Raw genomic sequence first — 69,798 nt, 5'->3', positions numbered from 1 at the left:
ATAAAAAACAATGAGTATTTATTTCACTGTCTAACAGCTCCTTGTTTTCCTTTCATTCTGCTCATCTCCTCCTCAGCTACACTCCATCTGCAGTGTTTCCACTATGAACAGGTTGAGCTTGTCAGAAACAAAATATACTGACATGATCAACAAAGTAACACATCTCCCTTCTATCCTCCCTTCTGGTACAGCGGAGGTATTATTTTCAAACTTTTGCGTTTTGCCATTCCCATTAGGAGGAGCAGATGGTAAAAGTAAGACTGAAGTTGAATGTTGTACATGTGTTGCAGCAGTTAACAGCCACACGGCAGAAACGTGTGCACCTATGCAGGTGCCTTGCTGATTTTTTGTATGTGATATGGTTTGCAACGCTCAGTCATTTCCAGCTGAACTGTGAGTCAGAGAAAAAAGGAGCATTTCAAATCAAGCTTCCAAAATTATGCAAAAATGGGGTGGTGGCTCATTTCTGATAACAGTGTTGACAAAAAGCTCCTGTCAAATGACATCAAAGTATGGAGCTGTGCTATTAATGCATTCACACATAATTCTCACAACAGTATATCATTTTAAACTGCAAACCTATTCTCTTTTTTTCTAATAAAAATAAAAAATATAAATAAATATTAAAAATGTATCAATAAAAATCTACTCATAATAGGCAAGTCAGGGTTTAATGAGCATAAAATAAGGAACATTTTGAAATTATGGTTCTAACAGACATTGGCAATGTTCCTTTTGGAAAACAACAAGAATATTACCAATTAGTGTTTTTTGTTATGAAAATTAAAGTAATTAAAAAAGGATATCTCATCACATGGTTACTCAACACGCTTTCATTAAGGCAATTACAGAGCAACAGAAAAGTTAATGTCAGGTAAGCCGCTGAGGGAGTCAAATTTGGCATGAGCAAACTGATAAAGAGAGCCCATCTGCTGAAACTGTACATACCAAATACCATATACCAAAGACCAAAAATTCAGGTAAAATTTCAAGATTACACAACTAGACACATGCTTGATTTATTCATTGTGACTACAAAAGGAATTTGCTTTCTGCAACTGAAAGTGCAGCCAACAGCAAACTACACCCCAAGTTCAATATCGTCCACCGCACAGATAACACACAGCGTGGACTTTGGATTAATTTTGCCGCCAGCTACTAGCTGGAAGTATCTCCAAATGTTCCTAGGGTGAAATATGAATGAATGCGTCATCTATCATTCGCCGGGCATGACTCTGCAGAGCAGCAACGAAGTCTGTCCAGCTATTTGGTTTAGACTCGATTCATGGTGCAGCAGTGCCCCCTGCTGATTATACAGAATATTTCATTTTTTATGTATAAACGTCTAGAATAGATGTATGTCATGGCCAGATTGAGGAACGCCTGATATACTCAAAATTCGTGTAAGATTTAAGATTTACTTATGTATTTTTGTAAAGTATTCACCAGATATACAAATGCACAAATTTTAAGCAAGAATATTGTTGCAGCAAGCCGAATATGCAGGAAACTAAGTTGAAGGACCATAATATACCCAATGTCCAAATTTTTCCTCCAAAGTTCTGATTAATTACGTTAAAAAACAACTACCACTCTAGTTCAGGAAAAAAAAACCCTGTTCTGTTTTGAGCCAACAGCAAAATGACTGGGTTTTTACAAGGTGGTTCTAGCATATAATAAATAAATATTAGAGTTAGGAAACTTCATAGATTCAGATTCATATAGTACAGCATTAGTACTGCGTACACTGTAGGGACTATAGGAGAATTACTTTCTACTGGACCAGCCTCCATGTTGCTATGTTGACCTCTCTCCAAGCCCTGTTACCGTCCACACAATTTCCTTCAATTATCCTCACTTCCACTTCACCAATTATTTCCACTATTGATTCCAGGTCCCCAAGGCTATAAGCCGTATAGCTACCCAACGACACAGCCAATGGAGAAGACAGTGCAGAATAGGACCAAATAAGAGGACATTGGTTCATTAACACTCAGCAGGTTTTTTAATGTAATTTCTTTTTTTAAAAACTACATCTACATCAGTGCAAGTACATTGCACAGTCTCAGGGATGGTTTTTCATGGTTGTGTTCTTGTGTGTGTGTGTGTGTGTGTGTGTGTGTGTGTGTGTGTGTGTGTGTGTGTGTGTGTGTGTGTGTGTGTTTTCTTTATTTCATTGTATTCAAATAGTCCTCAACATCCATAATCAAAACAATACAAAATTTAGGACGGTTTTTTTTTTAGGAAACAAATAAACCTCCTAACAGATTGCCACATCTTGTACCTGGACCATAGTCCAGCCAAAGGCAGGGCCTGCAACACGACACTCAGACACTGTGATATGGAGATCCCTTACAGTGTGGAAGCTGTGAAAAGTGGCACAACACACTGAAGCTCTCCTGCTATATTTTGTGAATATGATACCTGCTGACATTTTAGTCGGATGCAAACACAAAGTGCTGTCGCCACACATAAAATGTAAAACATCCATCTTCTTGAGCCCACGCCAAGACACCTGCGTAGAGCCGTATGGCGCCTACTCTAGTTACAGCAAACTCTGAAACGAGAGATCCTGCTTGCTGCGATTTGTAGTATAACGACGCCCCCTAGCGATGCGGTTAGTGCCATGCTTTTAACAGTTGAACAAGTCTGTAACGGCTATAGATGTCCAAAAGGTAAATAACATTGGAGACAAGCCAAATAAATGGTATTCAACATTGAGAAACTCAACTTTTCTCGTTCCGTAACTCTCTGTGTAAATGTAAATATTTTTCAAGTTAATTTTAAATTCCAACGCTCACATTTTGGCATGACGATACCTGCACCTCAGATATACTGGAAATTGTAGGAGTTAGGGCCATTGGATAATCAGCAAGCTAAAAATAAATAAATAAATAAAATAAAATACTAATTAGCGCAATGGAGTCCCCCTGTAAACAAGTTGGTTGAATTCGAGGTTGTTAATGTTAGTAAAGTATGTAAGCCGCATTTTAAAGTGTACTCATGCTTGAGGGACTATAAATTGCTAGTTTTAAGTTTATTTAGCCAAAACTATAAACTTTTATCGACAAAACACAAGGGAGAACTCACCAACTTTAACTTTCACACACTGTAAATTCACAAGTCCCGGTCAGCGCCCAACCATGACGCAGGTGTTGCTGAGGTTACTTCTGATTGGACTGCTTGTTGCAACTTTGTTGCTCGTTTGCAACATAGACAAACGGCAATACTAAAGTTTTGAGTACGCGGATGGGGGGGGGATAATTTGTCTATCACTGACGAGATATAATGTTTAGACTGCCATGGCACAACTTTGCTACATACAAGTTATCAGTGTTTTTATTCATTTGTAAATAGCAGAAGAAGAAGCGTGCTACGGCTAAAGGAATTGAAACAGCGCAATACAGGCACAAGGGGGCATGGTTCTTCCGTTCTAATGTGGCGTTTATAACCGTCGGAATTATCAGCTTTTGGGGGAGCGTGCAAATTGCAGGAGGTATTAGAAGTCTCGTGCATTTGTGTGAATTTATTAAATGTATAACGTTAGAGTTTGACAAATGAAAGTGATAGACATGGAAATGACTCATCATTTTATTTATTTATTTTATGCATTTCGCTCTAAAGATTTTTTAAACATGACTGAAATTATTAAACATCCAAAACAAGTGTGTACCTTTCGCCAAATCATCCAATTTGTATTTGGTTGTTAAAGTACATTTCTATCACGATGCAATCTGACACTATTGTACAACGCCTCTATCCTGAAATATTTGCGGAAATAAACTAACGTAATGTCGCCTATTGATAAGCGATTCCAGGGCTTCCTTATAGATTAAACAACGCCTCAAACGTTATAAACGAGTCTTTTAGCTACCATACTCCTATAGAGCCCCGTTCTGAATGTAAGAAGCCAAGCAAGGGCACCTGAACGCAGCACCCGTGCAGACCAGTGTTGTGTGCGGTCTGCTCGTATTTGCTGTGACGCTTCCTCCCCTCTGTCCTCCATTAGAGCTCGGCTCCATCCCCGCTGTACGGCGCAGGCCCGAAGTAGCGCAGCCGCTCTGAGGTTAGTGCCCTACCGCGCAATCTCCATTTATTTCAGCCCTGGCGCAGCCGCATCATCGAACCCGGCAGCGTTGGGGTGAAAGATGCAGATTGTTTAGATGATGACTGGGACAGAGACTCGATGCAATGTTTTACGCCGTTTTCAATCGGGAATTACGATCTTGGCGCGTAATGTCTGCAAACTCTAACATGAGTAGAATAGAATAGCTGCGGATGAGATATAGGCCACCGGCCTGTTTGCGATCGGTTTCGTTTCATATTGCGCGGGTTTTGGTGTTAGCCGCCGAGCTACAATTGTTTACCTTTCGGCAAACCCCCGAAATCATCGCAATTTTCACCCGATCATCAATGGCACATATGCTGATTTTAATCGTGTTAAATGTTAATTCACGCCGTCTCGGCTTACGTCGCTAAATTGTTAGCCAGCTAGCTTATTAGCCCACTGTAGGACAGTTGCTAGCTTAGCTTCATTAAGCTAGTCGTCAATCAATCGTCAACCGGCGAGTCTGTTATCATCACAACAACGTGCCTCCTCTATCGTCAAAGTGCATATTTGATTAATGCGCCTGTGTATTTTTTGCTGTTTTCAAGAATGTGTCCGATTGCATTTTGCGAAAACGACGTGGCATGTTATTATCTAGCACCTATTCGTGCATTGATCCTAACGGCGGTTTCACTCCATGTATTTGTTTGTCTGCTACATTTATTTGAGTGGATCTTGAAATAATTTAGCCTCAGCAATTTAACGTTTTTTTTGTCTCATTAAACATAAATGCCAATATAAAAATCCCGAAAGAACGACAAAATCTGTTTTTTAAAAATGAATGCTTTGTTACTTACTATTTATGCTCTATGAATTAAGTATTGTCGTATTTTTACTAGCATCGTGTTCAGCGTGCCAGAGGCTGTAATTTGCTTTACACAAAATCGAGTTCTCCCCCCCACCCCCCTCATTCAGAAGCGCTAAGCCCAGAAAAGTGTCTACATTCTGGTTTATGCGTTTGTTATCATTACTTATTATTGGTTTATTAACAGTCAGTGGTTGTAAACAATGCCGGGAATACGTCACAAAACGTGTTTAGAGAATCTATTTTAAGGTCCTGCTTTAGAAAAAAAAAGTCTCAAGTGTCATAATTTATTGTTTTTTTTGTAAGTATATTGCGGTTTTAGTTTGCCATCTAAATACAGTATAACCCAATTCAGACAGCATGCACCCCCTAGTGGCGGGCGAGCAACGGTGCAATCTGAGCGCACAAAGAAAAGTATAAATTTTCCTCACTTGTTTGTACTCAAAAGGTTTATTTCATCAATATAGTGCAAATACGTTTGTCAAGTAATAAAAGTGTCTTGTGTTTACAGTATAGACTGTGATCAACCCATCACGTGTCTACGTAGTGGTCAATTACAAGTATGAGCAATTCTGCCAAACAGTTTAAATCCGAATGAAACATTCTGATAATTGTAAATTGGAGATTCACTACTGCTACTTGAAAATAAATTATATTTCTAACATACCTGCATTGTGCTTGTGAAGTTCTTGATTATTTCTTGAAAATATAAAACTAGTGCTGTGTATTTATTATTAACACTGCAAATTAAAATGTCAAGTCCTATATTTCCTCCTTGTAAAATTTCAAGGAGGTCATTAAACACACAATCCAAAAATAACTCACCAGTCACCATATTGTCACAATAAAAGGTTTGCTGCAAGTATTTTAATGGACAGCGTGTTGCATATGTTCTGTTAACGCCAAAGTGATTGAACGTCAGTAGCATTAAATGTTTTCACATTAAAGTGCTACTAGTAAAAAAAAACAAAGCATTTATAAATTGTGATGCATTTCTTCATGTCTCTTCCCTTCCCCAGTTACTTAACTTTGCACATAGCTTGGTAGAAGAGGTGGCCAGTGATGGACGAACCCGTCGTTCACCAGACAGAACACATGACCACCATCGAGGCCGGCGCCGTCAGTCAACAGGTCCAGCAGGTGCACTTAGATGCATAATAATGTATTTCTATTTATTCACAAGGCGGTTATAGAGAAAACAAACACAGAAATGCATTCAAATCAACTTAACAGCACATTGAGATTTTGAAGTTGACCCGTGCTTTGAATCTTGAATCATTCTTCAGGTACATGTGGCCACCTTCACTGAAGCTTCCATGATGAGCGCAGATGAGGATTCAACGTCGTCACCGGATGACGATCCTTATGATGACACAGACATCCTCAATTCAGCAGGCACTGATGAGGTCACAGCCCATTTGGCTGCTGCAGGTACGTCCCTAATCTAACCTGCAGGAAGAAAATCAACGTTTGTGGCTTCAGAACAGTAAGCAAAGGATTTAGGGTTTTTTAGGACATGCAAAACTTTACACCAATAAGAATTGTTGGATTATGAAAGGATCCCTGAACCTGCCAGCGTCTGTAGCGGTTGCTATTATGCGATGCCTACAAATGAACAGCAGATGGCGCCAGTGGACTACTTTATGCAGCAGTGTGGCCTTACTGCTGACATCACTTTTTCCCTTGCAGCACATCTACCTTATAATCTATATGTTGATCATTTTCCAAAACCCTAGTAAAAAAAATATATATATAATCCTTGTAAGATGTATTTCTTCAATGCACTAGCCTGAATTTCCACCAACCCTCTCGCCCTCTTTGTCTCAGGACCAGTCGGTATGGCGGCAGCAGCTGCTGTGGCAACTGGCAAGAAGAGGAAACGGCCTCACATATTTGAATCCAACCCTTCCATCCGCAAGAGGCAGCAGACACGTCTGCTCAGGTCAGCGGCACTTCTGAGACTTTCCCGAGCACCACTGTGTGATCCCAGTTCTCCCACAGACATCATTTACGTTGCATGAAAATACATTTCATCCCGACTGAGAACTTACAGATTGGCGTGTGTGTGTGTGTGTGTGTGTGTGTGTGTGTGTGTGTGTGTGTGTGTGTGTGTGTGTGTGTGTGTGTGTGTGTGTGTGTGTGTGTGTTCAGGAAGCTGCGAGCCACCCTGGATGAGTACACGACCAGAGTGGGCCAGCAGGCCATTGTGCTGTGCATCTCCCCTTCCAAACCCAACCCTGTGTTCAAGGTTTTTGGCGCTGCCCCTCTGGAGAACGTGGTGAGTTCTGTCAGCAGGTTCAATACACTCAGGGGTTTTGGCATGCAAAAAGCAGCCCTTTTACCGCCATGTCATTGCAGAGTGCACTTTATACTGCATTGGAAATTCTTTGCAATGAAAAATAAACTTTCTGTTTGCATTTGAAATGGGGAATCAATACTCTAATTTATGGTTGAATGAGGTCGTAAAGGTGCATTCTTATTATTAGCTGATTTATCTGAATGACCAACTGATAATCCACTTCTGACTGTACTTGTCATTTAGGTGAGGAAATACAAGGGCATGATGCTGGAGGACCTGGAGAACGCCCTGGCTGAACATGCCCCTGCTGGCGGAGAGTTGGCCTCAGAGCTGCCCCCCTTAACTATTGATGGCATCCCTGTGTCTGTGGACAAGATGACCCAGGTCAGTCACGGCGCACTCATCTAGCTTCACCCTATCTGTTCAAATAGCATGTGGGAGCAGCAATGTCAGTATGTCCAGCAGAGGGCACCATCTGCAAACAGTTGTCCCAGTTAGTGGACGAGCATAGTGGCAAGGTCAGACACATTTTAGCTGTGTAATCTTCATCTAAGGGATTTGAAATACCTTCAGATATTGAATTTAATTTGTGCATACACCATGTAACATACATACAAGCCAAACCTCCTCCTTTTGCCACTTGACACCATCAAAAGGTTGTGCAAAGGTGGAGCGTGGCCGCCATTAGCTTGGTGTGCAGCCTCAGTCTTCCCCTCAGCACCTGAGGGAGCCCGACTTGTTTACGCCGCCCTCCCACTGCTGCTGACACATTCTCTGGATCGTCGTCAGCATAGTGTGCACGGCACACTGCCCCCCCCGAGACCTGCCTTTCACCTGGAGAGCGCGGCCGCCAATCCCGGGGCAGGATTTGTCCTCTAGGGGCAGATGTTAGCCTGTGCTTGTTTTTCAGGAAGTTGTAGGATGAGGTTATCGTGTGTAACCTGTTGTTGCCTCACTATGCTCGTGCCAAGCCAAGTGGCGAGGCGTGACTTCAAAATATACATCCAGTGTGTGTGCGTGCATGCTGATGGTGAAGGGTATCAGCTCCACATTAAACAGTCATCCAGGCATAGATACATTTCTGATCCTTGGCAGCATTAAATGATCGTCGTTGTTTTGTTTTTTTAAAGCTCTCCAGAACATAGCAAACAAAGCCGTCTGTTTACAACTACCTGCACTATTGTTGGGTTTTGGCTTCCTGCTAAAACTGATGCTTTGTTGCACTTCACACGTTTTTGGAAGGAGGCAAAACTGACAGACTGAAAGGGGAGCAAATAGCGCAAACGATAAGAGAAAAGGATGGACATCTGTCAGGTAGTTCACTGGGTGGCTGCCGATATTTCTAAAATTTCGACAAAGTACAATTGCAATTTGCAGGTTTTTCCATTGTTAAATCTTGTCCTGCGAGACCCCACTTTGAGGAGGATGCAAATACAAAATTTCTTGTATAAATCTGCATTTCGATGTTGTTTGCTGTCAAGAACGGTTGTTATATTTTTCTCTTTAAATCCTGTAAATGCAGGAAAAGTGTTTCCAAGACACTTTTGCGATATACCTCTATATCGAAAGATCTGAAAAACCACCTCGTGAGAGCGTCAAAACCTTTTAGCCATATTTGAGAGGCTTTTCAAAGTTTAGGTGTTTCCATGACCAGTTTTTTATTGCGATATTTTGGTTTTGCACAATTCTGGGGGGAACGGAAACGCAGCTATTCTTGAATAGTTTCTTGTAAGATGTGGACCCTATGTGATAAAGCAGAAGTTCAATCGTGCAGACTGCTCCTGATCCTTGCACAGAAGGCCTTATTAACTTGTGCGCAGACTGCTGCATTAGCTTTTCCTTGCTAAAGAAATCCCAATTGATGTTTAGTGACGCAAACTCAGGCAATGGCCAGTCCGATTTGCTGGAGCATCTGTAGCAGGTGATCCCGGGTCTGGGCTGAGCCCTTAATTATTTGCCAGCCTTCCTCGGGACCGGGGACCCGACAACACAACAGCCTCTCTCTACGCCGATTGGCCCGTTGCTCTGAGGATTAGGATTGGGAGGTTGGGGTGGTGGGTGTGAGGACAACCTGCCACTTAACTCACTGGCCACTGTAATTAGGCCATCTGGCCCTGGCGCGCGCACATCCACATACATTCACACATGGAGCTGCCACAGGTGGAAATGCAAGCATTTTTTTTAAACTGCTAAGCCCTTTTCCCCCCCGAGGCTAATCCACATTGTTCTGTCAGGTTGCCAAGTTTGCCCGAAATGTAGTCCATTGGTCCCTCCAAATTACGGGATTAAAGTTTTCAGCAGCCTCGTTCTTTTTTTTTTTTTCATTCTCTCTCTCTCTCCCTCTCTCTGTCTCTCTCTATTTTGTCATATCACTCTGTATGACGAAATGAGGAAGCGCATACAGGTTTCAAGTTAGAAGAGAGGGGCCAACAGCGAAGGGGGAAGGAGGATTTATTTCTCCTGGAAACCAAATTTAGCCCGTGATGTCAAAGCGGGCAGACGCTGCAGTGCCTCATTGTGCAATATAATCCCTCAATGATGCGCACATATTACGGGGACACTGAGGACACTGGCACTAAACCCCGCCCAAGCCCCTGTCAAGCGTGGTTGCGTTTTGAGCCCGTGTTTGGAAGTGTGCGTGTGGATCCTGTCAATGTGCCGTCCACAGCATAATTCAGTTCTGATTTAAGTCGCTGACGACGGTTCCTTCACCCTTTTTACAAGTCAGAGGTCTGAATTTCCGACATATCACGACCTGAGTATTATTATTACGTTGTCGCCGTACACTTTTTAGCTCCAGTTTTTGCCAATATTAAGGGCGTGTGGCCAATACCAGTACCGAGGATTTTTGGATGCTCAAAGTCCATGAGCTCAATTATTCAGTAGTTTTTTTATGGCCAGGGAAAATAGCAAGCTCAAATGGTGTAATAAAGAAAAGAATGGGCTCACTATCAAAGTGCTGTGCGAAGCAATCAGCAGTATCTCACTGCCCTGAATGCACTTAAGGAAAAATATCTTCTTCCAGACCACCCCAGTGATAAAGTTTGCATTTCGTGTTAACTTTGAAGAGGTTGTCCTGCGCTGTGTTTGCTTTGATACCTGCGCCGAGCGTGTGTTGGTAGAACCGCCCTTCCAACCCCGCCAGTTCCCAGGGTGTCTTTGACACGCCAGGCTGGAGCCGCAGCTATGGATCGCTCCGTTAATAGACACAATCGCATCTGTCTCCTTTTTAGAAAGCCTGTTTCTATTTGCGGCCTGTGACCATCCCAGCGCCCCTTTGCAAGAGGCACCCGATCAATATGCACCTCCTGCTGCCTACTTGCTCAAGGACGTGTGTGTGTGTGTGTGTGTGTGTGTGTGTGTGTGTGTGTGTGTGTGTGTGTGTGTGTGTGTGTGTGTGTGTGTGTGTGTGTGTGTGTGTGTGTGTGTGTGTGTGTGTGTGTGTGCAGCCCTCCACTGCAGTTTATTTGCCTCCTGTGCCACCTCTGATGTACGGCGTCCTTGTGCTTCTCCTCCATGCAGGCCCAGCTGCGAGCCTTCATCCCGGAGATGCTGAAGTACTCGACGGGTCGAGGGAAGCCCGGCTGGGGGAAGGAGAGCTGCAAGCCAGTGTGGTGGCCAGAGGACATCCCGTGGGCCAATGTGCGCAGCGACGTCCGAACGGAGGAGCAGAAGCAGAGGGTGAGGAGGGGGGGAAACTGGTTCCTGCAGAGAAATGAGGGCGGGTTTAATTTTGATATCCAATAATCGTCAGCGATTTTTATTACAAACTCCTGTGCTGTTACATCTTCTCCATTCGTTAACCATCTGAACTCGACCTGCATATCGACTAGGGATGGGAATCGCTAGATACCTGATGGTTCCATTTGATTCCGATTCAGCGAGCTATGATTCAATTAATCGCGGTTAATCGAGAATCACGATTTGTCACTATTCCTACATACATAAAATATCCAAATCATGCAACACACCCGGAATCCAGCGTTCTCGACAACCGAGTATGGACGCAAATCCTTGGCAAGTCCCAATGAACTTTGTAATTGGCCTCGCCCTTTCTGACTGAAGAAAAAAATACGTTTTGTAGTTTTTTTTTTTATTATTTGTGAATCAATTCATAATTGGCAATGTCACAATTAATCTTAGAATCGTTTATTTATTTATTTCGGTTTCCACCCCTTATATTGACATGCGCTGACGTTCCCCTCTGCCGCAGGTGTCCTGGACGCAGGCGTTGCGGACCATCGTCAAGAACTGCTACAAACAGCACGGCCGCGAGGACCTGCTGTACGCCTTTGAGGACCACATCACGACGACCACGGCGACGGCGCAGCACCACCACCACCACCTGACGACCGCACAGAGCATCGCCCACCTCGTGCCCTCGCAGACCGTGGTGCAGACCATCAACAACCCCGACGGAACAGTGTCGCTCATTCAGGTGCGTCGGCTCAGAAGGAGCTCATTGGATATCGAAACACTGTGTGTTTTTTTTGTTTTGTTTTTTTTTATTTCAAAACGCCATCTATTCCTTTCAGGTCGGCACTGGGCACACAGTCGCCACGCTGGCTGATGCCTCAGAGCTACCGGGTGTTACGGTGGCACAAGTCAACTACTCCACTGTGACTGACGGAGAGGTACGGCCAACACCCGCTTTCTAAATCTTGTCTAAATCCAATTTAGACACACACAAGAAAACACTAATTTCACACAAGCAGTTGTAACCTGACTGTAGAAGTAAATCTCAAAATTGAAAACCATTTACAACACGGTCACTTGAACATTCATTCATTCATTTTCCATACCCGCTTCTTCCCGAGCTCAGGGTCACGGGTGTCTGCTGGAGCCTCTCCCAGCTGTCTTAGGGCAAAGGCAGGGTGACACCCTGAACAAGTCGTCCGTTCATCGCAGGGCCACATAGAGACAAACAACCATTCACACTCACATGCACATCTACAGACAATTTAGATTGTTCAATTGACCTCACATGCATGTTTTTGGAGTGTGGGAGGAAGCCGGAGAACCCGGAGAGAACCCCCGCAGACACAGGGAGAACATGCAAACTCCACACAGAAAGGCCCCAGGCCCGGAATCGAACCCACGACCTTCTTCCTGTGAGGCGGCAGCGCTAACCACTGCACCACCGTGTCGCCCAGCACCTGAACAGTTTATCATTATTCATCATTTATCAATTTGTCAAACATAATCAAACAGACAATATTCTGGGTCACCAACGTGGCGGTCATTGAAGGTGTAACATGTCCGTCGTTATTCAATTGTTTTGTGGCGTGCAAGTGGTATGCCACATTTTTTGCACACTTCCCATTGAGAAATTACCTCAGCAAATCCAAATATTAATGACGCTCTCCTCTCCTCCAGGTGGAACAGAACTGGGCCACCCTCCAAGGCGGCGAGATGACAATTCACACCTCCCAGGCCTCGGAAGCCACGCAGGCAGTGGCGTCCCTGGCCGAGGCCGCCGTCGCTGCGAGCCAAGAGATGCAGCCCGGGGCCACGGTCACTATGGCTCTCAACAGGTGACTTTGGGGGAGGCACGTCGTGTCTCCAGGGGAACAGTAGCTCACTCCAGGGGATAAGGACAAGGTTTTTAGTTTCCATTGGGGTGGTAGAGCTGGCTGAGAATGTGGAGACTGTCAGGGCAACTCACCTGGTGACAGCATCCGACATGAGCACCTTATTTAATTAGCCTGCTAGTCATTACTGAGGCAGCCTGCAAAGTGCACAGCCAGTGAATGAACTTGCATGGTTTTCACCCTAGTCAGTAACGGTGTTGGAATGATTTTGTTCCAACTGCCCGCCTGTTGCTCCTCAAGTAGTGAAATCAAATTGTGTGCAGGTGTTGCAATGATTTTCTTGTCATTCAGCAAACAAACTAGAGCAGGGGTCGCCAACCTTTTTGAACTTTTTCAGGAGCTACTTCATGGGTACCGAGTCAATATGAAGGGCAACTAGTTTGCTACACTCTTCTGAAAATAACACATTTTCTCAGTGAGCCTTTAGTTATATCTTGTTATTAATGATACTGATCGATGGGAAGACACAGAGTTCTCAGTAACTTTCAGCAAAAACCTAACGAGGTTGGATAAAATTGAATTTTAGACGCAGCTCAACGTGCCGTGCTGTTTTTAGAACAGGCCTGCGGGCGACTCATGTGGTCTTTTGGGGGCGACCTGGTGCCCACAGGCACTGTGTTGGTGACTCCTGAACTAGAGTATTGAAAAGGGAAACAGTCTTCAGTCAATGGGAGAACCAGGAGTAGGAAGTGCGAGAGTCTGCCAGTGTGTTAGCTGGAAGCCAGACCTTGGCAACATTTCAGCTCATGACTGGGAAGCCATCAAAGCAGCCTGGTCCATCCATCAAGGGTTGCAAGAGATACTGATGAGCCTGTTGTGTTTTTCCTGGTTGCCCTAGTGTTGCGTATGGCTATGTCCCCATGGGGCTTGTTACCTGCACCCACCTGAGCCCTCCTCTTCGCCGCCCCCTCTCCTTCTCTTCATTTTCTCCCCTCCCTTCTCTGTTTACGCTTGCGAGGTGACACTGGGCTCTCTGCTCTGCAGGCGCTGGAACATTATGTCCCCATCCTCCATCTCCATGGGGGGGAGGGGGGGCATTATTCCTTCACTTTCAGGGAGCGGGGAGTAGCTGGGGAACTTGCTTGTTTTCCTTTTTATAGGACAGGAAGTGAACCAAACCAATCATCTCTCACTGTGCTACCAAAGAAAGCAAATAGCAATTCCTCTTCCCCAAACTGTTGCAATGTGGAGCGGTCTACATCTGTAGCCACTCTGCTAGGCTAAATCATGTTATTTCAAACCTACTATTCATGATCCAAATGTCACAGCTGACTGGACAGCATCTGCTTGGTTTTGTTTTGTCACCTGCACTGAATGGCAAACGCCCCTGGAGCATCGCCACCGCTCAGTGTCCCTGCCCGCCCTCGACCAGCCTGCCCCCTTCCGCGGTTCAGTCTCAGATGTGATTATGAATCAAGTTTTCCTTTGGTTTGTGACGGAAGCTGGTGTGGTAATAGGCTCGCGGTAATTCCACTGGATAGAGCTGGTTAATAAAACTGCTTAGCCCCGGGCCAGCAGCACCTGGCCTGCAGGGAGTAGTGACAGACTCTCAATAAATCCAGACTAGAAAAGCCTCTTACACTTCATACACTCCGTCCACTTCAGGCTCACATCTCTCTAATAACCCCTGTCTTGGTGAACAGACTCTGTGTGTGTGTGTGTGTGTGTGTGTGTGTGTGTGTGTGTGTGCGTGTGCGTGTGCGCGTGCGCGTGCGTGCGCCCAACTGTTTAAGGATGTTTTCTTATGTGTGTATCTCTATAACAAGTACGGTTGTGTTTGTGTGTTGTGCAGCGAGGCGGCAGCCCACGCTGTGGCCACGCTGGCCGAGGCCACTCTACAAGGCGGAGGGCAGATCGTCCTGGCAGAGACGGCAGCTGCAGTCGGGGCACTGGCCGGGGTGCAAGATGCCACAGGTACGCACAAAAAAAGCCAATTGTTTTTTTCAATATATATATATATATATATATATATATATATAAAAATAAATAAATAGAAGCACATTTAACTGTCATAGATTTGAGGCTGCGCAGCACAACAGTTCCACAAGTCCACAGTTATCAGCAGTGCATGTGTGTCCCAAATGGGATTTGTGAAACTGGCCTCTAAAAAATGCAGAGATAAAAACTCCCAAAACTTTTTTTTGAATTCAATGGGTGTCGGCATCACGGCCCGGCTCTGTCCGTGTCTGCGTGCACACACGCTCCCCCAGGCCAATGGCATTTCTAATTAGCCTTACTAGGTGTAAGCTTCCCCTCAGCAGCACTGCGGTGAGACCTCTGAGCTCCTACACTCTAATCTACTCTGTGCTGATGTGACAGATGGTGTGTGTGTGTGTGTGTGTGTGTGTGTGTGTGTGTGTGTGTGTGTGTGTGTGTGTGTGTGTGTGTGTGTGTGTGTGTGTGTGTGTGTGTGTGTGTGTGCGTGCGCGCGCATCTTGTAGTACTGCCCCATTCTTAGGACGACGGTCTCGCCCGTGGTGGCGTCAGCATCCTGCCCGTCATGCATACTGCATGAAGTGCGCCCGCACAGTTTGTAATGACATCCTTGTATTGGCGTTCTCTCTCTTAGCATATGTCAGGCCAACATCCTGAGGCTGAAACGTAAAACACTTCTTGTCAATAATTAGCATCGGTGGTTACGCTGCTAATCCCATGATTAACAAATGCAGTCTGTGAACTTTACAATAAAACAGACCGATCACTATGCCTTCACCTATTTTTATAGATTTGGGAGACCACGGGGATGATTTTAACTGATATCTAAAGATGCCCACCGTGGAATCATTTTCATTGAACGTTCAAGTATTTTATTGAACAACTTGAGATTGAGGAGGTTCCAACTTTGAGATAGCCTACAAAAATCTTACAGACCAAGTTTTCGGGCAAATAGTCGTTGACAGCCAAGCCCATCAGGTTAACCCAACCCCCGACATCACACTATCACACTCCATTAACACTTCCGTTCATTGCTTCAGATATTATCACAAACACATACACACATGCTGTCAATTATTTCTAGACACTGGTCATTCCTCCGATCACAACCATCCCCACTAAAACAAGCCCTGGGGGGCGTGTGTGTGTGTGTGTGTGTGTGTGTGTGTGTGTGTGTGTGTGTGTGTGTGTGTGTGTGTGTGTGTGTGTGTGTGTGTGTGTGTGTGTGTGTCCCTCAGGCCCCCTCCTTAAGAGGGTCCATGCACTCCATTATCAGTGCATGTTCTAATCACTGGACCAGCTGTTGGCAAACAAACCCACGTCATCTTCAACGCTACATACACGCAGACAACATGTAAATGGGAATAGTTACAAAAGGCCTTTTTCATGTAGGGTCAGTTTTGTTTGTTGTTTTTTTTTTTTTTTTTGCTTTCGTGTCAACCTGATTTTCAGTTAACACAGCATATCAACACGTAATGTAGAAACTACATTAATTAAAACATTTTAATAGCACAAGCAAGTCATTTTCATTCAATTGAATTAACTGTTTCCTCTTACAGAGCAGTGCTATTGCGTATAACCATTTCATGTGAAACATATCTTTTTGTTGATAAACTGATTTCTTAATTCAATCTCAGTATATACATTGAGTGCAAATGCTCGGCTGTCAAATCAACATCAGCGTTTTGCTGCCTTTGGCGAGAGCGTCGAGGTGCAGGGACTCGGTCGGATGCACAGTTTCTCTTGAAACCGCTAATGGAGCTGCCAAAGACCGCACTTCTCCCGACTATTGACCTTCGCTAATCACAGTGGGGCCTACAAAAGAGCGCGGAGCACCGTTTGAAGTGCATCGGCCCAGACACGGCTGATTGGGTCGTGTGGAAGCCCTTCACACTCACTCACACACACACACAACATCCACCTGGATTTGAGTAACTATGTTTGAGTGGTTGAATGAGGCACTTTGCTGCTGCGCTCTGTCCAGTACATCACCGTGCCCGGCCAAATGCCCCTGTTTCCCTTAAGCCTGCTCCCCCCCTGTAATCACTGCCAGCACAATTACCTCCTGCATCAGCAAAACTTAACCCTCTCGCAAATCACTTGCAAGTGGGCTTAGCCGAGGCCTCGACTGAAGGAGCAGCCGGAGGTTGGAGCCTAAGAAGCAGGACTCGGTTTGTTGCGTTTCACGTCCTGTGTGCGGTTCATGAGCCACGGTCATCCCAGTTCCTGATTGTCTTGCCTGCCTGTGACAGCTTGCCGGGTGGGGCAGAGTCGCAGTAATCCACTCCCCACATGAGGAGAAACACACATATGTACACACACACACAGCTGGGCGTAAGGGGGAAGACAGCTGTGAACGCTCAAACAGGCCGTTGAGATGCGCTCTGTGCAACGCGGCCACCTCCTGTCAGACGGACTACTTTCCCCAGGAAGCAGTGGGAAAATCTGCATGAAATTTTAAAGGCCCCACATTATTTATTATTATCCATTATATTCAAATCAAATTTTTTTTTTAATCCAACGGCACAGCCTTGAATGATTAATTAACCACAAAACTATATAGAGCTCCAAAAAGCATCTTATTTAGCCCTCTGTTTACAGCCGTTCATACAGAGTGATTTACAGAAGTGCCTGTGTTATCATATGTAACAAGTAAAGGATGGATATTTCCAATTTCTCAGTAGTTAGGTGCCAGGGTGAAGACTCGGGTTACTTTTAGAAATAGGTATTTTTCTCCCATCGCTCAGTGTTTCATTAATCGAAGGAAACAGGTATTACGTTCACTCACCCAGTGTTGCATTTTGTGAGGAGTATTTGTCGCTATCTGTGGTGTGAATCGATATAATAAAATGCTTTCATCGCTCCTCCCTCCCAAGGTCTGGTCCAGATCCCTGTCAGCATGTACCAGACTGTCGTGACCAGCCTGGCTCAGGGCAACCGGCCGGTCCAGGTGGCCATGGCACCTGTCGCCACACGCATAGAAAACACGGTCACACTGGACGGCCAGGCAGTGGAGGTCGTGACCCTGGAGCAATGACAAACAGTGACCCCGGAAGCAGCGGAATGGCGCTGATCGGAGGATCTGATTGCCTAGCTGTTTCACGGGGGATGACGCTGTGTAAAAAAAAAATAATAATGTTGAATATATTTTTAAATGTACATCTGCAGGGGAAGTAAAAGTGAGTTACTATCAATGAATTGTTTACGATGTAAAAAAAATATTGCTTTTTGTCTGGATGTTTTTTTTTCCTCCCATTTAGCTTCATGTTGTTTTTTTTGTTTTTTTTTAGGTCTATGATGTTCTGTATTTAGTATTTATTTCTTGTCAAAAATAATTCTTGACTCAAATCAAAGAAGAACCAAAAAGCCCACAAGGAAAGCCACCACCGCTTCACCCAGAGTTTGTGTTCTACCCTCATCCATGTGTCATACAATCCTGTGCCATTGTCCGCAATCTGTGTTCCTTGTATTATTGACCACTACCCAAAAGGTTTTTTTAATTTTTCTCACTTCTAATACACAAAACCCTGTTAGTACACAGGGCAGAATTTGAATTGTAGACACTCCCAGACTTTCCCTTTTGAGAATAACAACAACTAATAATAACCCTTGTGTGTTTTGTTTTTTTGTCATTGTTCTACTGTATGCCACTCACCTGCCAAGATTTGTGAAGACTCAGGATATCCATCATGGTCTTTGTTTTCTGTTACACCGCTGGGCTGCTAAGCTGAATTCCCAAAGCAGCTACAAAATCCATATTTGTACACTGCATGGATGGGAGCACCCTCTATTTTTTCTACCTTAATTTTTTCTGACTATTTGGTCTTCATCAGCTAAGGAGGTTGGTCATACTTTGAGGGGCGCTGCAGTGTTTCTTATAAAACGAATCATTTGTTTTTTCATCATACTAAAAAAACTCATGCTAGCCAAGAAATGACATAGTCTTAACGTTTGGTTGAAAAAAAAAAAAATTCACTACAACTGAGGCAAAAATACAATAAAAAGGCTGCTGTTCACCACTCATTCTATGTCACTTTGGCTTGTTATTCAAAACTACCAGTTGAATGATCTATGTGAATGTAAGTGTTCTGTTCATTGGCAATACAATTTATTTGCTATCACCAAGAAATGTATGAATGGGTGAGGCTTCTCAAAAGGCTCCGGTACATGTAGAATGCTGACATCAATATAGAATTTTTTTATTTATTTTTTTTTTTATCTAATTCTGATTTTGGCTTTTTTTTGTACTTGTTTGCAAAAGTTTCATGCTTCTGTTTTGTTTTTGTTTATTACGATTGACATTTTTCTGCATCAGTCAAGGCCGCCTCTCTTTGATAAACACGTCACCAAACCCAGTCACTGCACTCTCCTCGCCAACTCCCCCACCTTCCCTGCCGTGACAGACAGGGTCGTGATTATATCATAAGCTGCCTGAACCTCCTCTGCTTTAAAGCTTGGGATTTGCTAGCCAGGCACTTCTGTTGCAGAGCAGAACAGAGAGGGAAGCGTTGGGGCCTTAATCTATCAGGCGTCAGTGTATATCCCGCTCTTTCTCCAGATTAAAGCCAAACCAGCTCGTATGGTGACACAGATGAAGAGATGCCATTTTCTTTCTTGTTCTGCGTTTTATCTTTGCTGCTCATCATTTTTGAATTGAACCCTTGTGTAAGAGAGAGAAAAAAAACAGGCAAGGAAAGGAAAACAATGCGCATGTGAAAAGTAACAGGGTGTCGTGTTTTCTGGGACAATTCCTGCACCTCACGGTACCTCAGCCTCTCCGAACCTCCATCCACTTAGATACACTTTACACAAAGTGCATTGAAACCTTTCATCTTCATCATTAGAGATGCGCACATGGCTCAGTTATGAAATTGCACCAAAAGTGCAGTTCTAATTTTAACTTAGTTTTGACGTTAAAGGAAGATTGTCCCGGATGTAAATAAAGGTTCTTCCTGATGTCAACCCCCACCCCTACTGTAGAGTTAATCCGAGAAAATTTGTAGAGAGATAAATTCATATTGTATACTAGCTCTCGACCTGCACTCTTGCCTCACTCGCCTATTTTAGCGGTTGCCAGCAGGTTGACACAAGTAATGACACGTCGTAAGCGCCGGAAATGACACTAACATTATCGTAAACGGCTATTCTAAAGTTGGTTGTGAATTGAAATGAATGTGGCCTACCTAGTCAAGGTACATTCCAACGAAACTGTCACACAACAATAATAATAACGACATGAACTTGACAGGGGGCGATAATTAATCACTGATTCTAATGCCAATAGCGAACGTTAGCTTACCTGTCTGGCAGGGAAGCGACGACAACAGTGGCTTGCTTTTCCCTGTCACGCTAGAAAGTGTTTTTGGGACCGATAGCGATATGAGACCACATGACATCACTTTTTTTCCTGTTATCCCAAATTCTGGCAACTCTTCCTCTCTTGCTCCGAGGTCAGCGCTGCCGCATAAGGATGACACGTGATATCACTTGAACGATACTAATGGCGCAGAGGTCTCAATCGCTATCCGCTCACTTTTAATTGTTCGCGATATTTTGGACGCAATATATAAATATTTACAGTTATTTCACCATTTTTGCATGTCATTATTTTATTTCAATCAAAGTATAACATTTCATTGCAAAATACAAACACAATACTTGGCAAGAGGGCTGAGAACAAATGTTTCATCAAAAGTAAACCTATGGATCATTTTCCCCTGTTTTTTTTGGTTTTTTCATAAGGTCATACAGTTGACATGTTTTGGATTAACAAGTATTTCTTTGTCCACTTCTTCACCTGCATTTGCTTGGGTCAGGCTTTGCGAGCAATGTTCTGCAAGGATATGCACCTGCGCTACTTTGTGTTACAAGTTACATCATAATGCGCCACACTGCAGTGCACTCCACCACGCATCACATCCGTCCGACTGACTTTGAACCTGCTTGGATGTCATTAAAACCATCCAATCAGGGCAGCCAGGCTGCAGTGTGAGGCACTCACACTCTATCCTCGGGGCAATATGTTTAGTGGTGGGAGATCACTGGACAGAGTTATTGATTCTCCGTAGACATTTCAAACAAGGATGTAGGCAAGGGTACCGTGGCCCCAGCTCCATGGGGGTCACTGCAGGGTGAGAAGGGAGGGGTTGGTCACTCTTGTTGCCTGGAGTCGTGCAGGCAGAGTCTAGGGCAGAGCTTTAATCTCCACTAATCGTTTCTTAATACGTGCATCCACCCCCCCACCCCCACCCCTTCGCACACATACACACACGTGCTTTGACATGGGCACGCACACATATGCACAAATGGTTCGCCAATTTCCAAGCCCCCGCTTGCTCTTATAAGAGATAATCCCACGCTACCCCTTCGTCCTGAGCAAGGGGCTCGTGACAACTCTAAAAAAAAAAATTTAAAAAATCCCTCTTGTACAAGAAAAGACAATTTGTGATTTAATGGTGGATGATTTTTGAAAAAATATTTACTGCATTGTCAACCCATGTTAGAGCCTCTGATCAGAGATTCAAGCAGTTTCAAACCCATGGAAAATAACAGCAAGTGAGATATTTCCTTATCTGCAAAAGAGAAGAAGAAAAAAACGGATCTGGGACTGATCCGGACCTCATTCAGAGTTCTTCTCAGTCCTGGGCGGTGCCAACAGGCATCCTGCTGATGGTGCATCTTTCCCCAATAATGTACTCTAATAGTCTAATAATGGCATCCTCACCTTCTCAACTCACACGCCTGCCGACCACTTCGGCCCAGACACTGCGTAAGAACGGCGGTAATCTCATTTAGCTAATGCCCTGCCGCCTGCACTAGAACACAGGCAAGGCACTGTCTCAGCCCAACTTTACCCACCCAGGAAACTGTCTGCGGGCGTGGAGGGAGAGGTAGGGAGATAGAGAAAGGAGCTGGGGCGAGGCGGGGGCTGTGAGATAGAGGGGGGCTGCACTAAAAAATGCGGTGTAATATGAGCCGCTAGACCCATCTGGAGAAGGCCTTGCATCGACTGAGATTGTCCCACAATGCACTTTGCTGCAGAGAAGATCGTTAGAGGCAGTCTGACACACCAAATCATTTTTTGTTTTTGAAGTGTTTATTTGCATTACACTTTTCTTACCACCACCACCCAAAAAAAAAAAATCAAGATTAATGGGGAAGAAAACTTGTAGATAGACTGTGTGTTAAACATGTATGACAGATTCTGTGAGATGACAAAAAGGAATGTTGCTTTTAACCTCAATCTGTACTCCCATCCAGTCGATGACGGCTTTCTAACTAAAGCGTCCACTCAGGTTCAGCTACTACGTCAGTGAACATCATCTACCTCCAGCTAGGCTGGGAATTCGGGGGGCTGGACTGGTAACAATACAAATCATATTAGCTAAAGTGTAGTCTATAAAGCAGGGTTTATGCAAAGGCAGATAAAGAGGGTTTTAATCCCCCGATCCCCCTGTCACCTACATTTGCAGACCCTGACCCAGATATCCGACGCTCGGTGTGCAGCAGCTTTTTCGCCCGAGCTCGAACTAGCGACGAGGAGTGAGAAACTCCCTCGCTCTCCGCCCTTTTTTTTTTTTTTTTTTCATTTGACAAGGGAGGAGAGAGAAAGGCCTGCATTGATAGAGGGAGATCGAGGGGTAAGGTGACACCACACAGTTTGCCAATTATGCCATGGAGCTAAGAGAGATCACCCCCTCCCCCTCCCCGTTACCCTACCCCACCACATCCCCCTCCTGATAGTTGGCTGAAAGTAGAATAGCCCGGTCTCATACATGAGCAAAGATGATGCAGTTTCATAAATACTGATCCACTACTGAACAGACACATTTTCACTAATGGCATGGAAGACTCTTGTTACAGGAAACACGGAATTTGATTATCATTCCCCCTTTTTGTTGTGGAAGATGTTGAAATTCATTCACTTTGGTAAATCTGTGACAAATCAATTTATTTCTTAAATTAAGATATAAACCATTCAGCATCTCCACTCCTGCTCCTTTTGATAGGATTTGATTTTTATTAGTGTCATCTTCTGGTACGTGATTTGTCCTGCATACTCTCCAAACCCATTCCTTCTAAATAGTCACTTTGAGCTTTGAGGCCGAGGTGCGGAGGGGAGGAACAGAAGTTCACCCCACCCTTCGCCACCGCCAGCCACTCACTCGCTGACTAAAATGTCGCCAAGATGTTTGCATCTCCGCTTAGGACAAGAAAGCTTGGGTTTTATCCGCCGTTCTGCAGCCTGCATTAACTGTTGGTGAACGCTCTCAGGCAATAGTTGGCAAGTCTAGAACCACCGGATCCATCTACCTCACCAGTGTGAGTTCTACCATTGCCAAACACCACCAGAGAGCACATGGATTGATTTGCTTTCAGAATTTTCAAAGGCATCAGGTTGGTGCTAAAAAGCCTCTTGATTGAGCGTGAATTGAACCTAACGATTGAGATGGTATATTTTGGTACCTTTAGTAAACAGAGGAAGCATAAAATGCTTCTGTTGCACTTCAGAATCTTCTTTCAAGACCGAAATAGAACAGCTGGAAGGAGAAATGGACTCACAGTGGAGCAAAACATGAACAAATACAGTCAAGGCAACAAGCGAAAAACCACACAAAGCACGATGCGAGTCTGTCTCGTCCTATATTGGCACTACACATAATTGCTCAAAGTATATATACAGAAGCAAAAATGTGCTAGTGCCAAAATGGGCAAAGAAGAGGAATTGTTGCAAGCAGCCGTGATCAAAACCCAGCAAAACATCGAGATGTCCGAGCGCAAGCAAGTTCTCACAACTGGAGCAAGAGGAATTTCATCACGTCCACCCTTCTCCACCATCCCCACCACTGTCAGGCCCAGAGGAAGGCGGATTGGCATCATCATTATCATCATCAAGTGGTTCTTTCTCTGCTCTGTTTATGGCCCTATGGTAATTCACTGATAGTGAGCTCTCACAGTGAATTCTACCAGTGCCATACACAGAACAGGAGTCAATGTTTTTCACCCCCCCATCGCCTCATCCCGAGGCAGTAATTCAATCATTCAAACAAGACATCAGGCCTTTTCGTGAGCAGAGCAGAGATGACAGCCTACAGGGAGAGAAAGTGACAGAGGAATGATAGCAAAGATGGAGAAAGGAGCGCCGACAATTTACACCAGTGCCGCAGTAACGCAGCGCGGCTCGGGATATTGAGTAATAGGTCAAAGGAGACTCTGTCTTAAAGAGGATGACTAAATTTAAGTGCAGTCAATCCGAGGAGCGGAAAAAAACGCATCCTTGTCTATTTGTTTCCCGCTAATCACAAGAATGGCCGTCTTTATATTTCTAGGAAGGTGGAGTTAGTCTGACAGCTGGCAGCTAGTGTTATGTAAATAAGGATGGACGCTGGAGTGAGGACTCATCGGCTCTAAATGAATATTTATCCTAAGCACTTTGGTCTTGCCAACCATGAATACTGACGCCTTTTAGAAACTTGCAGCATCACGCTATATTCCCTCTCCATCTCCATTCTGATTTTATAGAGAAATAAAACTATGCACAAGGCATAAAATGGAGCTTATTATGCAAATTTCCCCATCGTGGGATCAATAAAGGTCTTCTTCTTCTTCTTCTTCTTCTTCTTCTTCTTCTTCTTCTTCTTCTTCTTCTTCTTCTTCTTCTTCTTCTTCTTATCCCCTCTCAGTCTCCTTAGGTCTTAGTTTTGTTAAATAAACGTCCTCTGAACCTGCAACTATCTGTATGCAGCAAAGTGTCACGGTAATTGACATTTAAACTTCAGCTTTCATCACAAATCTCAATTTCTAGTTGGACTGCCGGTCAAACCCATTCGGATCGCCAGAACCTTTCCAATATACGACCGAAGAGCTTTACATAAAAACTGACAGCTAATTGCACCTCTTCTTTAACAGGACTTTAATTTGCCATCAAATCTTAGGACCGGAAAAACAGTTGCCATCAGTATCAGACTTATCTTCACCAACGGGCAAAAACAAGTCCTTTAAATAGCCACAGAATAACTGCGTGGACATCTCAGTACGTCCGAAAAGTCCAAATGAATGATGATGAGCCAGCAAGCTGTCGACTGCAAGTCCCCAGTCTTCGTGCCCTGACCTTGGATGCAACGTCTTAAAATGTCTCCGCTACCCAACGACCTGAACCGGAGAAGCGAAGCCGTCCTCAGGTGCCCCACCCTTCGCTCGGGCCATTAGCTCTCCCTCACCCTGGGGCCCCGCAGTGCACCGAGCTCACATTGATTCTCGCGATCAAACCATGTACTAAGTGATTCTTCAGACGCCCAAATGGCTCCCTGAGCAAGACTCCCATTGCCATTTCCTGGAGAAATCAATACCACTAAAAAGCTGAGTCGAGAAAGAACCTGTGTCCTTTAAAGGTTTTGGCCGCCTCTAGTTTTTTTTCCATACCTTAATTAGTTAGGAAAGGAAGGATCGCTTGTGTGTACTTTAATTTGTTATCAGTCTGTATGAACACTGGCCACTTGGAAGACACAGTGATATGTGTGACCCTTCTTTCTTGGTCTAAAACATTACAGTGTTGTTTTAATGTAAGTCACCTAGTAGACCAAATCACTACTTTTATCCCTAGTGCAAACATTAATTTCGTTTTGCACAGTTAAGCCGATGTGGTCAACTGATGACAGACAAAGTCTTCCTGCTTTGATGTGTCACAGACAGCAGCTGTCAATGTTCAGAGACTGTCTGCATTGGACTGTACAAACTGGACCCACCCTTTCCGAAGAATGATAATTTAAAGATCGAATGATGTCATTTAATATAAAATAGCATTAACCTGCATATGTTTGGGCATTATTAGTATTCATCTGTTTTATTTAGAAGCTCATTCTTTTCATATTTAATCTCAGAAATGCTGCCTGTTTATTTTGTGGGTAGAAACACAATTTGCATGGACGGTATTGAAAAAGAATGGCTACTAAGATGCCACGCCATGACTCACAATATATGAACGAGCAATTTATTTTAAATGAGATCCCCTTTTCACATGTTATTCTAGTGACATTGCGCGGCCCCGGGCCGCCTTTTGTCTGTGCCACGGTTAATTCGGAGCAGCTCCAAAGCCCCTTCACTTAATCGCATTTGTCTGAATAGAATCTACAAGTCCTCAACTTCACGGTTATTTCAGGGGGGGATTTAATTCCGACACAAGCGTTTTCCTATTCTCCATCAGTCATGCAAGATGACATGCGTAACCGGCTCGCAAAAATAACAATTAAAAAAAGGGAAAAAAAGAAAAACCGAGCAGAACAATCTTGCGTCTTATTTAAAAGAAAATTCCAACGACAACTGTATATTTTTATATTTAGCAGTATTCTTTTTCAAAAAAAAAAAAAAAAACACAAAGCCGTCTGATTTATTTTTTTCCTCATGTTATTCTAAATTATATTTTTCGTCTTGATGATCCTCTGCATTATACCAAACTGAGTATTAATCCATGAGATTAAACTGCGGCGCTCCAACCGTGTTTCCGTTTGGTGCGTTTGGGTGCAGGGGGATAACGGGGAGACGAGGCATCCAAATAACTTTCAGCGCAATCTAAAATGATTAATAAACGAAACGCTACAAGATTGTTGTTGTCATTATTATCGTTATAAAGGATACAATTGATCCAAACATCATCTCAGGATGCACTGTAATTTTGAGAAATATATCAAATATAATCTGGCAACCTTCCTCGAGCCTCTCAAAGCAAAAATGCTAATAAAAAAAAAACTCTTAAAAAAACAAAACTAAGAGATAAAACCAACAACAACCAAAAATCTTCTAAGAATAATAAATACATCGTAAAGCACAAACTGCAGTTCATACCTTCCTCCAAATCCATCGCCGCGCGCCACTCAACCTGGAGCAATAAAAGTGTACGGCAGCAGCAGGGGCCGCGATCGGACATTTCTCTCCTTTTTAAAACCCCTGATTAACTTTTACAGTGACTCCACTGGCGCCGTGTTGCGGCAACAACGAGACATCTGCGCCCTGCAGCAGGACTGCGCAAATTACAATGAAACAAAAGAAATCCAAGCGGCGTTCTGAACTTCCTGAGTATCAAATGTCAATTCTATGCTGCCCCGCTCCTCTCTGCTCTCCTCTATCCTCCCTTCTCCTCTGCCACCGGCTCCTCTTCCTCTCTTCTCCTCCTCCCTCTCTCCGAACTCACCCTCCGCCCCTTTCTTTTTTCTTTTTTTCCCCCCAACTTTTTTTTTTTTTTTTTTTTTTTTTTTACCTGCGCGTCCAAACCCCAGCAGGGAAAAAAGGGGCTGTGTTCACCTTTTTAAAGGCACAGACACACACACAGAGAAACAACAGGTTCCAATTTTCCATGGCAATGAAACGGCAGTTTATCCTTTGAAAAATTTGCAAAATGAAATTTAAAAAAGGATCGTACTTGTAATACAACCATTACTAACACAGCATTTATACGTGACGCAAATGTGTCTACTATTTATTTATTTTTATTTATTAAAAAAAAAAAAAAAAAAAATGTAAACGCCACAGTAGTGTTTCGAAAATCGCACATTTTACCAGATATGTTACCGTGAAAACGTAAAGATTGAACCATCGATTTAAGTAAACTGCAGTGTAGTTCAGCAGTACCTGCGGACGCATTTCAAGCACAAACAGCTTCTTCTTCCCGGTTTCACTGCACCTCTCTGCGGCTCTGCGTCCAGGGATTTTCCCGGTTACAAAAAATACAAACTAACAAAAAAAAAAAAAAAAAACCCGCTTATTATTATTATTCTCTCTACTGTTCTCTCTCAAGCATCTCACCCGCCGCTATGCACTCCAGAGTTCCCGTCGCGTCTCCTGTTTGGTAGCATTCCTGGCCTCGGGTTCAGAATTCTATCTTTTAAGGTGGATCTCTGAATGCGCAGGAGAGGAGACCTTAAATGCAGTGTCGTTTTAACCCCGGGGACTGGCGCAGTCTGAGCGGATGAGGATTGGTTTTGTCTCTCCGGATTAAGCGATTTCCTGAGGAATAATTTGGACCAATCCCCTGTTTGGACCATTGCTGCTGAAGAGGAGGAGGAAGACGAGGAGGAATAAGTGTGGAACTTGCAGGGCATCGGGGTCACTCAATCATTTTAAATTGAGTTGAAGCTTAATTTATTTTGGTTTGTTTTTAATTACTATTTTAATACAAATACATGTATATTTTTAGCGCCATGTATACGTTTTTGGTCTTTTCAGAATTCAATAAACACTGTTCATACTGGCTCTACTGATCTATTCTGTCTTCAGACATTTTATATTGCAGTGTAATTCTGTGCTATTAAAATATTTTTCACAGACCTGACCCATTTATTTCAAGGCCTGAGCAGCCTGCTGAAAGGAGGCCTGTAAGCCTGCTCATGCAGCTTTAATTCACCACTATGGATGATTTTAAGCAGAATTTCCAGATGTTACCCTGCATATAGCGATAAAGAAAAATAAACTGTGTATGAGAGTGGCATGGCCTAAATATTACATGTATCACACAAATATGTATATTCTATATGATTTGTCATTGGCATCTGACTATACAGTATATCATTGTCTAATTTGGAAAATATCATTTACATATAATCTATAATTGTTCAGCTAAAACATATTCTTTTTTTCATTTTTTTTTAAAGAATAAAATATGACACCAGGCTCAGCTTTTTTCCCAGCCCCCTCCCAGGGATTAGCTGGAGTCCCCTGATGCTACAGAAGCTCCAGGGTTGAAAGCTGGAGATGCCGCAGGATCAAATGATGGTGTCCAGATGGCTAATGATTATCAAACACTGCACCCCCACCCCATCTCACCTCTTTAAAAACTCTACACCACACTAGTTACTGCATGCACTGCAGACTTGCGTAAAATGTGCGATATTCCCTCTAGGAGCAGATGGTGTGTAGAAATACAAACGGTTATAGGCGTCTTCCCAACATCATATTTGGTCATCACACATGCACGTCTGTATTTTAGGAGTCCTCTCTGCAGCTATAGGGTCAATTAAGCTCATACAACCTGTCATGGTGCTGGCAATGGGTCCTCACAGGCCTCAGCAGCTCTCACAGGGGCCTTCCCAGGGCCTCCGTGTGGCTCCCCCATCCTCCTCCTCTGCTGCTGCTGCTGCTGCAGAAGGACCACTGCAGAGGGGACACATGTCCTGGGATCTGGACAGGGGCGCCTAATATACGAAGCAAGTACCAGCCATCCTCATCTCAGGTGGCAGAGTCCATTTACCTGCTGTTGATAATTAGGCAGATAGCCACAGGTGGATAAAACTCCTGTAATATTTAGAGGTGCTGGGCCCCGGTTTGGTTACCACTCTTTTCAGGGGTGGACAGCGACAGTGAAATCAATCCGCAGACGCGCTGCGTCCGCCGAACCGAAGACCTACTACCTCCACCCCATCACCCCCCGCACCCCCAACCCTACCTTGACGCGTGGTCTCCACCTGGAAACGGCGAAACCAGAGTCCACGATCATCCGTGCGTGGAGGCGCAAGGCGTTAACCCCGCGCGATCAATATTTTAAAAGCTTCATTTGGTCGCGCGCGCGCTACGTCGCGCCAAGCGCGCGGATCGGGTGGACGGCGTGCGTGGGTCGCTGACAGGGCCACCTGATAGGACGCCGGATGAAATAATAATGTGGTAAGATTCAGTCTGCTGCTCCACAAAGTGAAGGAAAATGGAGACCACAGATATCAATTTACCCGACATTCTGGAAAAAAAAGAAAAGAAAATGTCTTTGAGAGAGTCTTTGTCCGAATAAATTATGTCAGTATTAATGTGTTTAAAAAAATAATTCAAACATAATGTGTGGAACATATTTGTGGGACAAGTAAATAAAAGTCGCAAGTCGCCTTTCGGTGAAAGCAAAGTCCAGAATGAAGCTGAATGTGTTGGGTTAGGGTGTGTGGACAAAAATGGAACATTTAAATTAACCAGTGGTAATTACAAGAAAAAAAATATTATAGTTGTAAACGTTTTTTTTTATTATTATTTTTTTAGATTAATGCGCTAAAAATAAACAAGGTACATTGTTTGGTTTTTCTGATGTCCAGAACGACAATGATATTCGTTAAACAGAATGATTAAAAATGAAGAGGGATTTAAGGCCATGTAAAGGTGGTGGACGCAGGCCATTGATCATTGATGTACTGTGTTCAAAGATATTATATATGATTTGCTGCTCATCATGACATGTCTCGCGGTGGGAGTGTGTGTCTGGCTGCACTTTGGGTCCATTGGCGTCGTTTATCTGTGCCAGGATTTTGTTTTCTTTTCCGCCGGAAGCAGCGCTGACCAGGAAGTGTTCGGTTCGTGGGTCGGCACGGTACGTTTAGGCTTCGGTGTTCCTCTTTTCGATCATGCATGGATTCATTCTTTCATAAATTGGCAGCACCCTTATCATTGTTGTTTCTTCCCCCCCCCCTGTGATGTGTTATTAGCGTGCTTGCAATCCGACGGAGGGACTGAAAAATGCCGCCACCGAGTTTGACCAGCAACCTTGATCGACGGTCAGGTATGTATCGAAGATAACTAAATCGTATGAATTGGTGTGTGTGTGTGTATATAGCGGAGAAGAGTGAGTAATATATGAACGGAAACGAGTATTGTAATTGTAATGCTCACGGTGCTGAATAGAATACAAGTACTCTTGCGCCGGTTGAGATTGGGCTCATTTCGTTTGTGTTATTCATTTGGGCCATGGACTGCTGCTACACTATTGTGTACTGGCTGTTTGAAAAGGCAGAGTTGGGGTGAAAACTTCCAACATGATGAAAACATTTTGGCCATCGAGGTCCCTATAGCACAGACTCCACCACTACAACCTCCACCACCACCACCATCCTTTCTCTTCTGTCAGCTGCCCTCAGCCCTCCGTCACAGCACAGCTCCTAGATGTCTGTCTGTGTGGTGGCCTACTAGTTAGTGGGTCATCCATTAGTAAACACTCCTCCTCTTCCTACAGCAGCAGCAGCAGCACCTTCACTTCACCCCAAACCTGTCGTGCTTTGCCAGCTTGTAACCGGAGACTAACCCTCCACTGCCTGCCACCGGCTTGAGAAACCCGACACACGGCCTGCAGGCTTGTCAAAACCAGACTGATTGATTGACAGAGGCTGTCATCCTTGAGTGGAATTCAGAAAGAAGGAAAAAGAAACACTGCAGGGGGCGAAGAATAACAACATTTAAGCATTCTGATTGCCTCCTGGATTGGTAAAGGCCACATTCTATGAAAGGAGGCGTGAGGCCACGACATCAGTTTACATTGAGTTTCACTGAGACAGTTGATGTCAGCAACAGACTGAGTGTATAGTTTCAGTGCCTGAAGGTTTGGCTGGAAAACGCAGCCGCCAGCAATGATTGATCATAACTCGCAGCAGACGAGACTCTAATGTGGAGCCTCGGGGCATCATCTTGCCTTAAAAGGCCAACAGCAGCAGCCGAGGGTCAGCTGACCACCCTCGCCTGGCACGGACCAATGGGGCTGCTGGCATTACGTCATTATGCCTTGCGCTGCTGTGCCTCCTGACCAACGCACTGCAGATAAGAAGCAGGGCTTTTAAATATTTCATTGAGATTCTCAGGTTGCCGGCCTCCCGGAGGTCAGGGCGGCGTGGAAACAGATAGCCTCGTCCTCTCCCACCCTCCCTCCCTCCCTCCCTGTAACCTGCAGTGCCGTTTTTTGATGCAGGGGGCGGGCAGCAGCAGCAGCAGTGGGAGATGGGGCGGGGGGGCCCGGTGCTTCACTCATACTGATGGACGGCGGCAGTGAAGCTGCCTCCATTATGCTGCAAAGTTGTTGCTGCATCACGGCACCTGTCACAGCAGAAATTTGTTTGTCTATGTGAGGGATGACATCAATTTTTCTTTGATGAAAATTTTATTTAAAATGTGTTCCTGAAGCACTCCTTCTTTTTGACATGTGGTGTAGTTGGATGCACACAAAAAAACACAAGTCATGTGAAACACATGACTTGTGTTTTTTTGTTTTTAGAATAACTTTGTTAGATTTTGCTGTATTACTAATATAGCACGAAAACACGTAATCAGTGCTGCTTTTTTTTGTTTTGTTTTTTAAATCAAAACACCTCATGCCATGTCCCCTGCACCGCTGTAGAAATGAAGACGGACACTGAGCGGAGAGCAGATTGCTGCGTGACAGAATACATTTTTCAGAGAAGAGGGGATTAAGCAGCCTTATGTCACAGAATTTATTTTTCTCCTGCTGTGATTATGCAGAGCAGGGGAAGGAGGGCGGGAGGGTTTCAGTTCAGGATGCACGTAGGAAGATGAGGCTGCGCCCTCACTTGGCTCTCTGTAAAACTGCAGGCCTTAGCCAGTAACGCTTATTAGCAAGGAAGATTTGACATTAAGCTTCTTGATTCTGATCAAGACACAGAATTTCTGGGTGTAAAACACTCACACTGAAGACTAAAGCTAAAGTTTCAGAGTAAACTTTGCAGTGAAACCCAGTGACCAGTGCCGTTTGTCCACCGAACGGAAGCACTAACCTAATTCTCAGGTTTCACTGCCCCACCACCAAAGCACACAGTAGCTCATATTGTATGTGCTGAGTGAGGCCTGCAGGAGGAGAGTCTCCACACAGGACAAAAGGGCCACACTGCCACCCTGTGGAGAAGCGAGTACTGCATGAGTGTAAGGAGAATTTTATTTTGGGGAGGTCTCAGTTGCCAAATAAGGCAGTTCATTGGTGTTCAGAGAACTTGGTTTGGGAAGCATACAGGTCTCATGTGCAAAAGTAACTTGATTGATTTAAAATCCTGCAGGGATACGAGAGTAACCTGTCGATGCAGGTCTCAATATGTCACACCTCAATGTACAGGGTGCCTTCATGTCTGTATGCCTTGTTTGTTTGTAACTTTCTATAGTGCCCACCCCCTGGCCCCTACCCCCCAAAACAGGTCCCTCTTGTAAATGAGACCCTGGGTCTCAATGACGTTTTTAGCTTGTATAAATAAAGGTCAATAAAAAAAACAAAATGTTTATATCATTCACGTCCGACACAGGCCATTTATACACATTGAATGTTTTTATTAAAAAAAGAAGTTATAACAGTTTTCTTTTACACAACTATTCATGAGGTTATAAGCCTATTAATAGAGCATTTTGTCTGTTTGACAAGCATGCCCACTTCACAATGCAAAGAAAAGAAAACAGGAGAAGGGCAAGAAAAAAAAAAGAAATCAGACCAAGGATGGCCTTCTCTAAAACAACCCTTTTGACTGACGTATCACACACTAGGTAACAAACACATCATTTCTATAAAAAAAATCTGCAATCTTTTATCATGCAGTGTGTGTCTGTGTGTGTGCTAAAATGCCCTGTTGTGCGACACAGGGCACAAATTGACATGAAAAGGGGGAAAAGAAAAAGGAAACAAAAAAAAGAACAAGGGAGATGTGCACCAAACCTCTACTTCACATCGGAAGCATGCAAGTGCACACAGTGGGGCCACAGTCAACACGAAGGGTTGTTGGGGGCATTACAGCATCAGGGCCCCGACTCTGCACCTGTGCTGATAAAACAGAGAGCGTGCCCCGAAAGTCCCGTCTGTGGATTCAATGATACAACAGTCCGTTTGCCTGGCTGCAGGTGCGAATGAGGAACGGTGCTGGACTTTCTCTCCCCTATTAATATGTACATCTGTGACCTTAATGCAGAAGAAGTGAAGGGAAGGAAGCCCGGCAGGGCACATTAGATAAAATATTTATTTTATTTTATCCCTCAAGATTTAAAAATAATTTAGATATTCAATTTGAAGAAAAGGCTTAAAAATAATGAATCACATTGGGGTTTAGTTCACCAGAAAAACACCGCATTCCAAAGTTTCATTTTATTTATTGCCCGGCAGGAGAAAAAAAAAAAAAAAATACTGGAAAACCAAAAGCCAGAGATGTGTTTCTGGAGGGAAAAAATGTCCCGTTGCACCGCAAACATCTTGATGTGCTGTTTTATTACAATTTTGACTCAGACATACTGCACATTGCACAGTTAAACAAACAAAAAAAAATCCTATCTTCACTTAAAAAAACAAAAAAACAGCTGATCAGTGTGATAATTTAGTTGGATTATAGATCACAACAGTAGCGCATGATGACCAATATTAAAAACAAAAAGTCTTTTGAAATGAATAAATACACATTTATAGGCAGCACAGGGAGGGGCAAAAAAAACCAAGAACCAATTGTCGGGACAGGGGATTGGCAAACAATATGTGGTGTCTGAGGCCATGTGGATCCCGAAACGTCAACAGAAACCATGTAAAACATTCACACTGCGTTTATACTGCCTCTAATAATGTGTCGCCTCTCTGCTGCAAACAGTTAAAATGGCTGCGTCCCGCCGGAGGCGAACCCTGAGCAAACATTCAGAACGTCCTCAGGGTTTGTATCAGACTGTCAAACTCGTCGGACAAAGGAGAGAAACTTAAAAAAAAAAAAATACGATAAAAAAAAAAAAAAAAACATCATCCAAGGAATTGTCTGCACACAAATGCAGCAAATGTTTGTAATGTGTTTGTTTTGATTTTTTGTTTTCCAGAAAATAAGCCGATTCACACACCCCTCCCCCCAACTACAGTTAGTTTAGGCTCACTAAAAGTCAAACATCACCCCAGTTTGCAATCACTCACACAGCTGTACAACTCTTGAGTCCACGAGCAGGCATGTCTATGGAGCATCTTACAGATTAACCACACAACAGACGCCAACTAAAGAAAATCGGGGTGAGCAGTGAACGCGCCGTCGGGCTAAGTGTACCTAGCTATCTAAGTCTATCTGCGACACAGCCAAAGAAGCAAAATGCTTTAGTTGAACTTGAAGAAAATAGACACGGTCTAACGAATGTTTTGCACAATTCTCATCCTTCCAACACGCTCGCCGGGTGTAAAAATGTGAATCGCCATGCAAGACACGACCGAGCTGGAGTTCAAAAAACCTGAGCCATAAACGTCATTAACAATCCTATGCTAGTTCTAATACATGGAAGGGGGTCATTCCTTTTTTTTCTGTAACAAAAAAAAAAAAAGGGGGGGGGGGGGTGAAATGGCACGGGACTGAATTGCAGGAAGAAGATGAGTGAAGCATGGGTAGAAAAAATGTGCTCTTTGAGTTATTTTCCACCTTCATGGCTTTTTTTTTGTTTGAAACGTGCTGTTTTTATTTCTTATTGGGAGAGTGCGGAGTTGGGGGGGGGGGGGGTTCTTCCTTTTGTTGCGAGGCACAGAGGAAGGGAGTGAAAATCAGAGGTGATAGCTGACCACTCCGCTCCACCCCCACCCCCCGAGTGGGATTTTGGATTGACAATCAGCTGATTCTTAATGCGGCACGCTGTTCTTCTGGTTTTCTAGGTAGTCTGACTGTTGCGCGAGCCTCAAGCTGAAGTGACGCTTCCTCAGTGCGTCTGAGTTCAACCGCTGAACCATCGGGTGGATACAGAGAGGCGTCTCATCGCTATACAAGGTAGATGCTGTACATTAAAAAACAAAAACAAAATACAACTAGAACAATCCAAATGTGTAGACCCCCACCATCACACAAAAAATAGACAAATCTAAAAAAATTTATAAAAAAACAAAACAAAAAAAAAAACATTGAAAGCGGAAAAGCAGCCAAAAGAACAAAAGGTGCGATTGCCATCTTTTCTCACAGATCAAGGATTTACATCTCAACCTGCCACACTATATAATCATTTTCAAATTTTCTTTTTTTTAGATCTGTACATATTTTCCAAATGTCAAATTCCTGTAGAGGGTACAGAAAACAAATGCTACACATCTGACTATCATGCGAGACTCTTCATTTGAGATGGGCTTCTAATAAACTGCTCGGACTGATGCCACAGATCAGATCAACACTATGGACATGCGGTGGCAGGAGAATTAAACGGGCCAACGGTGGAATGTGTGGAGAACTGAGACAGACACCTGAATCTTTGACAAATCACTTTTCTCAGATCTGATTGAAAAAACATACGACCACACTTGTCACTTTTAACAAAAACGCATCATAATAGTTTTTTTTCCCCTTGAATTTGAAAACTAAGTCTCAACGGTGTCTCCTAATATTAGTGCAAGCTACATGGTGTATTGTCGGATAGTTAAAGGGTAGCTCTGGTCTTTTCTTTTCATTTCCCATCTTGCTGAGTGAGTCTGACCACAGTCGCCTCAAAACAACTCACTGTCTGAGTCACACAAATGATGCACTCTGCATTGTCCATCATTCTCTCACAAGACTTTTTTGTACATTAAACGTACTTCACAGACAGGTGGCCGATTGAAAGTTAAATGATATCAAAAATAAACAAGGACTTGCATGTTTTGAGGCGTCGCTAAAAAAAAAAAGAAGAGTCAATCTACCACCTGGTGGCGCTACACTGTTTTGTAGTTGTCATCAAAGCTGTGCTCCTGATTGCCTAATAAACACTGTCTGTTGCACTGACGACATGAACAACTATGTCAAGCTGCACGTGCGGGGCAAGCCAGACCTTGGCGGTGGCTCTGCAGCGGAGAATCGCGTGGGTCAGAATCAATTAGCATCGAGGCAATTGAAAGGATTCATTTCACTCGTGTGTGTGTGTGTGTGTGTGTGTGTGTGTGTGTGTGTGTGTGTGTGTGTGTGTGTGTGTGTGTGTGTGTGTGTGTGTGTGTGATTGTTTCGAAAACGAACAAAACAAAAAACAAAAAACCCTAAAACCTCTAGTAAAGAAATGGGAAGGAAGTGTTTTTTCCTGACTACGTGGCGCACCGTTTCAACGTGGAGTATGGCAGGGAGATGGCGCCAGAGCAATCGCAAAGGTCTGCGTTGGCAAGAAACAGCTACAGAGGGGGAGGGGTGTCACACACCGAAGGCTAGATATCCATAAAAATTCTTGTTTAGTCGTAGTAATAATAATAATAATCATAATCATAATAATAATAATAATAATAATAATAACAATAATAATAAAAAAATCAACTTGCTTAAATATGAATATTATAAGTCTGCTTTCTTATGGTTAGGAAATCAAATATAGTCTCTGTGGGGGAGGGGTGGGGGGTTTGGAGGAGGGCGGGGTGGGGCGGTGGGATGGGGGGGCCCTCCTATCACTACAACTCCATGTCCTGGGCCTCGTCTTCCGAGAAATCGGACATGGAGCTTTCGGATGAAGAGTCGCCTGCCCCCTCTTCCTGCTCCTTCAGGGCCTCCTCTGTTGCATATTTCTGAATGTACTCTGTCGAGGAAAAAAAACAACGCAGAGTCAGAGAGGAGAAGTTGGAAAGGATAAAAAAAAGAAAAAAGAACTCATTATGCTGGCATATGTCACACCAGGCCGCACCTTTAATCTTCTGCTTGTACTGCTCTGGCCGGTGAAGGTACATGGCGGCTGCGTCTCCGTTCAGGGGGTCGATTGGGTTGGGGTAAGCCAGCAGCTGGGGCAGGAACGTCTCAAAGATGTTGGTCAGATCTGGGGGAGAAAAGTGAGCAAGAGTTAATGCAGGTATGTTTGTTTTGGTTTGTTTCTCGCAGTACTGTCATGTATGAGCTGAGCGAACCAGCTGCCTGTTCTCCCTCACGTCTGTCAGAACATTGGTTTTTTTTTGGCAGCATTTCAAGTGCAAACAGAGGCAGAATTTTGAAGTTGGTACTTTTTTAAAAGTGGCTGGAACCCTCAAATTACCACCCTGCTGGGTTCCAGGATTGACTGTATCAGAGAAAATGAAACGCATTCAAACGAGGATCCTACTGTCAAACAATGTCAAACTAAAGATCGGCTCCCTCAATTGAAACACATCAAGTTTTCCTCCGTTTTGTAGGAAAATAATGATTGAATGTTTTTCCTGTCAGTCTTGGACTGTGGTGATGTGATCTGTAGACATGCATCTGCCACTGCACCTAAAGCCTTTAGATGCCGTTTATCATTCCGCAATCTGCTTTATCAAAGGTGATAGCTATATGTCACATCATTGGATTTTATATGATAAAGTTGGCTGACTACACGAGAGAATGGCTGTCCAAGTTCCACATGCCAGGACTCACTCAGGAAAAACTGCTTTTAGTGTCAGCGCTTCAAACTCTTGGAACATCTTGCAACGCGATCTGAATTGAGGCACTTTTATCCCTTTTAGACATGTTAGAAACATTATATTAAACCGCCTGTTTACAGTATGTAACTGTTTTAAGTTCTTTAGCCTTTTAATTACTTTAAGTTTGAAGGATTTTATTGTTCTTATTGTTTTTAATCTTTTAGTTCCTGTAGTACCATTTTATTTTTCTATTTTTCAACGTGTACTGTTTGTTAATTTTATATGTCCTTTCGGCATCATAGCAAATGAGGGTCGCCCTCATTCCGAGAACTTTAAAAAAAAAAAAAAGATGACGATGATCAATGGATAAAGGGACAGATGAGCTGCATGGTTGGTGGCGGCGACAGTTAGTAAGTGAGTTAGGAAGGAAAGAAAGGGATTTCTGAACGTTATAAAGTGAAATCTTCACTTTTTTTTTTTTCATGAAAAGTCATAACAGTCGGATGCAACGATAGTGTGCAAACACGTCCGTGTGTCTGACAGCCGACACGCAGTAACTCATCCCTGGTCGGTGCTGGGTGAGGATATTACCTAGTTAGCCTTCCCCTCTCCCCTCGCTAAACAGATTAGGTGCAGTGGCGTTTTGCTCATCAGCACCACCACAGCCCAACATGTCCCACGAACGGCCGTGCAGGCAACTTTACGGTGAAGGCGGCAACCGTGTCAAGTTCGTTGCGTGTAATCGCAGGCATCCGCGGCGGGCGATGTTACTGGATACGGGCGCGCAGGCCGCGGCGCTACTCACCGTAAAGGGCTGTCCATGTCTGGTTGATGACGTCTAAGCACACCGTCCCTGACCTGGGAAGTGGAGAAGAAATACGAGTTAGAATGTGAAGGCCAAAGGTAACGTTGCATATTTGAGCGTGCAGGGCTTCGCATCTTAAGATTCGATTTATGAAAGGTCTGCAGGTATTTCAATGTGGGGAAAGATTTATATTCAGGCCCTTTTTTCATTAACATTTCAATCTGTCACCCATTAGCTTTCTGAATGGACGGAGGCGGCAGGTATGAGGGTGAAGAGCACCAGCTCTGGAAAACCAGGAAACTGATACTGCTGCCGAACAGACGAACACGCTCCCACTGATCGCATAGCATGACAGCCTTGAGTTTTGACACGTGGTCTGGTGGTAGTTTCATCAGTAATGTGCTTCACTTTCAGAGTCGGTGTATAGTGTTAAAACTCCAATGGAGGGCTTTTTTTTGGACAACAATTTGGCTTTACTGCTGAATGGCTCGGGGCAAAATTAAACTGCACAATAACAAATCTGACTGGTCTGCTTGAATGCACCAGACAGAGAGTTTGGCAAAATATTCCTAAGTAAAAAAAAAAATAAAAAAAAACTACAACACAATTATCAAATTATGTACTTTCATTGTAGTCAAAAAGCTGATAAACATGGATTCCAACTTACGCTTCATCAATGTTTGGATGAAATATCTTGTTCATGAATCCTATAAGAAAGGGGGGACAAAAATGAAGACAAAGATGATTTATAAAGTCACGTGGAACTGAAAGCACAAGCGCAAATTTCTTCAGTGTCATTTTTTTCTGGGCTCCTACCTATTGACGGTGACTTGAAAGGATATTTGTCGGGAAGATCTACTCGCACCTTCCACACGCCTCCTTCGTACGGTGCTGGATGTGAGGAGGAAACACAGATTGGACAATTACTGAGAGCGTGTTGCTGTTGGATATTTTACACACTTGAGGTTTACTTCGATCACCCCCTGCGACCAGATCTACAACCAGACCAAGGCAAACGGCAGACATCAGCATCACAATACCCTTCTTATTATTTTATGCAGTAACCTACTTCAGCACTGGAGAATTCCCTACTTCCAAGTGGCTTCATGCAGCACGCCGACATCAAAGAGGCAGACAGTGGGGCTGTGCGAGTTGTGCGATGTTCCCCCAGAATAGCTACCATCTAACGGGAACCTCATGTGCTGGATCCAAACCCAACTGTGCACATAATGAGTGAACACGGGCGTTGAGAGCGGCCGACGGGCCAGAGCAAAATTTTTTATTTGGCACCAGTTTCAACGTCATAAACAGGGTCAAACGCCCACTTCCTCTTTTTACTGATGTGTTAAGTGGCGGTGTTCTTTTTGCCGTGACAGATGTTGAGAGCGGCTTACAAAGAAGAGAATTTCCTGCTCGTGGAGCTGCTTGGGCAGATTCCCCTCCAGCTCTGGCTCTGCTGCTTTACACTTTGTGGCCTCAGGCCTGTTTTGAAGCCATTTCACATTCCTGGCCTGCTGTGCCAAATCGCTCTTTAACACTTCCAATGAGTGAACGACTTGGATTCCCGTGCCGCCTTGTCCTCGGGACTGCGTGTGTGGACTTGGCATCAAGACCTTTCAGATCACGGCGAGTGAGGAATCCTTGGTGTTGACGATGTGACAAAACTGAATGTTTATATTAAACTTTGGGTGAGAATTCCAACTGAGCTGAAAAACTGTTAAGTGTCACCACTGCTTATCTTTAGTTATATATATATAAAAAAAAGAAGAGAAACACTTACTTCCTTGTGGTCCAAAGAACTTTACTACAAATTCGTTGAGTCCTCCCAGGATGGTGACTTCATGTTTGCTCTCGATGCTGTGAGTCTGATTAAGGAAACTTGCTGACCGTATAAAAATGAACGTGAACAGTGCAACATTTACACCCATTTTCAGGTTTTTATTTTTATCCCGGACTGCAGTGGAGCAGCTCTGCACGAGCTTCAGATCAGTTTCAGGATCAGGTCGCCACTCCTTCCACCTGTCGGCATCCCGGCCTTAACCTCTCTGGACGAGAACACTAGTCCCTTTATGTTGACACTAACGTTGGCAACCCTTGTGAACCAACAAGCACAGAATCCATGAAAAAACACACAATTACACGCAGCAGAACTGGCATCCCTCCGCTGGGCCTGAGCACATTTATTCATAGAAATCGGGGGTGGGGTGGTGCGGGTGAGGCCAAGCGAAGAGGGACAAACAAGAAACCTAACTCGGACATACTTTCTGTGCTGTGGCTACTGAGCCAACCTTGAGGTTATTTAAATTTCATATTTATTTGCCTTTGAAAGGCTGTTAAATACCCCAATTTTTCAATTTGGGTCAGCCAAGTCCAAAAAAACATTCCAAGTTCAACGTTTTACAGATATATACCGATATATTATAGAGCAGAGGATTTTAATGTAACCCCGACAGTGCCACAGACCGCAGAAAAAGTGGCGATTGTAGACGACTGACACAACGATGTGTGAGTCTCCATTCGGTCAGTGAAATCCACAGAATAAAACAGAAAAGTCAACCCTGGACTTCTTTTGCTCGCTGTGTCCCTCAGCCTGAGCAGGGAGAAGAAAGGGGGGCCCTCTGTCCTGACGTCGCAACTTCTGGGGGAAGAATAAAGTGACGACCTTCACCGGGAGAGCGCGCTAGTACGACCAGAGTCATGTTTGCCTTCTGGAGAACATCAGGGTTCAACCCCTACAGTTAAAAAGAAAGCGGTGCGAGGAAACGTGCGGGCTGGGCGGCCACGTGCGCGAAGGAAGGAATGCAGAGGACGGAGGGGGGGGATGGTCAGGATTGTGTATGTTATGTTACAGCGAGTGGGGAACCGTGGGGGATAAACTGTTAATGGATCAATGACTCAGCTCTGATTAGGCCGACTGACACGCTGGGGAGGAACTGGACTGGTGTGCGCGTGTGACGGTTCATCTGTTCCAGTTTTATCTGTTCACATTTAGATGACGGACAATTTTGAAGCAGCGACTGCGGATCGACTGTGGGGGAACAGCAGGTGAACCAACAAACTCACCAACCATCATCCCCTTAAGATTCACACCAGACAGCCGCGCCTCCTTGCCCCTTCTAAAGCATCATTATAAATATCCTGCTCATATATTTGATGTCTTCAGTATCTATCTGCAGTGTACAGAGTTGTAAAGTTAAAAAAAAATTGCATGAGAAGGTGTGATAAAACTATTGAGTGGTAGCGTATAAGAAAATGGAGAAAAGTATTGAAAACAAATAAGGCAAAATTAACTTCCAGGCTATATGTTCAAGGATTTTTTTTTTTTTCCAGAAGCTACAATGCCAGAAAACAGAATGAGTGAGATGCCAAACTACAAGTCAATTAAACTCTCTGTACTCTGTAATTAAGGGGACAGTTCTTGATTGAGGCCAAGCATTTAGTTGCTCCCTTTTCAAAGCATAATGCTCATCTGTCCAACCCCCTACCTTGGATTATAGAGTCATAATCTGCGCACAGTAGCAGGCCAATATCCTTTTATACAAGCGCGCGCGCGCACACACACACACACACACACACACACACACACACACACACACACACACACACACACACACACACACCTAATCTGATACGCAGAGTCCAATCAGTGCAGAAGTGCACACAGGCGCGCACCATTATTGCCGGAGGACCGTGAACCCTATAGTTGGACAGAATTAAAATGTTCACTTGTAGCTGTTTCTCACGATAAAACATAAAATATAATGCATTTATAGCTGTGGTCCAGACATGTCTCCTTTCCTCTCTGGTCTTTTGAGGCCACTGTCTCCGTCTGACCCTGGATAAATATATCCTATCCTGACCAACTTCTCTCTAAGTGTGGAAAACACACAAGATGGAGAATGACACACACAGTTCAGCTTGGCTCAGATATTCCCCCTCTTCAGAAAAGTAAATTGTTTATGCGGCCTCAGAGCCTCTGCTCGCTCCACCTTTTAGCTTTCACGGCAGAGCGCGAACTGAGTCGTCGGGCCAATTTCAACAATTTCAAAAGCAGCGTGCCAAGTAGTGACCACCAGCCGACACCCCCAGCTTTTAAAATAATCCCAGCAAAGTCAGCGAGGTGAATCATCCCGAGGACATCAAGCCAACGCTGGGTCACAGAGAGGACATCCTGAAGAAATGAAAGTTTGTTGTTGTTGTTTTTTTTTCAGTAAGAGGATCAAAAGCACATGGAGAAATGAACATCAGGCAGCAGTGCCTACGTGCCAGGCTGCAGAAAACAATGACTGCACAGCCGAAAGACACCGGCCTGTCAGTAGCCAGCTGCGACAAGGAAGAGAAGGGAGGGATAAGGTCATCCAGCGTGAACCGAAGAGGCCCGAAACTGCGGATTAGGATACGCAGAGTTGCCGAAGAATTAAATTGAAGAAACGTGAGAGGGCTGTGCCAAAACGGAGGCGGGGAGGGGCGGTCGGCGGGAGAGAGGAGCTCCGCCTTGTGACTGCTGATCTGGCCGTGCAGACGGGCCGATCTGTGGATGTGCAGCATGACATCACTGCAGTGGACTCTGAGCTGACGATGATCGTTCGAGCTGTGTGCGCACCCAGAGCAGTCCCTGGACCTGACCTGACCTGACAGATGTGAACGATAACTCTACGGTTTAAGTGCTTTCAGATTTCAGTGACTGGGGGTTGTCAACAGCTCATTATTTTTTTTTCTTCCAAATGCAGAATAACGAGACTTTTCAAGTTGAGACTTTCTGTGCCAAAAATGTAGCCGTTAGCCGAAAAACCGCGTTGCTTTACTTCTGCCAGGCTGGTGTCTATCCCTGATGCACAGCAGTCCTGAAAGACTAAGAAATCAAAAATCTATCGTCACACACTTAGTGTAACGTGTCTTGAAAGGGATGCGGCGATAAATTATCCTGCACCAGATGCGAGGACAAAAAATGATTTTGGGCTCATTTAACAGCCATACAATTGAATCTCGTGTCTCACGGGGATGAGATGGCTCTCTGCCCATTCACACAAGGTGGCGGCTCGTGCTCTGCTGACAGGTTTTCGTTTGTACCGGCCAGTTGGGGCTGACTTGAAAACGCTACGCTGCTGTACGGTGTGAGAAGAAAAATATGGTTACATAAAGATTGGACGAGCTTTTTCAAATGAAAAAAAAGCAGGGGAAACTGTTTAAGAGCAGAAAGGTGATTTTAGAGATGAGGAACCGCGAGGCAGCCGACCAACACGCTTTCATCCTGTTCTCTCCCTCGCAGGCTGTGCGACAGTCGACAGACAGCCTTGCAGATGAAAGGCAGGAAACAGTGACTTCTGTCCTCGGGGTGAAGGCGTCAGGTAGGCTTCCTCCACTTAAGCGCAGATTCAAGCACAGACTGCCAGAGGACTTGAGGCAGATTGCGAGAAGTGAGCGCAAATTCTCCCAGCCCACTCCAACCACTCCATTCCAGCCCTGTATTTACAAATAAAGCCTTTCGAACTTAATGCGAGGAGCATGATGGTGACGAGCCCCTTTCACCCGTGACACTTGGGTCTGAGGACACGCAAACCCAGCTGCCTGACCTCAGCTACACTTGGCGGGCCTGAAAACGCAGAGTGACGACTATAGCAACCTTTTCTGCGATGGCAGGCTGACCGGGCGAGCGATCGGTGCGTTGCTGCTGCGAGAGTGCGCTTTAATGAGTTCAATGCCAAACAAAACAGCGTTTTGGGCCTTCAGCCCTCAGTGGCCAAGCTCACGGGCCAACTTGTCCTCCCCGTGCTCACGCTGGGATAATGTTTTCCACCCGGTATTACCTGGTTTTATTGATCGTAAAGTCACACTCTCTTTCTGTCCCTTTATGCAGGTTTTAAACCAAAAAGAATTATCGTGCAAGGCACAAAAGCTTGTAAAAGCGCAAAATAATAGCAAGGGGGAAAATGTAACAGGCTCCTTTAAAAAAATATATATATTTTTTTAAATCAGTTTTTCAAAAGAGGCTATGTGAATCTTAACCTTTCAAAGAAACTGCCTTACAAACGAGCTCAGAAAAGACTGCTGTGATAGCAAGTTTAAAAAATACAAATTTATTATATTAGGCTGATAAAAACTGACAACCCATAGAGGCCAAATGAAAAGGCTTATAATGTAGTACAATTATTGTAATTTCTTTCATGGTACCTACGACCACAACTACCTACTAAAATGTAACAGCAATGTGGAACAAGGCAGTTTTCTGCTTGACCACACCTGCCGTACAAGAATAACACAGAAAAACATCACCATCATCTAAGAGTTCATTTTGCCTTTCAACACAACAACAATACTCAAGCCTGAAAATATTTTTTTTGTAAACCTCTGCCACAAAACATTAAGTTTAGCCTGCAATGCAGAGCGGGTTTGGGTTGCCATACAGGCCTGGATACACCATGTGTCTGTGTCTGTGTCTGTGAGTGCAAGAGCGCCTCAGAACCGCACAGGCGCAGTTCTTTGTCTTCTCCGCTACACATGAGAGCCCACCCACCACAACCAAACGTCAATCCTTCAGCCACTCCTCCTTCCTCTGTCTATTTACAGGACTGGTGCAAGATCTGTGCATTTGTGCGTGTGCATGCATGCACGCATGCATAAGAACACCACACATATTCATACATCAATTATGACTAATGATCCAAAAACGAGCCGGGGCAGGGAAGACACAAAGAAGAGCCGGACAAATAAGATCTGCCAAACCACAATCGTGCAGAAATATTTTCAGTGTAGAAGAAGAGAGAGACACGGACACATACCAGCAGCTAATATTATCACCCCGATACAGAGGCACAGACGGAGATTACCAGATCGAGTGGAGCAGCCCAACAGGGTGTGGGTAGTGTGGGCTGTGCTTTGATAAGGCTCTCTTTGCTTTACACATACAGCACAGCTGGGCTCAGGGTCACTGGCCGGCGAGGCGATGTACGGCTGAAGGTGTAGCGGCCGGTTTATGATCAGTTTGGCAGCATGTAGGTGGCAGAGGCAGGCCGAGTCTCCCTGAGTCAGTAGGAAGCAAAAATAAATAAATAAATAAAATCATGTGAAACAAAGAGAGGAACTTCACTCCATCTGTTTTTTCTTCTCCTCGGGGACTCTGCTGTGCGTGCAGGAAGCCTTGCTGTGGGACATACAGTTTAGGTCTCAAATCTCTGATCCTCATGAGATGCTATTCTTCCACACAAAAACAGAGCAATCAATTAAGGGGGGGGGGGCACCCAGACTAGCACAGGCGTTGGTGTCACGCATCAAACTTTTTTTCTTAGCCCCAAAATGTCAGGTCTGGTGCTGCAGTGAACTGCCATTCACTTCTGATACTTCCGGGTTGGCGTCTAATAAACATGAGGTTATCACCGTCCCGAGGATCAGTGGCCGAACGCGCACACGTCACATGACCATCTTTACGGCTCAGACGCTCATTTTGTGCGAGACGCCTGGCACAAGATTTAAAGTTTGCCGGAGCTGGTGTGCACGTGCAAAACTGGCAGCCGGAGTGCAGCTAAACAAATGCTTTTCATGTGATGTCTTTCCTTTTTCTTTTCTTTTTTAAGAAAGAAAATTCTACGTGCTATGTGGATCATCCCTCTGGTGTTGCTTGCGATAAAGTAAATCATTTTATGGTAGCAGTTAGGCAGGGTGGTTTTAACGAGAAAAAAACAAAACCTCTGCCTTGTCTGCAGACAAGTCAGGACCCCATCCCACCCCAAGGCTAACTCATGCTCACTCACTGAATAAACAGGAGAACGACTGGGCCTCGATGATTTTGAATTTTCCTTTCCAGACTGGAAGCAAAACAAAAAAAAAAACAAACAAACAAAAAAAAAAAGACGGAGTCAGTGGTAGTTTCAGAGTTGGAAACAAGACACTATGTTGCTTTAAGACAAAAAGCATGAGAGAGAAAAAACGTTTGGTCAATATAATTGCGTTGTTCATATGGCTTTTAACAAGGTACAATGCATAACTTATGTGTTTTATCAACTTTCCAAAGGCTTATACAAATCCCTCCTTAGTTCCATGCTATTACAAGGCAGAGTGTACAGTCCCTGCAGTGTCAGTGAGTTGTTTTTTTTTATTATTATATTAAGTTTTATATTAACCTGGAGCCATAATAAACAACAGTAGACAAAGGGATTACTGGGTTTTAGGATCACACCACGGTCAAAGATTACCGAATCAAGGCTAAATACAGGGAAACAAGAGTAATATGACATTGCAAAATATGGCCTACTGTAGATTCCTACCCCAACAACATGTCATTTGACTGCCTAGAAAACATCTGTTTTCTGTTTTTGTTAGTCGTGTTCATTTGCGCACACACACACACACACACACACACACACACACACACACACACACACACACACACACACACACACACACACACACACACACACACACACACACACACACACACAAAACTCTCTTGGATCTCAGCACATTACAAAACTGTTTTCTGACAACCTTTTTGGCATCTGCTTTGCATCACTGCTAAGCATTTGTTGTACTAAAAAAAAACATGTTGCTGTTGGTTTCTGCAGCTTCATCACCTGACCAGAGATTTCCCTGTTCTTGTCATGAGAGCATCATGCTTCCAGCCATTCAGTGTCTCGCTCAAAAACAGACATACTGGCTACTTCCCTTCATACAACAGGCATCCAGTTGGTTCAGTTCTGCAATAATGCTGTTGTGGTGCATTGATGCAGCTGCAACAGTGTGACATGGCCTGGCAGTGTGTGTGTGTGTGTGTGTGGGTCAGAGGGATCTTCTGTAAACGGGGAACACAATAGACTTCACTGCTGATGCTGCCCGGATGTCATGTTCCGAGGGCACAAAGAGGCCTACACACCGAGCACGGCACAGATAAAGCTCATGAGGCTCAGGACTGGTGGAGATATGCGGTGGGCAAGTGGGTTACGAACACACGAGACTGGAATGTGCACATTCTCTCGGACGACAAAATAATTCTACTAGTTTCCTTTTTTTGTTACTATTCTCTTGTTGTAGCATCAATAGGCTGGGCATGAAGAGAGCTGAAAAAGGATTAGTCCTTTAGTAATCTACCTGTGCTCAGATTCCAGCAGCTAACGGACTGCAGATAGAATGCATTTGTAAAGAGGGTGGACCGAAGGTGAATAGACAGACGTAGCGGCAGGACAAAACACAATGTGCGAGCAGGGAATCCTAGCGAAGAACCTGAAGATCTGTGAAACTTCAACACTGTTTGACTTTAACAAAATGCCCTTTAAAAAAAAGTGCATTTTCAGGCTGTAAACATAGGACTGAATAGGGTGTTTTCAAGAGATTTACAGTATTTTTGGATAGTTAACGGTGGAACGCTGCCACCCGTGGGATAGTAATGAACCATAACAATCTGGAAATTAGGACAACCTCAGTACAACAACCTTCCGATGACCATGTCGGTGCCAAAATCAGGCTTGCCTTCATTGATCTGTCTTAGGACAAAGCTCAGAAACCCCAAGGTAACTCCTGCTGAGGTCACTCCGACATTCATTTCCATGAAGTCCCTGATGGTCCCCGCTCTAGATTTTTCACCTCTCTGGCGGCGACGCCGAATTAATGAGCAGGGGGCTCTCGGTGTCGGTACATGAGAAAGAAGCTGCTCCTGTCTCAAATAAAGGCGGTGTGAGTTTTGGGGTGTAGTTGCGGCGAGAGACGTGGGGTGGAGGTTGGTGGGGGGCCAGGGGGCTACGGAGGACAAAGACGAGGCCGTCTCTACAAGTTTGCTCTTGGGAGACGAGCGGGGGGAACCCCCCCTTCCCCCCCCTTTTTTTCTTATGAATAACCTGAAATCTTTTCAGCTCACAAACAAAACAACTCGCTCTGCATGCAGGGTGAGGTAAGACTGAGAATTGCATACTTATGCGTTCAAACAGGCAGTTTGTGGTTTGTGACCTCCCCTGCTACCACTGCTCAACCACAGTATCATAAAAAACTCACTGGGGTCACTGTATGGAGCACGCAGAAAACCTGCTCTTGCACATCAGTCCTGGTAGCTCAAGACAGAGAGGGGGTGTACTGCAAGCTCGTGTGTGTGTGTGTGTGTGTTGCAGTCCTCAAAACACATACTGTCTGCTTCACTACTCCTCTGTCACGGCTGCACGAGCCCACACACATTTCAGCGAGCGTACGCTGGCTCAGACACCAAAAGCTACAAGGTATTTTAGCTTTTACCACCACCAGGTTGTATTTAGCAATCACAGTCACATCTATGCAACACCGGCATTCTAAATGTAACGTGATAGCATGCAAACGTAGTATCAACACTGCATCAGTCAACTGAAATAATGTCATTCATTAGTTTGTTTACAAGCCAAGAAATCTGTTGTTTGGCAACCTCTGCCACCACCCAACCTGTTTTGTTTCAAACAACTCAGTTGACCCTGATAAGATCAGTTCACGTGTGTTTCTGTTTATTTTGACCAACGGGAGTTTCAGCCCCATTTTTTGATTGAGCTTCTTTGCAGCCATCCCGTCAGCTGTTCTTAGTCCGTCCCTCCTGCGGTTTCCGGTCGCCAACACGCGCTCCCCGTTCATTAAGCCGTCTTTCTACTGTGCAGGGGCAAAAACAAAACTACTGGCCGATAAGCCCTCCTTCCAGAACACCGTACTGCGCTGCCAAATGTTGACATAACCCACTTTCAGAGCGAAATCAGCCACACTGGCGCAAAGCTTGAAATGAGTTTGCGCCAGTAAGTTGGGAAGCAAACAGAGTCAACTTGATGCTGCCACAAGTTCAGGCGTAACACGGACAAACACGACTGTGAGGGTCGGGACAGCTGCTCGACAACTCCACCGACAGCTGTCACGCTCACTTCGCATTCCGATATGCGCGAAAAGAAACTAAACAAGAGTGGACGGTTTAGGAAGAGGGGAAAAAAATATACACGTTCGTTTGGAGACACTCGAGTACAGTGAGACACACAGATCAGGTGGCCATTTTGATGTTGAAATTAAACCAGCAGCCAAGCCAACCAACTCGGTAGCTTTGCAGGGTAGCCGTTTCAATTGGCAATAGGGGGAAAACATTCGGCTTTAACTCGAGTTTCCGACCAAAAAGTGCCGAGGCCCAAAGTGGTCGCCGCGCAAGACGTCAGCCGACGATTTGTGACAACAGAACAAAAGACAGCAGCGTTTTTACACTGACGTTAGCCTTACGTTATGTAAACAAGCCCCCGTGTCAACGTGTTATAGAGACTTTACTCCACTGTCAATAACAGACTGGACAAAGAAACCAACATAGGCCACACGTTGTTTACGTTGCCCGGAGCAGCCAGGTCTGTCAGTGGAGCAACAGCACGACAAGACAATCATGTAAGACGAGAGTACGACTGCGTCTGCTCTGGTGTGGCAATCATTTTTCACAACACGGGGAACAATCTCCAACGCACAAGCCGTGTTAGCCATTCATACAAAAAAATAAGCTTGCAGAGCATCGGTCTGATGTGATTAGTCAATACAGGTGTCCCAATGGGCGACCGGAGGTTCGCAGGACAGAAATAGCTAACACTTGGCTTTGCTAGCAAATGTTGTTTACACAAAAAAAAAAAAAAAAAAAAAAAAAACCCAGTCATTCACAATGAACGCTGTCTATTCTGCTTAGGGTCACCAGTATCAGTAGCAAGCATCAGCACAGTGTATCCATTAAGAGCACATCTTAGCATGCGTTAGTGTGTAACTTACATGACCGTACAGTATTTACCAGGCTGTTGTTTATATTCGTAAAGGATACAGTTTCACCACATCGGTATCCATTCGCCTCTTGCCCGGACTTGGAGACGACATTTTTTGCTGTTTCCACCGCAGGCCACCAGTAAATACGCCGAGAGCTAGCTCCTCCAAAACGCTAGACACTCTAGCAAACTGTACTATCCGAACGTTAACATTTGCTTTCGTGGGATGTTCGCCGCAAAACGTCTTCACAGTCCCTCGTCTCCTCTCCTAATCAGAGCCAGGGCTAACGGTAGACCTATACCGTTAACTGCCTCTCAGCGTTCTGACCAAGCAAGGATCACTCCGCGTGCTACGTCATCATGATGCGACAAAAACGTCACAATAAGTGGCTCTCTTTGTAGTTTTGCCAACAAAATCGTTGTTTTTGTCCCCCCACGTCCATGGTGAAATGAGAATTTACGCACTACCGGGCGTTTGTCCGCACAAGGCAACTGTTGTTGGAGCTCATCAAAAACTGTTTTGGGGAAATACTGAAGGTTTATCAAGTTTTCTCCTTTGCTCTCCTCCCTATGGTACTGGCTCTATCTCGATTTTGTCTTGTATTCTATCCTCTCAACAGGTAAATGACACGCCCATATAGTGTTGGACAGAAACACACACACACACACACACACACACACACACACACACACACACACACACACACACACACACACACTTTTAATCGCACTTCTGTAAACAAAGTATATTTTCCCTAACAGTGCCAAAACAGATCTGTCAAGTTATTATTTTTTTTAAAAGACTAAATCCTAAAAGAAAATATGCTTGAGAAATCCAGTGACATTCATTTTGTATCATCACTTATTATACGTTATTGTCACTGAAATAGCTGCTACATGAGCCAAAAACAAACAAGAAGAATTTATAAATAAAATGACTTTGAGGTGCTTAATTGTTTTAAAACTCAGTCATTACAACTACCTACAGCAGTATAGTTACGCACATTAAATAATCTTGACATGTACATCTTTTGATAGAAAATTCGAGAACCGAGCACGATAGCAGAACAGCATTTTATTAAGCACTTCAAGACGTTTAAGCAGATAAAAGCACATGCAGAAAAGCGGAGTGAATTAGCAAGGAGAAGTTGTAGGATGGCTGGAGGAAGTTCAGTCCTGAATGTTATAGAAAACAGGTTAGATGTTCATGGCACATTAATCCACCTGCCAAAAGTATGCAGGGCTTTACCACTAAGTACATAAAAAACATTTCACTACCAAATGATATTGTTCTTTTCATAAATTCATAAATCCACATCTATGCTCACGCACACATCCACACAGATTCCTCAGTTTTTTTCTTTTTTGCTAATCTGCGGTGAAAGTTTCCCATTCCCTTAAACGATTCAATGAGAATCTGAAAGTAAACATCAACTTTCCAGTGTTCCAAGGGAGTTGGCCCTTTTAGTTATGAACACCCAGGGGTGCCTTGTCTGCGTCATGAGGTAAACTGCCTTCGCCATGTCTGTGGCAAATTAAAGCGGAGATGATTTTAACAGTTTCACTTGTATTCATGTAAGACAAGATACAAGACTAATCTCTCAGCATTTGAGACAAATTGTTGATGATGAAATAAAACAACGAAATGCCACACAGCATCCTTCACATACTTTCGATTTCCAAACAGCAGACGCACATTAATTTTGCCTCATTGCCTCTCTTCCAAGAACACTCTGAATGAGAACGCAACTTAATGGCATGGCGTACATTATGTACCATGTACCATTCACTGAATTCCACAAAATGTGGGTAGGTCAGTCCATCAAATTCAGTTACGTTATTTTTCCCGACTGGACACAATCTATTGCGATGATGATGAAGAGGACACCTGCCACTGTCGGAATATGGCAAACACCCTTTTAGACTTGTCACGTGCACCCTAGAAGAGAAGATGAATAAAAATGATTGTTAAAAGACTACAAATAAACAATGTAGGTATACAGTATGTATCCTCCACATGCACAGTCATTGAACAAGACCTGACTTGCCTGTGCTGGACTGCTTGCTGCTGAGTTAGAGTTCTTGATGGGCACTAGGAGGTCAAGAGCGACCTTCCAGCCCTGTTGATTAGATGCAACGTTCTCACCCAAAAGGGGGATTGTACCCGGATCAACATTTTCTTTTCCCACAAAGATCCAGGGACACCAGTCTCTGTGTTGAGCGAGGGGGTCAAATGTGTTTTTGTGAAGAAGCTCATCCTGAAAGAAAGGGTGAGGAAGTTGTTTGTAAAGGCTGACTGACAACGCACACATTCCCTAAACTCCTGCACGTGGCTATGACAAACCTGTGTACTTTTGTTTGTTTTTTTCCCCCCTCTTTGGTGTATTTTGAACGAACTAGAGGGGGAAATGATCTGCTTACTTAAAAATCACCGATCACAAGATGCCTTGGAGGACTGAGATCAAAAACTGAAACTATGATTCTAATTTCATATAATGTGCAGTTTTATCTTAATACAAACTCAGTCAACAACCATAAACTGTTATTAAACAGGGACTCCTATAAGGGGAGAGAGCAGTAGCAGTGTTGATTCTTACAGGGCCACCAAGTGATGGGAGGCACAGGCGTTTTGGAGGGTGATGCAGTGGGGAAGCGCCGTCAGCTGCAGAGTTGTCCCCTTGTATTCTGGCTCGAGTTGCTGTCCTTTTGCCCCTGGTTAACGGACTTGGAAGCTCTTCACTGGGGCTTGGGGAGTCTCTGCTTCTGGCACGCAAAGCCACTGGAGAGGAGGCTCCTTCAGCCTGTGACAAAAATGAAAGCTCTTACCATTTCTATACACAGTCTTATGGCAACTGAATCTGTATAATCCATCTTTCATGAGCTGCTTGGACTTCATGGTCTTTAAACTTGCCTGCTCTGCACGTGTCGAGTCCTGACTCCTCAGCTTCATGCGACATGGAGGTGTAGTGGGAGTGAGTGTGGCAAAGGTGCTTTGCTCCCCCTGACCCTCATTGATGGCTGCTGAGGCAGGAGTGGATGTTGGCGTGGTGGGACCTTCAGTGTTGGCCGAGGCGTCTCCATCGTCCATCGTACCCTCCATCTGGTGAAAGTTCCACAAGCCCACCTTGCGCATACAGTATGAGCAGGTCAGAATGGGCAGACTCATGGTGTGCATAGCTGGGCTGGTGGGGATAGAGATGGAGAAATCCAGAAGTCAGGCATCCCATTGGGTGCAGAAGTGTGGCCACGTTGAAGTTTCCAAGTTAGTTTTTATCTCACCTTGCAGCCCAGCCACAGAGAGAAACAATGCATGCAGCCACCTGCACTGCTAAAGGTTCTGAACATTGCGTCGCTCCCTTTCTTTTTTGTTCTTCATCGATCACTTGCAGTACACCGCTAACAACATCTTCTGTAAGTGACTGAAGGAAAACAAAAAACAGAGGGCAACAATGTTAAACAACAAATAATAGTTTTCCAACAGGACGTCACCATTTTTCAAGGCATTAAATCTGTGCATGCTCGCAACAAACTCCAACAGCGATGGAACAAGCTTTATTATTTCAGATGGCTTTTCTTAGTCTGGATACAATATGGATAACAAATACTAAATGCCTCACCATTGACTTAAGCTGCTCTGGCTTCATAGCTGGCAACTGTTGTGCAAGGAGACAGGTACTTTGGAAGCGTTCCAAGAAGGCTGAAAGTAGTGCTGATGGCCCAGAGGCTGGAACGAGCCAGAATCGCTCTGAAAACAGAAGCCAAACAGACAGAATAGCAGATATGCCAACCATAAAGAGAGTGTTCATTTAGTCTATATATAAAAAAAACAAACATGATTGCTCTTACCTGGGCATGGGAAGTCAGGCCAGGGACAAAACTTCTCATGCTGCGTTTGAAGCTGCCTCAGTATCTCCGCGATGCGGGATTCATCTATCAAAAAGGACACAGGAGTTGTATGACCTTCTGACTTTTTTGGCGGTCTGACAGCACAGGCCTGACTTAGCTTAGAAAGAATGCAAAGATCAGTTTAACTTACATTTTTCATAGTCTAGAGTTGGTTGCAGAGATGTGCAGAGGAAAGCATGGCAACTTGAGCATTTAAGCATATCACAACCAACATTGATCCAGCCATATCTTGCACACATGAGGGGGGACAGTGTGCGAGGTTTGCCTGCCCATTTCAAACAGTGACACACTAAGGAAAACTTCAGACAAAACAAATGTACAAATTGCAACTCTCTCCATTCTTTTTTTTTTTTTTTTTTTTTTTTTTTTACTATTTATCAAAAAGGATATTGAATAGGACTCCACTCTGGAGAAAAATGCTTCTTTATTTGTTGCCTCACAAGGTGCTTGTGTGCTGCTTTTCCCTTCAATGGCTTGCAGATTCTTTTGCCCACTGGAACATAGACAAAGAGAAAACAGTATTTCATTTAGGTAGAATAACAAATTCAGCTTAAACAGTTAAGATTGTAGTGGTTAACAACTGTTGCTACAAAATGTACACAATATTAGTGACATACTGATGAAGGGCTAGTCAAGTTAATGGTAATAAAATAAAGAAAAACCGTTTCTAAACCACTCTGAGTCATCTGCCAAAAATAATCCACCCAATTATTAAGCCGTTTCAGTTATTTAACAAGTTCTCGGAATGTATTTATTTTTTTTACAGGGCAATAAGAAAAGACAAACAGTGTTGCCAATACACTGTAAACCCAAGAAAACGAAAACAATAAAACATTTCCTTCGATAAAATGCAGCAAAAAAATTAATGCTCTCCGAAATCTATGGTCCAAAATGAGCAATACTATTAAAAAGAAATCGCGTCTAGACTGGTGCCTGCACACGAGCTGGCAAATGTGAGACCCCCCCCGTAGTGGAGGCGGCTAAACTCGAGGCTGCAGCGCTACCGTGCTAAGTGGCTAACCACAACTGGCTGCTGTCTGTCAAACTTGTTCATGCACTCCTCAACGGCAAATTCAGAAAACCACCTGTCGGCTCCCGCATCAGCAGAGGACACCCCATCATTGAGTATGTCCCGAACTTTCTCCGGAGACACAAGAGAAGACTTTTGGTGATTTGAGTTGGCTAGGCGATCTCCACGACTGCCGCCGAGAGTCGCCATGATCAACTCTGAAGATCCCCGGGAAACAAACCCCCCAACCAAAGGTTCCGCTTAGTGAGAAACTGAACCCAACAGAGAGCAACGTGGAATGAGGCATCGTGGTCTTCATAATATCATTTTTCTGTTGGTTTGTTTTCGCATGTTGTGCTCCACTTACAGTTGTGGGGACACGCCGTATGCGTTTCACATTATTTTAAGCTTCAAAGCCCCACTCATTGGGTATAGGTGGAAAGAGATTGTATGTTGTTGGCGGGTTGGATTCCGGATTTTATAGTGTAAGCATTCGTACTTACGTAATTGAACATTTCAAACTTAATTGTTTTAGTTTACATATTTTTGTTTCAATCGGGTTTTTTTTTTTCTTCCCCCAAACGAGTATGATTCATGCATCGAATTGTGTGTCTCGTGCATTGTCAATAAAGGAACGTCATATTATCTTGATAAATTGCATCAGGTATTTTATCCACAGGTGACTTTTTCCTCTACGTGTCATTCCGTGCAACAATAACGTCTGTGGTGGTGGGAGACTGTCAAGCACAACGTCTGTTATTATGGAGACACCGATACTCGCAGACCCGCCCACCACTGATGTTGCAACGTCTTGCCAATAACAAGCTCTCTGATTGAACGGGGGAGCCGCAGCCGCTTGCTAACGTTTTGTCAATGGCTTCGAGAGACTGAAATGCGGGATGATTGTATCATACGTTATTTTTATATTACGCTCAACGTGACAAAGGCCGGATTGTAACGAGACACGATGTCGGGCGCGAAGGGTTCTCGCAGTCCGGGTCGGCTCAACGAATTCGAAAAACTGACAGGAAGGCCACCGCACGGCGAGACGTTAGCAGGTCAGTGAGCAACATTAGCAAACCTGCTAAAGGCACATTTTGAACGTGAGATCGTCACCTTTGTGGCGAGTAGAACAAACGCCCTTTGACAGAGATTAGTTATCAAACATGTGAAGTTCAATTAGGATGTAAGGTGAAAAATGTCAACCCCACTGTTTAAAACGACAAGCTAACCGGACCTTCAAGCTAGCGACATTTTTACAAGTATGGCTGAACGCCTCTCTTGCAGGAATGCCTATTATGTACTTAAAACGAGTGCTATTTCTCATTAATGTTAACGTATTCCCCACGGTTGAATGGCTGGTCTCTTTAGTATCGCAACGTTGCCTGACACAGTTGTTCAATATAGCGTTCGGTGACTTGCAGAAACCATGATGTGACGGCGATCCCCTTAGTTTTACCGTCAGATGTCGTGTTATTAATGTGGTTAGTCTTTTACAGAAGCTGCTCTTTCGTCTTAGAGGCAGCAAAGCACAATAACCCGGATTTGACCTACAGCTGTTGTGTCTGTACTGAGCAAATGACTCGAAATCGTTTTAATGTATCTGATTTAAAATATTTGATCTTAGTTATGAAACATCATGGAACGCTACTTTCTTAATAGCTATTCCTTGCTTTCGTTATTTTATAAAATTTAGAGAACCTGTGAGTCTACATGTATGAGTATTTAAAAGTCCTCTGCCAAAATGAGGAAAACACCTGCCAAATCTGTAGGAGCATTGAGACGTGTGTTTGTGTATGTGTGTGTGATCTTAAATGTTCGATTTGGTTCCATTTTATGTACTGGAGTTGATTTGCTCAAGTGTTGATGTTCGGTCGCATGCCTTTGTGTTTTGTTTTTTTTCTCTATTTCTCCCGTAATTATTAATCTTCTTTAGATCACAACAATGATTATTGAAAATGCACTCTGTGCTTGGAACATCATGTCTATTTTTAGTCCATAAAACCAGGGAACATCAATTGACTTGGCTTAATAACCGTCCATGCTGATAGAAATCTGCTTATCCTCGGGCCCGGCATAGCTATTGTATGCAGTGATGGTAGTAATCTTTTGTTCCAGAGGTATTGTTACTATCATTAGTGACTGACTGACCTGTACATATAACTGGCAGATCTGCTCTCATCTTCATTCTCGTCTCACAAAATGATGGTTCCACTTCTCAGGTCACCGCACTCCCCCTGCTCGCAGTGGCCACCGGTGCGTTGCCGACAACTCAAACCTGTATGTGTTTGGTGGTTACAACCCTGACTATGATGAGTCAGGAGGCCCAGAGAATGAGGATTATCCACTGTTCAGGGAGCTTTGGCGTTACCACTTTGCCACAGGCTGCTGGCAGCAGATCCGGACAGAAGGCTACATGCCCACAGAGCTGGCGTCAATGTCAGGTAAACACTGTTAAGCTGTAAGTTTTGCCAAAAAAATAAAACTCAAATTTACATGTGCCCTTTAATGTTTTCAAATGTATGTTTGTCTGGCTACTTAGCTGTTCTGCATGGCAACAATCTCCTGGTGTTTGGCGGAACTGGGATCCCCTTTGGTGAAAACAATGGCAATGATGTACACGTGTGCAACGTGAAATACAAGCGGTGGTCGCTGCTCAACTGTCGGGGGAAGAAGCCCAGCAGAATCTACGGACAGGTAACATGAGAAGTCCTCGTGTTGTTGGATGAGAGTAGGTGTCAGAGCCAAATTACCTCACTGTTCTAATGTGCTGGTTGCCAGGTTGACGCAACTTATCCCGTATTGTCAGAGTTTGAATAGGTGTCTGTGGAAATTTCACCATTCACTGCTTCTTTCACAGCCTTCCCCTCCATCTGTTTCCTCAGGCGATGGTCATCATAAATGGCTTCCTCTATGTGTTTGGAGGGACAACGGGTTACATCTATAGCACAGACCTGCACAGACTGGACCTGACTACTAGAGCTTGGATCCACCTTAAGCCCAACAACCGCCCCGACGACCTGCCGGAGGAAAGGTGAGCCTTCATGAAGCCCATATGAGCTCAAAGCTAGAAGTCTCGTCATTTTAATGGGATGGTGTTTCCCGTGTTTGTTTCAGGTACAGACATGAAATAGCACATGATGGACAAAGGATCTATATTCTGGGAGGAGGTACTTCATGGACATCATACCCCTTGGACAAGGTACCCAAAGGCAAAACACCTTCATGAAAAAAGTTTATTTATCAATTCACTTGAAAAGAAACTTGCATAATTCTGATTTTGCCCTTCAATAGATACATGCCTACAATCTAGAGACCAATTGCTGGGAAGAGATCACAACTAAACCCCATGGCAGAATAGGTGTGTTGTATCGTCAGCCGCAGTCATCTGCCAGTTGTTCTCCACTCATTTAAGCTGTTCTGAAATGTGTTTTGTTTTTGTGTGTTTTTTTATTTTATTTTTATTTTTTATAACCTTTTCCAGGGTATCCTGCTCCCAGGAGATGTCATAGCTGTGTACAAATAAGAAATGGTGAGTATTTGTTTGTTTTTTCTATCCAACAAGATTATTAGGTGCAGATCTTTTATTCCACTTCCGTTGCAGATGTTTTTATATGCGGTGGCTACAACGGGGAACTGATATTGGCTGACCTGTGGAAGATCAACCTGCAGACATTTCAGTGGAGTAAACTACCAGCAGTGATGCCCGAGCCGGCCTACTTCCACTGTGCTGCTGTCACCCCAGTAAGTAGAGCTCTTACCTAAACCTGTGCAGTTGTATCAATGATGCCTAGTCTGAAAAATCAAATGGTAACATCCGTCGTCTTTTCTTTCCCAGGCCGGTTGCATGTACATCCACGGCGGCGTGGTGAACATTCATGAGAACAAGAGAACTGGTTCGTTGTTTAAGATCTGGCTAGATTTGCCCAGCCTGCTCGAACTGTGCTGGGAGAAGCTCCTCAAAGCCTTTCCACACCTGTCCTCACTCCCCACCATGCAGCTGGTCAACTTGGGCCTCACGCAGGAACTCATTGAACGCTTGAAATAGGCGGCACGGACAAACGCGGTATGGGGGTAGCCTGGATTTGGAGTATATGATAGCAGAGCAAAGATTTAAGATGTGGTGGAACACGTTCCTGGCCCTGCACCACCTAACGTAGCCCCGCCTTAAGGCCAAAAAAAAAAAAATAAATAACAGTGGGATGCCTTTTTTTCCAGTCTTACACTCTTGGAGTTTTGGTGAAGGAGAAATGAAATATGGAATGTTTTATGGAATTTACTCTCCCCCCTCACCGCTACTCTTCCTTACATGATGCCTTCAAGTTTAAACATTAACTCCTGCCTCCTATCCTCTCATTGTGACAGCCAGACATTTTTTCAAAAAATCTTTTTTTGGGGGGATTATTTTTTGTTAAATCAGCCTACTTTTTCTTGTTATTTTAACAGGCCTTTGCAAAGGAAAAAAAACATGTTTATTTATTTCATATATTTGGACTTTTTTTGTTAGTTGTTATTGCCATTTGCACACATGCGTTTGTTGAATTATTATTATTTTTTTTTAATTTTATTAAAGACCCTTCAGGTAAAAACATTTCAAACCTGAAACAGCATCATGCCAATTGACCAAATGGGTATTCTTGCACATTTTAGCCGGTTTAGTAATTTTAATTTCCTGCTGTACATTGAACGACATTTGTTTGCAAGTTTCCAATCAGTTGTCTCCTGACATGCTTGTAATATAAAGAAAAAGTATAATATTCCATTTAGCAGTCTTATAATAAGCTTTACCAAGCATTTTTACCCCTCTTGGTCATAGAATGGTAATGGATAACGTGTGTTAAATTATCTAAATGATGAAAAGACTTTATTTTCTCAGCTGGTGTGTGATTTAATATCAGCCCGTGCGCTTCTTCTACTTTGTACATTTGCAAGGCAAAGGTTGTAGAACAATCTGCACTAAATGTTCAAGGCAGGTTCGCATCCTTTTTTTCCACATCTTTCGCAGCTCTCTTCAACACTTCAATTTGGTGCTCTTTTATTAAACTAATTGAAAATGCTTTGATTAGAATAAAGATTTCTTTATTTTCTGATTCTTATCCCCTTCAAGTGGCCGCACAAATGTGATGCTGCAGTGCCTTTTTTAAACCACTAACAGTTAAAATTTTCCACAACAGGCAGTGTAGAGTCTGTTGTGCACATTTAAAAAAAAAAAAAAACGGTAAATATATATTGTATAGAAGCAGCACTGCAAGATTGTGTTTTTCCCCCCAGTAATTGAATTTTATTGACGCTGAATTAACTTAGATCTTGACCAAAGGAAATGAGGAATGGTCAGTATTCACAATTTGTTGCTGCCGATTTGTTGCTGTTTTTGTTTTTACTGTCTCTCTTTTACTCCTCATGTCTTTTTTTGCGCGTTACTTTATGGTCCCCTGGAACTTTCCTGCATGATGATTTTTCCTGCTTACTGTCCTGCTTACTTTCTACTCCAAGACAGTTGGCTCAGTTTTAAAGGTGGTCACTAAAATGAAGTACAGTTCAGCTTGTAAATTTTGTTTTGCAATACTGTCAATAAAACGGTTCTGTAAATATTTTTCTGCCACTGTGATGATTAACATGTTAAGTAGCCAGGGCTAGTTTGATGTTAAATTTGTACAACTGGTCATGATTTTTGCAGGGGGTTATAAACAAAGGGGTAAGGTATTTTTCAAAAAAGAAAATTCTAACTAATCTTGCCTGACTGGAGTACAGTGCCGTCATATTAATACAATATGTAATGCAAAACCTTTACAAAACACACACAATTCCAATAATTATTGATCTAGGAATTCATGGTAAAAAAGTGTAATTGTGACTTTGGCACTGCTTCATGTGTTGAAAATGCATTTGTTTTAATAAAAATCACAAGGTACCATGTTACAAAGTTATTTACATTTCAAAATGGAAAGGAGAAAAAAAAGGAAATCACATTCACACCTGTTTCACACCTCAGCTAATGACAGCAGTGTCGTGTCTTAAAGGTCCGCATTTACCTTTCAAAACCCATTCCAGTTCTTCTAACACAAATCTCTGTGACCCTCTGAAGATGTCGGACATGCCTTTTGTTTTTTCCAACCTGGCATTAAGTTTAATGGCTGGAGGGGTTTTCTTGAAGAGTGGATCAACAAGAGCGTGGTGAAGGGGCGAAGAAGTACAGGGCCAATAGGATGAGGTAGACCACAACCAGAGCTGTCCCTGTGAACAAAACGTGATGACAATCTCCATGTTGCATTGAGCTCAATGTGCTGCGTTATCTGTAAAGGTCAGCCGCTCTACTCACCCTGAAAATAGTCACATTTACCATCCATGAAAATGTAGTTGACCAGAATGACGCTGAAAATACTCGCCCAGAGATGGATGTCACTGAACACCAGTATGAATCCAACATCCTTGCACAGGAAAGGGTTCAAAACAAGCCATGATTTGGATGTTTGCATTATAGAAATTAATTGGTGACGGAGAACTTACGTAGAAAGCGTTGAAGAGTATGAGAAGAGGGATCTGGATCATGCAGACCTGCACAGCGATGCAACTTCCCACCTCAAGGCTGCAGATTAAAAATCTAAAACTTAACTTGCTCAAACCTTACTTGAAAGAATTTGTTGTTGTTTTTTACATACAAAATGTGCTGTGTGTATGTTGCTGTATGTGTGTACCTCAGGCTGATATTGTTCTGCACTGCAAACTGGATCCCATTCACAATCTCAGGAAGCTCTGGTACCATGGCCAACAGTGTGACACCAATAAAGTACTGCAACACACACACACACACACACACACACACACACACACACACACACACACACACACACACACACAATTACTGTCAAATGAAACTGCTTATAGAAGCAAAACTGAAACATTTAGGTTTTTTTTCTTACTCTTTATAAAAGTGTTTCAGGTACCTGGGAGATGGAGGAATTGGTCAGCAGGGGCTGGATGTTCTCCGTGCTGAGATCAGCACAGCATGCCATCAAGCCTGTGGCAACTATCAGCACAGCCAGAGCTCTCGACCGGGACCAGTGAACTACGTGATGACCTGTTGAGACACAGTTTGCTAAATATTTAAAAGGTATGTATTAAAAGGTATATCCAACACCACTGTTTAGAAGATCTTTCCCCCTTGTGTCTTTACATGCATCTATATGTGACAGTTTAAGGTTTCTTCCTACATTTAAAAAATTCCAGTCACTTTCTGTGTACCCTGATACAACGTTTAAATTTAGCATGCACCAGGAGGTGAGTGAATCACAGACCTGTTCCAACCCCCTGGCTGGTGGCACCAATGCTGGAGTTAATGCACGAGTTGGCTGCGAGGGGGTGAGCACCGGTGGCCTCGGCAATGGGCTGGGAGATGCCAGCGTCCACTTGTGTTTGGCCTTCGCTGATGTGGATGTCGTAGATGTGGGAGTGGGTCTTCAGTGTGAAGATGAGGCCAATCAGGTATGCGGCAGGGAGCAGCACAGAAATAGTGTACACCAGTGGCCTGTAAGAGATATTATCCAAAGAAATAGTCCCTCGTCTTTTGCAAACCAAAATAAATCTTTGCCAAGCAAGTCAAACTTACTCGATTTGGGAGAGAATCAGGTGTGGGTCAGTTTGACTCTGATAAAGGCAAGAAAATACAGGCAAAAACCGATTTAAATGCCTGTTTTTACATTTGTGATGACATGAGCTTTCAAATTGACTAAAGGTTCAGTGTCACATTAGGAAGATGGTGATTACATGGCTCACCGTGTCGTAGTGACAGTCCTTGCAGATGAACGGCACACTGGAATTGCCCGGAATATTGGTGCAGCTTTCACACATCAGATTACCAAACGTCTTTGAGAAGAGTGTGGGAGCAAACACGCCTGGAGAAGATATTAGAACTATTGGAAAACTTTTTTCTGAATGCATCTCAAATCAGCAAGCAGCAAACGTGATCCAAACAGTTGTCACATGTTGAAAATAAAATCTGGATCTCTCCTGCAGCTGAATTGTTGTGTTTAAACATGGCTTGTGACAATTTAGGTCTTCAATAACAATGTTGAACTTGACAATGAAGCACGTACCTCCTACAGATATAAAGAGCAGAGCTGAACTCACTCCCGCAGAGCGACTGTTAAACCTCTGCTCTCTGTGTTTAATGCCGCCAATTATCATACAGATTCCCTGTGCAGGTAGACACATAGAGTCAAGTTTTACCATTTGGCAGTATTAGTGCGACACAATGATATATTTATTTTTAAGTACTCATGTCCTCATCTCCCCAACTCACAGGAATGAAGAGGATGCAGCCGAGCAAGGTTCCGGTGAGAGCTGCTTTCACGATCTCTTCGTAGCACTTGCTGGCGGCGCGTTGGCCCCGCAACAGCGCCGTGATGTAGAACGTCATCTCAGTGATGGAGCCGAACGTGGCGTTCACCACTGCTCCCACGGCAAAGTTACTCTGTGCAGAGATGCTGTGAAAACAGATCACAAAAGCTCTTTTGTGAACCGTAATGACATTTCCCTTTCAGTTTATATTTTGGTTACTCAACAGGGACAGAAAGGGAAAAAAAGGTATAAAGGAAAGTATTACCTGGCTATGCCCATCCCAATAAAATATGATAGAGGTATGATGGAGGTAATGGCTGTGGTGAACTTGGTGACAGATGTAAAGTAGTTGTGGCCATGGTCAGCATAACCAATAATCAGGGTAGTTACTACGAGTGGCAACAAGTCTGCAGGGAAAGTAGACTGAAGGAAAATAACTGAACAAATATGTTCTGTTATATAATGTCTACAATTTTGAAAAACTCTTTCATCTTAAAGAATAAAAAAACTTAGTGGGCAAAAAGGATACTAAGAGCAAATATGTTAATGCCTTGAACTGTGTATTTATAGTAATACACATTGACAGCTCGATCGCAGCACAAGATGGCTTTAGTTTCGTAACATGGTGTCTGCAAGTGAAGACATGCAAACATTTCAGAAAAGATTGCGCACACACATACATCCAAAATTGTTCTTGCTTTCAATTTTTTTTTCTTTTTTTTTGCACTATGGAAGCATTGTACGAAAAGAAAACCATCATCCATACATTTATGTTTCACTATCAGTGTCCTGACAACAAATTTTAATCTGGAATCACAGTGTCGGCAGTCATTTGAAAATAAAACAACACCACATCTGAACTGCATCTCACAGTCTTTGTCAGTGACTGTGTCATACCATTTTACTATTTTTTTCAGACCTTTTCCAGCCGGCACACGTGGACATCCTCTGGAGACATAAGGAGGATGGTGGTCAGCGCTCGAGCGTTCATCTTGGCGACAGGGATGGTGAAGACGAGGAGCCAGGAGAGAACACAGGCTACGGAGTGGACCACAGCCAGGATGGGATAACCCAGAAAAAGCCAAAGATAAGTGCTGATGCGCCACTACAAAGTTGTAAAATACAAACAAACAAAATCATTAAAATCATACAGGTAGATGCTGTAAAAGTGCTGAAGCTGACTTCAACTTTTCTCACCCAATGGTTTGAGTGTTGTTTATATTGTGGTTCTGGTACAGGAATCCCAACATTTACAAGGGAAGGCACCTCGATGAGGTCGTCGTCACTGTCCACACTGTTGGTCCCATCAGGTATGACCTCACACGCTGGTCGTCTCATGACTGAACATTTGGCTACATTAGCAGCCTTGACAAGACAGAGATTACTTTAAAATATACCAGATGATTACTCTTTGGTATCTTGAGACTGTACAATAACTTTATTGAGTGAATGAAATTTTCAAATAAATACATTGAGAAGAAGAAGAAGAGTCGTACTACCTTGTTTAAAGACTTCCCAAATGGCCAAATAAAATACAATGCCATCTTTGAACACAGTTTGCCTGCGAAAAGGGAAAAACTTGGGATTTTGTTGGCCACAAAAAAAACATACATTTTAAAAGTAACAACAATTTTACAAGATATGTACCATAAGGAGCGCCAAAGATTGTCAGATACATTACTGGGCAAATAAGACAGTAGAATAATGATATCCACCATCCGAATAAAAGTACATAAGTTATGTTTCCCAAGGTGAGGGATGAACCTGAAAAAGAAAGGGAATTCACAAATAAAATATCCCAAATTATTTTCCAATGTCTAAATGATGGTTGAAGCAAACCAGAGAAAAATCACCGTCTTTGGCCTTTATAATGGAGAGATCAGAATAAAGCTCTTTAATGATATCTGATTGGTCTTCGATGGGCCTCTCGGTCACATGGCCCTTCCACTTCCTGAAGCCAAACTGGAGGGAGGAAAAATGGAAAAGATGATTAAAAAATCAATAAATCACAATTTCTCCAATTTATGATTTTTGCACTGAATTAAACTGGCCCACCTTGTAGTTGTTGGCTTCCCTTTGGGCCTCCACCTCATTCTCAGCTCTGATTGTTGTCTTTGCAGCACCTTCATGCCAGCCCTCTTCTCCATACTGTGTCGGAGTGGACCGACCCGAGGTGCCCTGCCCTCCTGTACAAATAACAATCTTTTTCAGAAACCGTCCCTCAATGTGGTACAAAACAACTTACCACGACGCTTGTGAAACTGCTGAAATCCAACCAGGTTTACTTACCTCTGCGAACTGTGAGGAAGCATTTCGGTGAGTACTGGAAGAAGTGGTGGGCAGAGGTGGCAGGGGGAGGGATGCGTGCTGGACCGAACTCTGGATGTTGGGTCCCAGCATGGTCTTGTCGCTGCGGGAACCGCAGATGCGGTTCAGGATAGTTCTCTGAATCAAGACGGGTCACACACACGACAAGAGAAGTTATATCCCTGGCATGATTGGAAAATTACATAAGTATGAACGGAGTAATGCATAACAATAGCAGAGGAGTTATCGCGTCACGATTTTTTTTATTTTTTATTTATTTTTTATTTTTTTATTTTTTTAACTTGACGCATCAGAAGCAGCGACTTCGTCGGACTACGGTCAGATCATCGGAGTGAGACTGTGTGACTAACATAAACCTCCTGAGAGTCATGCATGATGATCATGTCCGTTCCCCTAAGATGCCCAGAACTGATCTTTTTATCCATGCATTGCAAGTCATACATAAGTAAAAGTAGCTCAATGCACTTATATGAGGGGAGAAAATCGAATGGCATGTTGGTCAATCTGTTTATAGATCAATACATCTCTTTTGGGAATATGGCTCATGTGAGCATTTTTTTTTTCCCCCGCGTGGCGCTGCTCAAGATGCCAAGTAAAAGACACCGAGACACCGAACGCTTGCCAAAGACTTGTCAGATCTGAACAAAATTGTAAAACCATTTTAAATAAGATGGGCTACGTTCATACATACACAAGCCTGGGCTAGATTTTAAACAGCATTACACGTCGGCACGAATGAACAATTGTAATGGTAAATCAAGTGTAAAGATTAAAAATCGTCATTAAAGATTAATAACCCATCAGATTGACTTTACCTGAGTAATCAGTTGTAGCCCGACCCTGCAGGGTGTCCTCGTTCCCTGGCACCTCCAGGGGTTCTCTGTGAGAATGAGACATGCTGATGCTGATGCTGATGCTGATGCTGCTGCTGCTGCTGCTGAAAATCCTCCAGGGATCTGAATGTTGATAGCTGTCTGTCGACGGTTCATGACATCTTTACCACATCTAAAGTGTAGATTTCCCTGGGACATTCATGGGAGGGGAGGGCCAGAGGAAAAACGAGGGGCGGGGTAGAGAGAGGCTGAACGCCTGAGACATTTATTCGCATGAAATGTAGCTCAGGCACGTTGTTATACATAAGAAAATGTATACATTCAAGGGTCGAACTGATACAAAACTTAACTATGTTTTGTTTTCTTAACCAAACGCCTGCTACTGGAATTTATAGGAGCGGGACGGGACGCCATAAAAGGCTAATCAAGCAGAGGCATGTTACCAAATCTTGGGATATTTTGTCTGGTGCGAAAGCTACCAGGACAACTCACTTCGTTTATCTTTAGAATAGTTATTCTCACATTTATTCACAGTTGTTCCCAAGGTGACCCTTCTTCTGATGAAATATATTATCAATTTTAGTCGTTCATGCCAGTGCCCGGCTAGCTCAGTCGGTAGAGCATGAGACTCTTAATCTCAGGGTCGTGGGTTCGAGCCCCACGTTGGGCGCAAACGTTTTGTTATATATATATATATATATGTATATTTTTTTAAACGACTCATTGGATTAATCTGATAATACATATTATGTCGAAATACATAGTCTTAATGCCTAATCAACACAAATGGTGGAGCAACGGTTCAAGAGATTGAAAATAATGCCAATTTACGGTTCGTTTGTACCGATACGGGGAGGGTCTAACGCTGACGCCATATCCTTTTGGACAACAATGGCGGCGCTCTCAAACCCTCTGAGAAATCCAAATTATAGTCAGCGAACGTTTTACGGTTTGTCTGTTTTATTAAAAGTTGTTCCTTAAATTCGACCCTTAACAAAGTTTTCAACCATGTTTATCCTTTAGGCTGATTTAAATAATAGCAATAGAGGACTGTTTAGCACGTGAGGCACGTTTGCTAAATCTTAGGTTAGATAAAGTCGCCGAAAAAAACAACAAAAAAACTAAGGATACTAAGGATTGTTTATTTTACTGAATATTTACCGTTCGCGGACATGATTATTTGTTTACTGAACAATTCATTATAACACTTACAATCATACACTTAAATATGCGTTGTACTTTAAAGTCCCAAACACGTTTAACCGATTTATTTTTAACGCATGTGACCAAACACCTTGATCTCATTGGTATACACACAGACATATTAAATTTTGGTTTGTGTGAAAACTTTAGAACAGTTATTACTTAGTTTAAATTTACATATAAGTTAAAAGGTGGCCTATTATACAAATGTTCTATTTGTTCTATTTGTTCTACATGTCCTCAACTACCTCTGTGGTGATTTTCAACTTGTTTTATTGTAGCATTTCCTGATAATCTGATGCTGAAGTTATACACCGCATACAGTACAAAACTTGCTTTGATAGGCAAATTCAGATAATTATTAAAAAACAGAATCAGAATGTTTTTCTACAAATTCCACCAGATTCTTGTTTTACATGTCCTCAACTACCTGTGTGGTGATTTTCAATTCCGCAGTTCAGTAAAAAGGAAGATCTTTAAGGAATACTTTGCCTACTTTTACCTGCAGAGGGCAGTGCAAGCCCGCTCAGGACTTTAGACGTTGTGACATTCACCAAAAGTAATTTTTGATCATTATTGAGAAGTCATGAGCTTGATAAGTGTCTTCACATAGATAAGTATCATTAATAATAATATATAACTCAGTTTGTTAATTCAGGAGAATCTAGCAAACTGGTAGCCCTTCATACGGCTCAGGACCCATGAAGTAGCTCTCAGTGCCAAAAACGTTGGTGACCCCTGCCATACACCATGGATCGATTCGAGAATAAACTTTAGAATCCTTGCAGATGACGGGCCAAAGAAATGCGGATGTTAGTTTGTTGCTAGCCAGGACGTCCCTTCAACCAACTGATAAGAGTTCTCTCTCCCCTTTTTTTTTTTTGTTTAGAAAAATGAAAATTCACAGATTCAAAAAAATTTTTTTTTTTATTAGAACAGTACAGCAGATATAAAGGTCTATTGCAATCAAACACTCCCATTTGAAGAATGTGTGCTTCCACAAACAGTATGCGCTCTCCAAGAGAAATAAATTATTATGAACCAAAGCAAATAAAACTGAAAATGAAATGAAAAGTAAATAGAACAAAAAGCAAAGAAAAAAAGATTATTCCAAAAATAATTCAACATTCTGTTTATCCAAATTAAATACAAACAATGAACAATTACAGTTCAGGATATATTGTATTTTGATATAATTTGATTTGCAAGTTTTTTTTTTTTATTTTTTAAAAACAGTTTACCCTGTTTGTTTCATCTTTTAGAATTTTTGCTGTTGAGAACGGCAGCCACTTTCAATCAAACAGAATTTCTGCCTTAATGACGCATATAAATGATAGAAAAAATGAACAAAACAGTGATATTAAAGCTGAGAAAAGAAAAGTGGATAAATTAAAACACAATCCAATCCAAATGTACAAATAAATGAACCTTTTCATTTACTGTGAGGAGGTGAATCTTACCAAGTGCCACGGAGGAGGAAGACTACAATGAACTGCATCCCTACTAAACTAACAATCAATGGCCCCTCACATAATACTGCTGTCTGAAGGGACAGAGAAACAGACAAATATGTCTGGGGCTTGGTTTATAAAAATATCTTTTTCGTTTTAAATAAATCGTTAAAGCATAGGGTGTTTTTTTTTATTTTTAATTTGAGCTAGATGTTGGTTTGATCAGCGCTCAGACGCAGAAATATAATTCTAAAAAAAAGAAAAAGAAAAGGTAAGCAGAAGATGGTTGATCTGCTTGAACTTTGGACTGCCCTGGGTACACAAAGTCCTAGGTCACGTGTGGATGTGGTACTTTGATAAGATTCTGATTCCGCACCTTAAATCTGCTCCTGCCCTCCACCTCACACCCCTCCGTGCTGGAAGCGTGCACATGACCGCGTCCCTC

At 43.5% G+C, this 69,798-nt stretch overlaps 6 protein-coding genes, 1 long non-coding RNA gene and 1 other non-coding gene across 11 annotated transcripts in view; 4 read left to right on the top strand and 4 right to left on the bottom strand.

The window, feature by feature from the left end:
• The first annotated feature begins 3,977 nt into the window (after positions 1–3,977).
• nrf1 (nuclear respiratory factor 1) lies at positions 3,978–18,761 on the top strand. 3 transcript variants are annotated; one of them, XM_076030187.1, is made up of 11 exons: positions 3,978–6,044; positions 6,200–6,344; positions 6,741–6,855; positions 7,065–7,191; positions 7,456–7,596; positions 10,735–10,893; positions 11,426–11,650; positions 11,748–11,846; positions 12,589–12,746; positions 14,596–14,717; positions 17,615–18,761. In XM_076030187.1, exons 1-11 carry the CDS (start codon positions 5,976–5,978, stop codon positions 17,773–17,775), a joined length of 1,521 nt encoding a protein of 506 aa, XP_075886302.1. In that variant the 5' UTR covers positions 3,978–5,975; the 3' UTR covers positions 17,776–18,761. The 3 variants fall into 3 exon arrangements, with proteins under 3 accessions (XP_075886302.1, XP_075886303.1, XP_075886301.1); XM_076030188.1 differs by having other exon boundaries at positions 3,979–6,032; XM_076030186.1 differs by having other exon boundaries at positions 3,979–6,053.
• Positions 18,762–29,920: 11,159 nt separating this feature from the next.
• On the top strand, positions 29,921–31,648 carry LOC142890677 (uncharacterized). The gene is made up of 3 exons (XR_012927108.1): positions 29,921–30,072; positions 30,188–30,261; positions 30,712–31,648. It is a non-coding gene; the product is annotated as an uncharacterized LOC142890677 (long non-coding RNA).
• Positions 31,649–33,585: 1,937 nt separating this feature from the next.
• On the bottom strand, positions 33,586–50,769 carry ube2h (ubiquitin-conjugating enzyme E2H (UBC8 homolog, yeast)). The gene is made up of 7 exons (XM_076030185.1): positions 50,346–50,769; positions 40,356–40,432; positions 39,392–39,466; positions 39,243–39,282; positions 38,576–38,628; positions 37,083–37,211; positions 33,586–36,977 (listed from the first exon to the last, which is right to left on the bottom strand). The coding sequence occupies exons 1-7, from the start codon at positions 50,396–50,398 to the stop codon at positions 36,853–36,855; spliced, it is 552 nt and encodes a 183-aa protein (XP_075886300.1). The 5' UTR covers positions 50,399–50,769; the 3' UTR covers positions 33,586–36,852.
• A 579-nt stretch (positions 50,770–51,348) lies between these two features.
• Positions 51,349–55,422, bottom strand: zc3hc1 (zinc finger, C3HC-type containing 1). Its single transcript, XM_076030184.1, has 10 exons — positions 55,278–55,422; positions 54,583–54,685; positions 54,323–54,473; positions 54,133–54,216; positions 53,904–54,031; positions 53,566–53,705; positions 53,198–53,468; positions 52,884–53,087; positions 52,335–52,544; positions 51,349–52,225 (listed from the first exon to the last, which is right to left on the bottom strand). The coding sequence occupies exons 1-10, from the start codon at positions 55,409–55,411 to the stop codon at positions 52,148–52,150; spliced, it is 1,503 nt and encodes a 500-aa protein (XP_075886299.1). The 5' UTR covers positions 55,412–55,422; the 3' UTR covers positions 51,349–52,147.
• A 578-nt stretch (positions 55,423–56,000) lies between these two features.
• On the top strand, positions 56,001–60,794 carry klhdc10 (kelch domain containing 10). The gene is made up of 9 exons (XM_076030183.1): positions 56,001–56,259; positions 57,424–57,645; positions 57,744–57,898; positions 58,087–58,235; positions 58,319–58,403; positions 58,496–58,562; positions 58,686–58,733; positions 58,806–58,945; positions 59,040–60,794. The coding sequence occupies exons 1-9, from the start codon at positions 56,169–56,171 to the stop codon at positions 59,247–59,249; spliced, it is 1,167 nt and encodes a 388-aa protein (XP_075886298.1). The 5' UTR covers positions 56,001–56,168; the 3' UTR covers positions 59,250–60,794.
• Positions 60,795–60,934: 140 nt separating this feature from the next.
• cax1 (cation/H+ exchanger protein 1) lies at positions 60,935–66,945 on the bottom strand. The gene is made up of 20 exons (XM_076030182.1): positions 66,682–66,945; positions 65,828–65,983; positions 65,594–65,724; positions 65,392–65,500; positions 65,186–65,302; positions 65,038–65,099; positions 64,736–64,903; positions 64,458–64,643; positions 64,068–64,167; positions 63,804–63,945; positions 63,501–63,684; positions 63,295–63,394; positions 62,975–63,093; positions 62,808–62,845; positions 62,497–62,726; positions 62,146–62,279; positions 61,897–61,991; positions 61,709–61,787; positions 61,521–61,629; positions 60,935–61,435 (listed from the first exon to the last, which is right to left on the bottom strand). The coding sequence occupies exons 1-20, from the start codon at positions 66,761–66,763 to the stop codon at positions 61,362–61,364; spliced, it is 2,415 nt and encodes an 804-aa protein (XP_075886297.1). The 5' UTR covers positions 66,764–66,945; the 3' UTR covers positions 60,935–61,361.
• Positions 66,946–67,296: 351 nt separating this feature from the next.
• On the top strand, positions 67,297–67,369 carry trnak-cuu (transfer RNA lysine (anticodon CUU)). Its single transcript has one exon. It is a non-coding gene; the product is annotated as a tRNA-Lys (tRNA).
• A 1,441-nt stretch (positions 67,370–68,810) lies between these two features.
• The window catches only part of adipor2 (adiponectin receptor 2), a 21,404-nt gene continuing 20,416 nt past the window's right edge, over positions 68,811–69,798 (bottom strand). For both annotated transcript variants that reach the window (XM_076030181.1, XM_076030180.1), the window contains exon 8: positions 68,811–69,798. This exon is cut by the window's right edge and continues 820 nt beyond it. The gene's annotated coding sequence lies outside the window, so the exon portion shown is untranslated.

This window comes from Nelusetta ayraudi, unplaced genomic scaffold (genome assembly GCF_046127955.1).
Source record: "Nelusetta ayraudi isolate G7.1 ecotype Tasmania unplaced genomic scaffold, CSIRO-AGI_Nayr_v1 ptg000027l, whole genome shotgun sequence".
Lineage (NCBI taxonomy): Eukaryota > Metazoa > Chordata > Actinopteri > Tetraodontiformes > Monacanthidae > Nelusetta > Nelusetta ayraudi.
This window is presented reverse-complemented; position numbering and strand designations above follow the sequence as displayed.

Coding starts and splice junctions, on each gene's coding strand:
- nrf1 (XM_076030186.1), top strand. CDS start 5,976: ATGGACGAACCCGTCGTTCACCAGACAGAACACATGACCACCATCGAG. Junction 6,054..6,199: donor TCAGTCAACAGGTCCAGCAG/GTGCACTTAGAT, acceptor ATCATTCTTCAG/GTACATGTGGCCACCTTCAC. Junction 11,847..12,588: donor CCACTGTGACTGACGGAGAG/GTACGGCCAACA, acceptor CCTCTCCTCCAG/GTGGAACAGAACTGGGCCAC.
- cax1 (XM_076030182.1), bottom strand. CDS start 66,763: ATGTCTCATTCTCACAGAGAACCCCTGGAGGTGCCAGGGAACGAGGAC. Junction 63,395..63,500: donor GCTGCATCCTCTTCATTCCT/GTGAGTTGGGGA, acceptor CTACCTGCACAG/GGAATCTGTATGATAATTGG. Junction 61,788..61,896: donor CAGAACAATATCAGCCTGAG/GTACACACATAC, acceptor TTTAATCTGCAG/CCTTGAGGTGGGAAGTTGCA.
- ube2h (XM_076030185.1), bottom strand. CDS start 50,398: ATGTCGTCTCCAAGTCCGGGCAAGAGGCGAATGGATACCGATGTGGTG. Junction 37,212..38,575: donor GACATGGACAGCCCTTTACG/GTGAGTAGCGCC, acceptor TTTCTCCCCCAG/ATCTGACCAACATCTTTGAG. Junction 36,978..37,082: donor GTACAAGCAGAAGATTAAAG/GTGCGGCCTGGT, acceptor TTTCCTCGACAG/AGTACATTCAGAAATATGCA.
- klhdc10 (XM_076030183.1), top strand. CDS start 56,169: ATGTCGGGCGCGAAGGGTTCTCGCAGTCCGGGTCGGCTCAACGAATTC. Junction 58,236..58,318: donor GACGACCTGCCGGAGGAAAG/GTGAGCCTTCAT, acceptor TGTTTGTTTCAG/GTACAGACATGAAATAGCAC. Junction 58,946..59,039: donor ACTGTGCTGCTGTCACCCCA/GTAAGTAGAGCT, acceptor TTTCTTTCCCAG/GCCGGTTGCATGTACATCCA.
- zc3hc1 (XM_076030184.1), bottom strand. CDS start 55,411: ATGGCGACTCTCGGCGGCAGTCGTGGAGATCGCCTAGCCAACTCAAAT. Junction 54,686..55,277: donor GCTGATGCGGGAGCCGACAG/GTGGTTTTCTGA, acceptor TCTATGTTCCAG/TGGGCAAAAGAATCTGCAAG. Junction 53,469..53,565: donor CTCTGTGGCTGGGCTGCAAG/GTGAGATAAAAA, acceptor TATCCCCACCAG/CCCAGCTATGCACACCATGA.